General features: G+C 38.0%; 3 protein-coding genes across 3 annotated transcripts; 2 read left to right on the forward strand and 1 right to left on the reverse strand.

Moving 5' to 3' along the window:
* The first annotated feature begins 17864 nt into the window (after positions 1 to 17864).
* Positions 17865 to 21320, forward strand: LOC113317953 (receptor-like protein kinase THESEUS 1). The gene has a single exon (XM_026566063.1). It carries the CDS (start codon positions 18441 to 18443, stop codon positions 20961 to 20963), a length of 2523 nt encoding a protein of 840 aa, XP_026421848.1. The 5' UTR covers positions 17865 to 18440; the 3' UTR covers positions 20964 to 21320.
* A 457-nt stretch (positions 21321 to 21777) lies between these two features.
* Positions 21778 to 22339, forward strand: LOC113315688 (phytohormone-binding protein-like). The gene is made up of 2 exons (XM_026563948.1): positions 21778 to 21924; positions 22022 to 22339. The coding sequence occupies exons 1-2, from the start codon at positions 21778 to 21780 to the stop codon at positions 22337 to 22339; spliced, it is 465 nt and encodes a 154-aa protein (XP_026419733.1).
* Positions 22340 to 22727: 388 nt separating this feature from the next.
* Positions 22728 to 26053, reverse strand: LOC113315226 (protein ULTRAPETALA 1-like). Its single transcript, XM_026563532.1, has 3 exons — positions 25488 to 26053; positions 24032 to 24359; positions 22728 to 23124 (listed from the first exon to the last, which is right to left on the reverse strand). The coding sequence occupies exons 1-3, from the start codon at positions 25705 to 25707 to the stop codon at positions 22950 to 22952; spliced, it is 723 nt and encodes a 240-aa protein (XP_026419317.1). The 5' UTR covers positions 25708 to 26053; the 3' UTR covers positions 22728 to 22949.
* Positions 26054 to 72089: the final 46036 nt, after the last annotated feature.

Raw genomic sequence — 72089 nt, forward strand, 5'->3', positions numbered from 1 at the left:
TGTCGCTTCTTGGAGTACCTCTTCTAGCCTTGCTCCTGCATGGCCAGTTTTCAAACCTTGTATTTCTTTCCGCATTTTCTCCATTTGCTCCATGTCCATGTCCACATTGTGACCATATCTGGAAAATGCCTCATCATAATAAGAATGAGAGGGCTTGTAAGTACGATACACCTCATTTGGATCGCGCCGTGTTCCCCTGGCTACCCCCGGTGGGTTAGCGTTTGGTGGGTTAAGATCCCCCCTTCGTGTCCTTGAGATATCTCCCTGCTCACGCCTCTTCAAAGGAGGGTGAGCTTGAGAACCTTGGATCTGCACATCCAGCATATCTATCAGGTTCTGGTTTTCCTGAGCCATCACGTGTATTGCATCCTCGGGCTCCTTGTTACGTAGTAGCAAAGCTGCTACCTGCGCTGCCATTTTTTTTTCATTGTGGATTCCACCATCCTGAGGAGTGCTATCATCCGGATCCTCGGAGTCATCCACTCTGAAAAGACGGGGGTACCCAAATACACCACAATCTTTAAAATATCCACCTATAAGTCCTCTTACCGAAAGTGATTGTCCATGGAAAAAGTCAAGACAATACAACAAATCGGTATTCACACTTTGTGTGATCGTCTATGGATACGAGATCGAGACAATACAACAATCAAAGTATGATTACTTGGTAATAGGTTCGGACTTAACCAAACTCTATAGGATCACTATTAAGTAATACGGAATTAACATTTGTGTATTTTACTTCTAATTATAATAAAACAATTATAATTGCGGAAATAGAAAAGTAAAATACACAGCAATATTTTGTTAACGAGGAAACCACAAATGCAGAAAAACCCCGGGACCTAGTCCAGAATCGAATACTCTCAGAATTAAGCCGATATACTACTTTGGGTAGAGGGAAGCCCCCTTTCACTTCAAACTCAAACCTCGTTCATGTAAAGGAGATAAAAAAAAATTCACTATACGGAAAACAGTTTGATGTATGAAGTTAACAAAAAAATACAGCAAACAATTATAGTTTTGCTTCGCTACGACAAATGGTTGATGTAGGGTAGTTTTTCTTCCCATACGACAAACGGTTTGCCATATTGCAACATTTTCTTCCCACACGGCAATGCAGCTCCCCTCTAACTCAAATTTTTTCTTCATATGACAAATTGTTCACTATATAATCTTTTCAAATGTCGGTTCCTATAGTGTTTTTTTTAGTCCTTCATATAGAGTCTCACTCATTTTGAAAGGTATAAACTACTAAAATAGTCTATCTCATAATCCTTACTCTGAAGCCTATCCCATTTAACCAATAAATCACTCGAGTTTCTATGAGTAATTTTGATAGCAATTTTGATAGTTTATTTCATAATCCTTGCTCTGAATCTTATCCCATTTAATCAATAATTACTCGAGTTTTTATGAGTAATTTTGATAGTGCTTACATCTGGATTTGAAGCTGCAGATGGTGGATTTTCGACAAGGGCTAAAATCATAAACTCATAATTATACGAAGCTCTGATCCAGCAATCAGACGTGAGTATTGAGACACATGTCTCTTATCGAATTCTTAACGGAGAGTACTTTCTCTCAGAGTACATGTAGATATGTAGTCTCACGGCTGGATAACGGCATATCTCATGAATACTGAATACTTTCAGTGATTATTTCTATGTAGTATCACGATATGGACGGCTCCTAGACAGCTTATTCTGCTAGTATAGAGCGATAACGTCTTCAGGAACAAACAACGAGTTTACCCTGATTATATAAAGGATATGACTTACCGGCAAGCTCATATCGGGATAATTAATGCTCCTAGACAGCTTGCTCTGCTAGTATAGAGCCACAAAGTTAATTATTCCTAAAGTTCTTGGATTCATACGTGACATTCACTAATGAATTCCCAAAATAATCTATCATTTCTCCTATTCCATGGTCGAATCCACGGCCTGATCCCATGGAATGGCAATGACAATTGCTCATATTCCATGGTCGAATCCACGGCCTGATCCCATGGAATGGCAATGACAATTGCTCATATTCCATGGTTGAATCCACGGCCTGATCCCATGGAATGGCAATCACAATTGCTCCTATTTCATGGTCGAATCCACGGCATGATCCCATGAAATGGCAATAAACAATTGTTCTGATTTTATGATCAAATCCACGGCTTGATCTCATAGAATAGCAATGAAACAACTATATTATCTCATTACTCCGATTTCATGATCGAATCCACAACTGGTCTCATAAATGGTAATAGATAAATCTTAATTACTCCGTGGTCGAATCTACGATCCCATGGAATGGTAATGATCGCTTTATTATTCGTAGTCGAATCCTCAGCTGATCCTATGAATTAATAGTAAACGTCTATTTATTTTATTACTCAGTTTCATGAATTATTCTCCACAGAATTTCATAAATTAATAATAAATAATCAACAACCGGGCGTATTAGCTACCTCTAAGTAAGCCCCGAGTTATATGGTGAAAGTGTATTCAACGACAATGCACTAACAGTCACCGCACGAACGAGTATTTCAAAATACGACGAAACGATTAACCTATTGCAAAATAGGAAGAAAAATAATAAATAATCAAAATATTGACCAAGACGCCAAGGGATTGGACTCACTGACTGGTCGACCGTGCCATGACCAATCCCACGCCAGTTTTATATTTTATCATATTTTTATTATTTTCCTTCATCTGATGAAAATCGTTTCATTTGAACAAATCTCCTTCGTCTCGAGGAAACTCCTCGACTTCATGGTGTTTTCATAAACCCATGAAAATAATATAAAATTAAGGAAAAATAGTGTGGGGCGTGACCATTGGCCAACCGACCATGCCTTGGTCCCAGCCGGCCCCACACCTTATGGTTCCTCATTATTTTATTATTATTATTATTATTATTTCTCTGATTTCATGAAAAAACTCCTTGATTTCATGGTATTTTGCAAAACTTAGGAAATAAATAATATAAAATTATGAAAAACTCGTGGGACCGGGCCCTAGCCAGTCGGCCATGCCCTAGCCGGTCCCACACGCCCCTTTATCTTATTATTATTTATTTTATTTTCCTTAAATTTATCAAATTCCTTGATTTCATGATATTTCTCTCAAATTAGGAAAAATTCCCTCAAATCATGAAAAATACATTAAAAAAATATAAAATTATGAAAACTTGTGGGACCGGGCCCTAGCCGGCCGGCCATGCCTCCCACGGCCCCACACACCCTTATTTTTATTATTTTAATATTTTTGCTTCCTTGAACTCATGAAAACTCCTTCAATTCAGGAAAACTTCCTAAATTCATCAAAACTCTTTAAATCCATGATATTTTCATAAAATCATGAAAAATATTATAAAATTAAGGGAAAGGCACCACGGGACCGTGGTCACGACTGGACGACCATACCTTGGTTTCACGGTCCAACGCCTCTTCATTCCTTTATTTTATAATTCTTTTCCATCATCTCATGGTGTTTTCCTCAGTTTCAGCAAAACCCTAATTTTGGCATATTTTCTCGAATGGACGCTCAACTGCACGTCAGAAAATATCAAAATTCTCAGAACTAAGACACAAACATCTTGGGGACACGAGCATGTTATCTTGATCGACCAAGATTGGTTCTTTGGCTTACAGAAGCCGGTCCCATCAATTTTTACAGTTTTGACCTAATTTGCACAATTGCACGTATTAGGTCCAAAACTCTTCCAAACACTTTGGATTTTCATGAAGTGATCATCATTCGATCCCGTGACCACCCAGGGCCGATTTCATGACCCCTTGGTCGGTCCCTCACCTCTTCATAATTAATTAGGTTTATTCACCTAAGGCTCAGACGAGCATTTTTGAATAAATGATTAAACCAGCATTTGATCATCTCTTCACCAATCCTTCAAGAGGTCTTGGTATTTGCTCACGTGAGCATATGGGCACTACATGTTGATCCACGGTCCCATGTAGCCGGTCCCTCCTTTATTCCATGGTTGATTCTTCAATTAACCATCGGTTGATCATCAATTGATCAAATTAGGGTTTCTGAGTCCAAGGATCATAATTCCAAATTCGAACGCTAATAATTCTACGATGACCTCATGGTCAGTATTTTATTAATTATGCTCGGTTCAGCTGCCAGTATCTTAATTAATATTTATTTTGGTCACGCTACCAATAAATCATCAAATGAGCAACATTCTCTCATACGAGAAATACTTTCTCAAATCAGGGAATATTGGTCCAGCTATCAATGTTCAATAATTCATCGAACGAGCAATACTTGCTCACCTCGTCATGAAAACTATACCTCTGTCTCAACAGACACGTTTAAGGTCATGTGCCTCAGAACATTTCATGTTCAACTCATCAAATACATGGACTCATCGTCCCATGAAGTCAACAACTGACTAACTAAATTCACGTTTGCCCTGCAGACTCCACGATCACACGAGACATCAATCGTGTCACTTGGGGGGATATCAACTAGGGTTTTGGTCTGGCGGTCTACGGCACGTGTGTTCATACACACGTTGGAATGTGAGCAAGTCGTGCAATCAATTGAAGGAGTTCACAAAGTAGTGGATAAAAAATCGACCAAGTCATCGCATGATGAGCAACTGGTCTCAAACACGATTTCCATTTCCCTACTCTTTCATCCCATCAACTGTCACACTTCACGGAATCATGGTGTCTAAAATTCCAGCAATATAAATAAGTCTTTGAATCATGATTGAATCATCAGCATCAACAGTATCATCAATCTCACGTCTCAACGAAAACACGAGATCATCAACTCATCAATTGAGCAACTACTCTCAATTGAGCAATTTCAATCATTCGTAGCTTATCATATTCAGAATTCATACACCCACAATCTTTGATTACCATTGATTCCACACATTTCCCAGCTTCCCTCCTACAGATCAACCCATCCCCTCTTGTGACCGAATTTACTCTGGAACGGTCATTGTCTTGATTTAGGCCGGAGTACTACAGATTGATCTCTCGAATCTAAAGCACCCCATTTGCAGCGGTGCATCTGTGTGAGGTTTAACATTTCGCTCGGTTCGAGGAGTCTCCTCTGTATGGTCGTCTCCTCAATTCCTTAAAAACCAACAAATCGTTTTTCCCCATCTACAGAAGCAAGATCTTATCAAATTGAGGAGAAAAGTCATTACAATGATACATACTCATTTTGAAAGATGTATTTAATTTTATTTATTTTTGTAAGTTAAGTGCATTCAAAAGACTAACTTCGGGAGTTAGTAACCCTTACATCATGATGAGTAGAGCCATCGAATGTAGGGATGGTAGTTTCCATCCTAGCATTTGATTTATCTACTTTTAGAGCATAATTAATACAAGAGGGAGGTATACTCCTCAAATTCATGTTATGTCTAAAAGTTTTGGCTTCTTTGTCCAAGATATCTGCCACCTTATTTGCAGTTTTAGGGACATAATAAAAACCTATTTTTTTTGACAAAGTTTAAATTCACTCTTGACTTCATCCATTATGGCTTGATTCTGCCATTCAATTTCAGACTCTTTTCCATTCAAATAGTCAAAGAGATTTTTGCAGTCGCCTTATACCAAAAAGTTGGACAATCCTTTTTCAACTGCCCATTTTGCTCCCTGCAACAGTCCTAGTGCTTCCGCTTCTTCAAGGGTAGAAGTTGTGAATGGTCCTGCTCTGCCTTGCTCAAAGTCTCCTGTACCATTCCTAAGAATTACAGAAAAACCTGCAGACATATTCATTGAAATCCAGGCTGCATCTATATTGATTTTCAATTGTGCTTTCTTAGGAGGAGTCAAAGTGGGAGAAGCCAATTTGTCATTGTGTACATGTTTAAGTGAATTATTATCTTTAAACTAGAAAACTAAAAATCTTTGTATTTCTAAACCTATTTGGGCACTGGATTGCTGGGTCTTTTTAAAAACTCTGTTGCATCTTTCCTTCCATATAAACCAAGATTTTGTCAATATTAATTCTATAGATATAGTTGGGTTTATTTTCCCCATTCAATTCTTGCAAATATCTAGAAAGGTTGTAGTACTGTCGAAACAAGGCTCAATGGATCTTGGCTCTGTAGCACAGACAGACTTAGCAAAGGGGCAAAAAATCAGGAGATGTTTTATGGATTCAACTTCATTACAACCAAAAGAACAGTTTGGACTGACATCCTCCATCAATTTAGATAGCTTCAAGTTTGTGGAAAGTGCATTGTGTAAACATTTTCAAGCAAAGATTTTTATTCTTTCAAACACTTTTAAGTTCCATAACTTTTTCCAAAAAGAGTCTGGTTGTCCTAAGTTGTAGTGATTCACAGTTTTCTCATTATGTTTATTATACATGGACGTAACAGTAAAGATACCAGTCTTAGTAAGGAGCCATCTTAAAGTGTCAGGTTTTCCTCTAGCTATTCTAATGTTATTGATCTTCTCAGCAATGTGATTAGGGAACATTTCAAAAATTAATTGTGAATTCCACTTCTTAGTGATTGGATCTATAAGATCTTTCACAAGTGTTAAATGGGAGTTAGTAGTTGTCTTCCATCTACTGATGTTGTTTTCTAAGTTAGGGATCCATTTATCTTCCCAAATATTAATATTATTACTATCTCCTATTTCCCAAATACTATTTTGTTCCACTAGTTGGATACCTTTACTTATGCATTTCCAAATCCAGGAACTAGTTGTTGGTATTTTTGCCTTGAAAGGGGAAGCATTTCTAAAATATCTAGGTTTTAGTTGTGACACCCAAAGGGCTTTTGGCTCAGTTAAAAGTCTCCAGGCTAGTTTAGTAATCATAGCTAAGTTAAATTTATGAGCATTTCTTAGTCCTAACCCTCCTTTATGTTTGGATTTACAAAGACAAGAATAGGATTTAGGGTAGTATCCCTTATAATCCGTTTCTTTTCCCCACCAAAAATCTCTTTGTGATGCATCTATTTTATTTGTAATTTTCTTAGGCAAAATGAAACAGCTCATTTGATAGTTGGCCATACTTGCTAAAGTTGCCTTATTTAATACTAGTTTGCTGGTCTGAGCAAGAATTTTGCCCATCCAGATCTGTATTTTGTGTTCCATCTTTTCAACCAAACCTTCAAAGAGTTTTATCTTTGCCTTATTAATGAAAAAAGGAGTTCAGTTCCTAAGTAGGAGTCTAAAGGGTTTTTTATTTTTATTTTTAATAGTTTGCTTATCATTCTTTGATGTTTTTGTTGGACTTTTTTACTAAAGAATATCCCTGATTTGTCAAAATTAATAAGCTGTCCTGATGCTTTACCAAAAGATTCAATAGAGCAAGAATGTTGTGGCATTCTCTTAAATCTGCTCTAATGAATAAAAGTCAATCATCAGCAAAAAAGAAAAAAAGATGTGAAATAGGGCTATTCTTAGGAGTGATTTTGATGCCACTTAATAACTTCTCTTCCTCCCCTGATATGAGCATTCTTGAGAATATCTCCATATAGATAATAAATAAATAAGGAGATAGGGAATATCCTTGCCTAAGACCCCTAGAAGGTTTGAAGAATTCTCCTGAACTTCCATTGAGTAAGACATCAATGGATGAGGTAGAAATACATTGGTGTATGAGATTACAAAAGTTATTGTCAAAACCAAGAGCTTTCATTGAAGAAATCAAAAAATCTCAATCAACTCTGTCAAAAACCTTGGAAATGTCAATGGGCTAGGAAGGAATGATTTTACTTCATTTGGGAGAGACAATTCAAAGATTCAAGGACTAAAGAATCATGTTTTGCAATTGTTTCAAAACAATTTTTGCTCCCGCAGTGCAGGAGCATCCCTTGAATTAGCAGCTGAAAAGCCGTTAGATTGGCTAGATGTGACATCAGCGGAACTATGGTTAAATCAGGGTTATCTCTTCCCTATTCTTAACACATTACATCGACCTGTGAGGGTTTTCTTCCCTACTTGTTAGATAAACTTAGTGATATGTGAGTTTTCTTTTTCAATTTTTCTTTAAGAAACAATGACTTGAATCAAATTTTCTTTATCAGCAATCTTTTGTGAGTTGATATATGACTTGATTCAAATTTTCTATATAAAGCCAAGCGATAGAAGCCATCCTATGAAAAGCTTCTCGATGATAATTCATTAGGACAAGGGCGACGTTCATAAAGCAGAGAAGAAAATGTGAATACTTTAAGTAGGATTAAAGCTTATTACTGCATAAGTGCCTGCTTGTTCCAAAAAGTAATGACTTGGTAGTATAATTTGATCAAACACAACTGTGTATAATATGTGATCCAAAACCAGAAAATTCATGGATTCTAATGAGTCTGTTCGCTGATAGAAAGTCAAAAACAACAGACAATAAGAAGCATGTCTCCAAGAATCCAGGTACTACGACAGAGATTTGCAGTTTGGAGTTAGTAATCATCTATTACAGATGAATGCTTGAGCGGTAGTCAGTACTAAAATACACCAACCATAAGAAAAGCCCCGTATCTATGTCCACAGAGTTGCAATTTTTGTAGTCAGATCGTTCATTGAAATTAAAATTCACACAAGTTCTACTATATACATATTTGTGCCTATTAATTTGTTTTCATGACACCGATCAAACTAATTAGGAAAACTACTTACAATTTTCTGGTTTGAGAACATGATCAATCAAGAAACGTTGATCAATATCATCATAAGATATATCGTTTTAGCTAGATATCAGTTAGAGCCGATTATCAAAATGGGGAAGATAACCAGAGTTTTTAACCCCAGTTTACTGATGTCATATCTAGCCAATCCAATGGATGTTTAGCTGCTAGTTCAAGGATGCTTCCGCAGTGCAGAAGCAAAACTTTATCACAAAAATACGATGAATATTAAGTAAAGCAAAAAAGAAGAAATGCTTTTTCTAGATTTCATAGAAAAATAAGTAAAGTTGAAATGTGCACACCCGTTTATTTGGGGTGCACAGATTCGGCCTCAAAATTGAGATCCTTTATCTTGAACGCTCTGTTAGTTTAGCTATGGTGATTGTCTGATTGATTACACGCATTCTATAATGTCTGTGTGTACATATTTCATCATCAAACACGTGTATATAGGAAGATACGTGGAGAGCATGCGGAAAAAGTCATCAAAACATGATGACACACACCCATAGCCAAGAAGCCCATCCCGTCGACGTCGGATCCTTGCCCGAACAAATCTAAGAGCAGAAGTTAAGATGTACCGAAAACACGATGTACTGCGGAGCACCAAATAACTCCCGAAGAGTTACTTTATCTCATCCCCAAAAGAAGCCAAGATCAACGGTGGAGAGAAGGTGAACTGACATGGACGTAACAGGGGCAGAAGACACTTGTCTGACACGAGCAGCGCCTCAACTACCCGCATTAAACACTCTGAGCAGTGTACGTGTCGATCAACGCGTGGAACGAACGAGGATGACTCTGCGTGATCAAGCAATGAACGAAGACCTCCGCGTGATGGACACAAAGCACAAGAAGATAAGGTTCCAACGGCCCTCAGAAATGGGTTACACACTCTAACCCTATAAATACCCCCTCTCCACCAAGAGTGAGGGGATCGGAAAAAATCATGGAGAGAAGGAGAGAGAAAGATTGTGAGTGTAAGTTTTTCCTTTACAATATACAGACCTATGTAAACTCCAAAGTCACTCGACTATCTCTGTAACCATCAAGTACATAGTGAAACAACAACCCCGTGGATGTAGGCCTTAGTGCTGAACCACGTAAATCCCAGTCTTATTTACATTTCAGCACTTTATATTCGCCTAACGCTCCATGAGTTTTATTTTTATACTTCGTTTTCTTTATCTTCCCCTGCGTAAACGCCCCTCGCGATGTTATTGGATGAGGCTATGATAAACCCGAAGGTTTTGAGCCAAGGAATCAATACAATTGTATTATCCGTGTGAGTCTGTACCTAGAGTGCGAACATTGTTTGTGAACATATTGATGCCTGCGTGATTTATGTGTTCACAATTTGGCGCTAGAAACAGGGAATTCGTCCCGGTAAAAGATTTATCTTATCCTGTGATTTCATATTAAATTAGCATATGATTGCTCTACTTTATTAGCTCTAACAGTATTTATCTTTTGTTAACTTTAATGTATTCAAAAACGCACCCGTTATCTTCGATAGCTCTGGCAGTATCTGTCGAAGCAATTTAAATTGGTTAAAAGATTTATTGCTTAGATCCATGGATTTACATTTTTTAGATCTCGTACGGACCTGTCTTTCCAATGGGTTTTCGAAAATTTTCAAAAAGATCTACGTGCATTTTCAAGGGGATCCTTTCACATTTCCGCGTACCTTCAATGAACCCGCTTTTTCCCTCGGGCAGTTTTCCGCGTACCTTCAAGGAGAAATTTTCAAAAATTCTCTGTGGCCCTCGGGCAGTTTTTCCCTGTCTTGGAGTAAGGAATTTCGCCAACTAACCTGATCCGCATGGACACTTCTGTTTCTCGCTGTTTGAAATTCCCTTGTGCAGAAAGAAAGCGACAAAAGGACCCACGATGGAAAAGCTGCAGGAAGCTGGAAAATCCAAAGCCTCGTCAAAGGAAGCACCAAGGACAACCCCGGTCATCATCCGGAGCAAGCAGAAAGGAGACAAAACCAAAATGACCAGTCAGAAGCAGGACACTGCGGAAATCACTTCGCCTATGAACGCTAACTCCGTTGCGGCCGCGGCCCTCAGAGCAGCAGCAACAAAGTATAGTACGGCAGCGGCAGCCCCAAAGGCTGCGGAAGCCAGCAAAACTTTTGCTGCGAATCAATTTCACCAACCAAAAGAAAGGGTGGATGAATCCAGAACACACCAACCCGTGCACCCTCCAACCTTCGGAATGCCATCAACAAACGAGCAGAATCAAACTGTGCCGGCGGCTCTAACACCGCAGATGGGCACTCCGCCCGATTTGGAAATGCCAACAATCGAAGCTGAACCTCCCCCACCTTTAGTGCAAACCATAGAAGAAGGCGACACTATGGCCGTAGTAGCACGAGCTGGGACTCCCAATCAGGGGTCAAACCAATCACATCGATTGATGGCCGAGCTCGAAGAATTGAAGAAGAGCCAGAAGGTTTACGCAGATGCTGTAGCTCTGCTGGCCAGAGAAAACCAGGATTTAAAAGACCGGATTTCCCTAAGCACAAAGACAAGCCAACAACTCGATGAAGCAAATTCAAAGTCACCAGAACCAAACTGATACCGAAGAGTCATCGTAGCAGCTAATGGAAACGCGGCTAAGGGAAGTAGCGCATCCGACCCGGATTATAACGACGGAGAGTCAGGCTATCACGAGCAGAATAGCGTAGGGCACCACCGCGCGATGGAAGATCTTCGTGATGAAATGATGGCAGAGATCAGGCAATTAAAAAGTAGACATCCGACCCTTCGGTATCGCACCCAAACACTTAAAAAACTCTTCTTTTTTTTTAGTGTCCTTCCTCACAATGCTTAAAATAAACAACAAACTGATATTGCAGGTATATCAAAAAAAATGATCCATTTCATAAAGGTTGGTTACAGAAAGCGGCAAGGTCAATACAAGGAATACACATCAAAAATATTCTTTTTACAAAATACTAGAAAAATCTAACGGAAGGATAATGGTGCTGCGGTCTCTACTTATATGATGCCGCCCCATCAGAAGGGTTGTTCCGAAGAGTTGAAGGGACGCTCCCGCCAGATGAGGGTCCGGAGGAGCCAGGCAAGGAGGCAGGTACTGGACGACGCGGATAGCTCTTCACGAGGCCATGCTCGGTCTTAAGGCCAAGCTCAATCTTCTCCAGCATCTTGTTTGTCTCCTCAGCCAATTGACACCGAGCCTTATGCATAATAACTGTCATCCGCTGGTGGGCTTGGGATAACAACGAAGATAGACGATTCACTTCTTTAGAAGCAGCACCAACGGCCTCCTCGCGGGATGCCGCCAAACTCTTAAAATGATTAGTCTGTTCTTCCTGCTGCGCTAAGGAAGATTGAGCCTTTTCAAATTTTTCATTTGCAACGCGGAGTTGTCCCTCGAGCTCTGAAAAAGACAACACAAGGGAGTTAGCACAGAAAAGACACAATCACACTCGATGAAATAGGGTTATACCTTCGACACAAGCCGAAGCCTCTTCATACTCATTAACAACCGCATCTCGCGCTTCATCAAGATGGTCATATTCCTCGGATAATTTCTTATAATCTAGTTGAAGGTTGGTGAGAGTAAATTGACTGGCATCTAATTCTACCTGCTTCATCGAATCTGTGACGAAGGTGGTTGACTTCGTTGTTTATCTCTGATACCCCTTTGCTAAGTCTGTACATACATACTTCGAGATTTTCTCAGACTCAGCCTGGCGGGCTATTTCAGCGCGAGACGCAGCAAGGGCTTTGCTTAGAGCCCCAACTTCGGCTCTGGCATCGTCCCTTTCTCTGGTAAGACACAGCATGCTCTCCTTAACTCCCGGAAAAGGAAGGGAGCGAGCCTTTCGTAATTCCTCTTCCAGAAGATGTATCCTAGACTCCAACAATGAAGCGCTCACGGGATTCCCGCAGATTCTCACGTGTCCACAGCAGCGTACCATTGAACAAAGTACGGTCATGATTATACAGATTCTGCATATCAACCATTTGAACATGCCTTGCGCGCCATCCCTCAGCCGAGCGTCCCACTTTTTGGCTTCGCTCTTAATTTTCTCGACCAGCTCTTTGATACGAGATTTTTGCCGTGCCCTTTCGTTTCGAAGCCATATCAGCTCGGGGACGCCACCCACTGGAGATAGGGTGGGGAGACTCAGACAGAACAACTAAGTAGTATGGAGGAATTACGACAAACTGCGGGGGTAAAAGAGGAAAAAGAACCAAACCTGTGAAAGCTGAAACTTGGCCGCGAGTTTGCTCTAACTCAGCGCGAACGGCAGCAAGCTCTGAACGAAGACCAGCCTCCGCTTCACCCAGCCTTTTTTTCTTCAAGGCTTTTCTTCAGTTCTTCTATTTCCACCTCAGCCGCAGATAATTCCTTTTCTCTGTGACGAAGCTTAGCCTCCAGCTTCAAAGATTTCGCTCTAAAGAATTGATACAGCACATGGTTACAATGCTCACTCCTCATCATCTACACATCAAACGGCAAACATTATTACACCGAGGGATTCAATTGTCACGAAGAGATATGTACGAAGACTTACCTCCAAGACACGCTGCTGGGGATAACCATATTGGTACCCATCGGCTATGGCCATCATGTCCGCAACAGAAGTGGGAGGCTCCGATACGAGGGTAGCTTCGGGAACACTCAAGCTTTTCCCCCATCTCAGATACGCGCGCCTCGAAAGTTCCATCATCCGACGGGTATAAGCATCGGAATCCTTCTCACCAGCAACCACCGGGGCAGGATGGGGGACAAACAGCAGACCCTTTTTCTTGAGCCAATCCATTATGGCATCCTCACCCTCAAACGTCAGCGAATGAGGGAAATCCTCGGAGGCGAGTCAACCACAGACTTCCCCTTTGCTGATATTGCCCCATCGGCACAAGTTTCGGCATCAACATGCGCATTGCGATCATCCGCGCCCTCATTCTGAACAGCAGCTTTCCTTACCAGAACCCCCGAGCACATCCCAATCATCATTGGGGGAAAGCAAAGAAAAATCTTCAGGAAAATCGAGAGCATCGTCAAAGAGTTCCCCTGCGGAATAAATCCTGTCAAAGGAGAACTCTTGAGAAGTGGTGGGGAGAGTTTCCGCAGCCTCACCAGCAGGAGCAGACATATCAGCGATAACACTGCCGTCAACCACCGCGGTATTATTTCTCACTACAACACCATCACAACCCGCACCAATCTCTTCCTCGACATTAGGTGGGGAAGTATCAGTGCGTTCTTCCCCATCAGACATTTCCTCATCCTCGGCAAACTCTTCGTTCACCGGACTGGTAACTTCTTCATGAACCTCAGCCTCACCCGTCACAATGGTAGAAGACTGCTTCGGCCCAATCTTTTTCTTCTTCGACACCTGCAAACCAACACACGTTCCACAAAAAGTTATTTTTACACAGTTTGATTTTCAAAAAAGGAGGGGCGCGGCCAGAATCTGCAAAACCATACCTTGGCAGTAGTGGCACTCTTCGGTGGAAGTATAGCACCAGAACCTTCCTCCTCGTCTCCTTCAACGACGTCGAGGGCATAAGGAAAGTTCATGCCTTCGAAATTTAAACGCCAGGGACAGAAATCTCCATAACGAGCAGGAGGAGATTCACGTGGCCTGCTACTCTCAGAAGGACGCCAACCGCGCGGACCGGGAATCCAACTACGCCCAAGGACCAACAATTTCAATAACAGTGGCGTGCCACTCATAATCATGGTCACGCTTGATCCTTTCAGCGCGGGAAAAAGTTTCCGCTGACTAGACCCCTCGGTGCCTGGAACATACTTCAGTTTGGCATCGCTCACCTCACTTAACAGACGAATTTCGCCCCGAGGAGCAGCGAGGTTCCGAAGGCTAACACTCCACGGTTTACGGTTCCTACTATTGACATAATCACCAAAGGAGTTGTTGAAGTTTTCAGGAGTATACCATTCCCTCTCAGCGGGATTTGGAACGTAACACGTCATCGTCGTCTCCCCCTTACTCCGCAGATAACATTCCCTCAGTGCACGGAGATAATTCCCCGATAATTGCGACACGGAACGACTGTGAGTATTGGTGGAAGAACCTTCACGACCAGCCAGCACATCGTAATAAAAGGAATCACCAGACTTGTACAACGGCAGCATAAGACCCGCCTCGAAGGCTCCAACCGTAGTCAACAGGTGAAACTCATCAAACTGATACTTCGAGATGAGCTCGTAAGTAATATCATCCTCAGGGGCATAGAAACGAACCTCGAAGGCTTGAAGCTCATGCTTTTCCTTGAAAACTTCAAGGTCAATGTGCTTGAACGTGACTTTCTTCTTGCTGACCGAAACGCTGCGTATCACCGGGGAGCTCCATCCTCTTCCGCGGGATCGGACGAACCAACAAAAGCCTCGGAAGCTCTTCTTTTCAAAGAAGGATTCTTAAACGATTCAGCCCGGGACACCACCTTTGGAGTTCTTCCCTTTGAAAGAAAGTACTGGAGGCGGCGGCAGAGGGTGCTGCACAGGCACTACAGAACGAAGAGGAGGAACATCGAAGGCGCCACCACGAGGAGGTGTCTGCGTACACCTAGAGTCATCACGAGGACGAGAAACCGCACGATCGGCAGCGTATCGAGACCCGGAAGGATTTTTCGAGGGATCCCCTTTCCTAGGAGGAGAGGCCTTCGTCCCAGAAGAAGAAACTTTAATACCACGGGGATCCATTTGAGACGATCTAGCGAGATCTCCCCCAGGCGGATATGTATCAGACTCTCTGCGCGGAGGGGATCTCGGTAGACTGGAAGCCGGAGTTTGATAAGGAAGCCGCGGACGGTCAGACATGGCTGCGAAGAGGTACAACAAAACAAGTTAGAAGCAAACACGAGGGCATCACCAAAGATCAAAAAAAAAAAAAAATTACCAGTCCATCTCAACATAGCACAGAAACCCTAAAACTAGCATACATGCTTGAATCCCCTAAAACCCTAAACTTAAAAGTCCAATCAATACAAGTAAAACAATGGCCTCCTTGACTTGAGACGAAGAACAGGGGCAAACTAGCATACATGCATCAAAATATGTTCTTCATCACAAACAAGGGACGACAGCAGCAGAAGTGGGAGGCTCCGATACGATCAACAACAGAAAATTTACAATCAACACTACTTAAAACAACAGAAACAAAGAAAAGAAATCTTACCACCACAAACGAAATCCCGAAAGAAGACAGCAAATCAGAAACAAAGAAGAAACGAGCGTGATAAATGCTAAGACAGAGAATTTAATGGTTGAAGAACAAAGAATGAAGACTGACAAAGAGAATGAAATTAATTTTCAAGGAGAATGAAATTAATTTTTCTCCCCTCCTTAATATACTCGAAAGAAAGAGAAGTTAATGGAGGAATGGGAAACGTGCCCATTAAATGAGCAGTTAATACACGAATAAGAAACATGTCCAAGTATCTAGGAGAAGTTATTAGGAGAGAGGAAGAATATGTAACGACTGTTTTCTTCAATGCTCCCACTAAACACTCAATCCCGAAGAAAAGGGGAAAATTGTGTGTACATATTTCATCATCAAACACGTGTATATAGGAAGATACGTGGAGAGCATGCGGACAAAGTCATTAAAACATGATGACACACACCCATAGCCAAGAAGCCCATCCCGTCGACGTCGGATCCTTGCCCGAACAAATCTAAGGGCAGAAGTTAAGATGTACCGAAAACACGATGTACTGTGGAGCACCAAATAACTCCCGACGAGTTACTTTATCTCATCCCCAAAAGAAGCCAAGATCAACGGTGGAGAGAAGGTGAACTGACATGGACGTAACAGGGGCAGAAGACACTTGTCTGACACGAGCAGCGCCTCAACTACCCGCATTAAACACTCTGAGCAGTGTACGTGTCGATCAGCCCGTGGAACGAACGAGGATGACTCTGCGTGATCAAGCAATGAACGAAGACCTCCGCGTGATGGACACAAAGCACAAGAAGATAAGGTTCCAACAGCCCTCAGAAATGGGTCCCACACTCTAACCCTATAAATACCCCCTCTCCACCAAGAGTGAGGGGATCGGAAAAAATCAGGGAGAGAAGGAGAGAGAAAGATTGTGAGTGTAAGTTTGTCCTTTACAATATACAGACCTATGTAAACTCCAAAGTCACTCGACTATCTTTGTAACCATCAAGTACATAGTGAAACAACAACCCCGTGGATGTAGGCCTTAGTGCTGAACCACGTAAATCGCAGTCTTATTTACATTTCAGCACTTTATATTCGCCTAACGCTCCATGAGTTTTATTTTTATACTTCGTTTTCTTTATCTTCCCCTGCGTAAACGCCCCTCGCGATGTTATTGGATGAGGCTATGATAAACCCGAAGGTTTTAAGCCAAAAAATCAATACAATTGTATTATCCGTGTGAGTCTGTACCTAGAGTGCGAACATTGTTTGTGAACATATTGATGCCTGCGTGATTTATGTGTTCACAGTCTGAACTCTCAAATCCTTCAACTACCTTAAGAGACAATAACTCAATGTAACATAATTACAAGCGGGGCTATATTAGTTGTGTACATTTGCTGTATATTACCAGAAAAGATCACAAAAACATCACGACCACTTGCATGTGCACCGTTTCTAAAATATGTGCCTTCTTAAATCTGACCAAACTCGATGATTAATTATCTACCTCATTTGTTGAGTGCTATTTTAAGTGATAGTCCACATGTTGTGAATTTGATCGATAATGCATCCCGTTCACAAATACTGATACTGCTGATGTAAGGATATATTTGTCGCCTAAATGGGGCAGATTCAGAAGACCGTGCCGTAGATAGAAAGTGGTTAAGAATATTAATTACATCTTAATTTAAAATTTAATTAGTATTTTCCTTTATCTTTTCCACGTAAATCCCCAAACAAATGTTTATTTTTTCTCCATTGGATTCCATTAACCAAAACCAAAAAGTAATCAAACTTTCTGAGGATTCGATCGCTAATTTAGTCCAAGAAAATCCAGTTTAAGAAGTGACACTGATGATGTTATCCCCAAAAAACAGGACGTCCAAAACAAACAGTTAAGAAACGGTATCTACCCACCGTTTGACCCCCACCGTCATTTAATGTCGTTACAAGAAAAACGCGTCGTCGTTGTTGTGGGCCTAGGCGAACAGCATTTGGACCCACCACTGGCTTCATTATATCAATCCAATCTTCTAATATTCTACTAAAAAAACAAGTGAAAAGAGCTCAGTTACAGAGCTTTCATGGCGTTTTCTGTTATCTTAGCTGTTTGAAGATTACAAAAGCACTTTTTATAAGTATTCTGGAGTTTCTTTGGGTTTGCACTTTCTTTTCTTTTTCTTCATGGTGGGGTCTTGTCACTTTGGAAGACAGCCTAATCTAAACAGGCTGGAGATAGCTATTTGAGTTGCCAGAAAAGAAGCTACAACTGACGTTTCTCACACCCAGCATTTGAATCTGGACTGGGGTTTTCTTTATTTTCCAGCTTAAATCATCATTACAGAGGTCAGTTCGTTCACCCCTCCAAAATAGTTATCTTTACCTCATTTTGTTATCATATACAAAAGGAAAGTGTAAGTTTTTTTTCTACATTTAGTTAGTTTGCTTCTCTTTGAACTTTAGTAGTGAAGTGAACTCATTTTATATCTGTTCCATTATGTATACTTCAGATAATAAAAATGGTACGTAGAAATTAAGATTATTGATTTTAACTGGGTTTGGATTCTAGAAGACTTTGATTGTACTAGTTATTGGAGATCTGGGTTTTTTTTTCTGGAAATTTGGGTTCTGGATTTTGAGGATGATGGAGGTGAAACCAGTATGGGTGTCAGTGGTGTTTGTTGTGTTTTTGCTTCATTGCTCAAAAGCTGAATTTGATCCTGTTGATAACTACTTGATTGCATGTGGGTCTTCACAAAATATATCTGTTCAAGGTAGGATTTTTGTTCCCGACTCGAAACAGTCATCATTTGTGTTAAAAACTCAAGGTAATTCAATTACTTCTACTTCTAAATCTAGTGTTCCATCTCCAATATACCAATCTGTTCGGCTTTTCTACGGTCCGTCTTCGTACAGCTTTAAAATCCAGCAGAAGGGACGGCATTGGATCCGTCTCTATTTCAATCCTCGTGCCGATTCTAGCCATGATCTTCAATCCTCAGCAATTACAGTAGTCACGGATGATTATGTGCTTTTGAACAGCTTTAGCTTCAAGAACTACAATGGTTCTGTTCTATTTAAGGAGTATTCAGTCAATGTAACATCTGATTCTTTGACAATTACCTTTATTCCGTCTAATAACTCGGTTGCTTTCGTGAGCGGAATCGAAGTCGTTTCCGTCCCAGACAAGTTGATTCCTGATCAAGCATTGGCTGTAGCCCCTTCACGCCCATTTAATGGTCTCTCAAGTCTTGCTTTTGAAACCGTATATAGGTTAAACATGGGAGGTCCTCTTGTCACCCCTCAGAATGACACCCTCGGTAGAACTTGGGAGAATGATGAAAAGTACCTCCATGTGAATAGCTCTGCTGTGAACTTTTCGGTTAGTCCTGCAACCATTAAATATCCTGCGACTCTCACACCAGAAACTGCACCAAATTGGGTTTATGCAACTGCTGAAACCATGGGTGATGCGAATGTTTCTAATTTGGACTTCAATATGACATGGGTTTTCCCTGTGGATCCAAGCTTTACATATTTTGTGCGGTTACATTTCTGCGATATTGTGAGTCAGTCTATGAATAGCCTTGTGTTCAATCTTTTTGTCAACACTGATATTGCTTTTGGGAGTTTGGATTTGTCATCAATAACTGGTGGAATCGATATACCGTACTACAAGGATTTCGTCTCTAACTCCTCGGATGATGCAGATACTTTAACAGTTAGTGTTGGTCCAGATACTGTGGCCGAAGTCTCTAATGCAATTATAAATGGCCTGGAGATGATGAAGATAAGCAATGATGCTGGTAGTTTGCATGGGTTTTATCCGGTTGGGCACCTTCTTCCTAAATCTTCACAAAAGAAGAAGATGTGGATCATAGTTGGGTCAGTTGTGGGAATTTTTGGTGCTTTGGCAATGATTGTTTTATGTTATTGTTGCATAGTATCTCGCAGATCAAAAACTCCTCACCAGGGTCATCCATGGTTAACACTGCCCCTGTATGGCAATTCACAAACCATGACTAAAGGCTCCACGGTATCTCATAAGAGTGGAACTGCTAGCTGCATTTCTTTGGCCTCGTCAAATCTCGGTCGTTTCTTCATGTTTCAGGAAATTATTGAAGCAACAAATAAGTTCGATGAAAATTTGCTTCTGGGGGTTGGAGGATTCGGCAGGGTTTACAAGGGTACACTAGAAGATGGTTCGTACGTTGCAGTAAAAAGAGGTAACCCACGATCTGAGCAAGGTATAGCTGAGTTTCGAACTGAGATCGAGATGTTATCTAAACTCCGCCATAGACATCTTGTCTCTCTTATTGGCTACTGTGATGAGCGGTCGGAAATGATCCTTGTGTATGAGTACATGGCAAATGGGCCACTCAGAAGCCATCTTTATGGGACTGATCTTCCATCTCTTTCATGGAAGCAGAGGCTTGAGGTTTGTATCGGAGCTGCAAGAGGACTTCATTATCTTCACACTGGAGCAACTCAGAGCATCATTCATCGAGATGTGAAAACTACCAACATTCTCCTGGACGAGAATTTAGTAGCAAAAGTTGCAGATTTTGGTCTATCAAAGACTGGTCCAGCTCTGGATCAAACCCATGTCAGCACAGCAGTTAAGGGTAGTTTTGGTTACCTTGACCCTGAGTACTTCAGGAGACAACAGTTGACAGAGAAATCAGATGTTTACTCATTTGGAGTTGTTTTGATGGAAGTTCTGTGTACGAGACCGGCATTGAATCCCGTTCTTCCAAGGGAGCAGGTTAATATTGCTGAATGGGCAATGCTTTGGCAGAAGAAAGGAATGTTGGATCAGATTATGGATCCCAAATTGACAGGGAAAGTAAATCCGGCATCTCTCAAGAAATTTGGAGAAACAGCCGAGAATTGTTTGGCGGAATACGGTGTGGATCGGCCGACAATGGGAGACGTTTTATGGAATCTTGAATACGCTCTACAGCTTGAGGAAACCTCATCTGCACTCTCAGAACCAGACGATAACAGCACAAACCATATCTTAGGAATTCAATTACAACCCATTGCACCATTCGACAACAGTGTAAGCATGATTGATGGGGTGACTTCAGGAACAGATGATGATGCTGAAGATGTCGCCACCAGTGCAGTGTTTTCACAGTTGGTCAACCCACGTGGGAGATAGGAAAGAAACAAACTCTCACAGGTAACCCAAAAGTTGATAAAAATTCAAACAAATATATTCAGCAGGCATTTGCTGAAGAATGACTCTTGAGAAAAATATTTCTCATTCGGCCATTTTAATCTCGAATTGTTTTCTACCGATAATTATGTTTCGGTTTGTAATATAAGTCCATTGATTGAGGTGGAGAAATGAAACTCAACAGCTGTGGATTGTTTTAGTCATGATGTGAGCTAAGACAGGTTAAATGTTTGTCGTGTGATCTTTCTCCATTTCCTAGATATGTAATGTTTTAGTTATATGTTGTTTTGTTCACAAAATGATACAAGAAAAAATGAAGTAAACAGCTTACTGCTCATATATTCAATTTTTTAAGAAAAAACTTGGATAAATTTAACTTTTGATCACTTTCTAGGCTTGCTGCGTCTGAGATTCTAATTCCTCTGGTTCCAGCTCAATGAAGAACACTGTACAGGGTGCTGTGGCGCCATTACCATCTTGACAAATTATTCATCTTTTTATTATTATTTGGACATACGTGTCTGGAATGATATTGCAGCTGAAATGCTACACCAAGAAAAGTGGTCCTAAAACAAAAATTCTTATACCAGATGCCAAATATCACTCGAGTCTACGCTTTGTAGTGTCGGAAAACACCAAGAAAAGGTATCTTGATGCAGTTATGAATAAGATCTTATAAGATGCTTTAAGCCTTTAATGAATTCTTTTAAGATTCTTTATTGTACTTTTTATAAAATGATGATCCTATACATGGTGAATGAACAAAACTTTTCTACTCTAAAAAGTGGAGAGAATCATGAGAAAAGAAACTACGGCTCAAACTTGGGTTGAAGTTGATATAGGAATTCTGTGGGAAGCTTTGGCCAAGGATTTATGGCTTATCTTGCCTAAAGTAATCCCAAATTTAGTGAAGTACAGTTGCTGGAAGGGAACGGTGGACTTGGTACCCTCATGCTCATCCATTTTGGCTCAGGTTAAGTTTTCTTGCTTTCAATTTCATAGACTAACGTAAAAACAACCGAAAATACTTGTTAAACCAGGGACTAATTCTTGTCTATTGTAAAACAGAGGTGACAAATGCTGCATTCCAAAAGGAAAAGATTGTGGAACTTGATGAGAATGAGTACAGATTTGGTCTAGAAGTGATACAAGGTGGTCACCTGAACCATGGTTTCACTTATTACGCGACTACTTTTAAATTATCAACTGAAATTGGGGTCAAAAAGCAGACTCTAGTCGACATTACGATCACATACGACACTGAGAGAGAGGAGATAGACATGCCATTGCAAACAGCAAAATCAGCATCAACTTTCATGAAGGCTCTCGAAACCTATCTACTTACAGTTTCCATCTAATGTTGAAATTTTCTACTTAGACTGAATTATTTTGCTGATTTTCTTCAACACCTTCTACAACAACAATCAGTTTCAAGACGGAGTTTCCGAATGCAGATTAAATGGTTGGATCTCTCATGATTCTAATACTGATGCTAAATGCAGGATACATTCTAATTTTTCTTATCCAGAACAGTTTGAACTCAGTTGAGCAACATCTATTGTAACTTTCTAATTAGCTTGGATGTGGAAAGTCATGTAACAGATCCGATTTGGGGTTATCATTGATATAAGTCGGGGTTTTCCTGAAAATAACGCAAAATAAACAGCCCCATCATGGATCTGCTACTATAACTTCCAAAGACTTACATTTTTGAGTAATTTACAAGAAATTTTTCAGAGAAACACGTCAGAAGAAAATAAATATAATTTACTCCATTTAAAGATTAAAATCAGCTATAATGAGGACAGCAAAAACTGTAACTCTGACTGAATACATCAGTTGATGTTAGGATATGACAGTACTTAAAGCTCTGTGCAAAAGAAAAGGCCAACGCCAAAGCAACCATACCCACCCAAAAGACAGACAAGGAAATAGTACCTTGTCCAGGAAATAGTTTACTCTGAAGATTTAAGGTTTAGCATTCCTTGTGTAATCAGTGCAAGTCTGGCAGTTGCAGTCTGAAAACCGGCACAAATCACACCCAAAGCAAACACAGGTAGTGCAGCCACTGCATGTTTGAGAACGAGAACAGCCTCTGTACACTCTACGACTTGCTCGCTCTTCGTCATCCTCACAAGATAAGCTGAAGAATAGAAACAGAAAGAATCGCCACTTTATTCAGAATTGAGTTTAAATGGTATGGAGTTATAATGTTATTGATTGTCTATATGATGGGCTATATGTTGTCAAAAGCATTTGTCAATTTTACAAAAAGGAGAAAGAAACCTTTTACTTGGCTAAAAAATAATAAATATAGGACTGCAAATATATCAGGAGGAGGAGCTATGATTAGCTTCGCAGATCTGAATGATAACCATCCCATTAATATCAAATTAGAAAGGTTTACTTTATAAATGACATAACCGGATATAAAAATGATTTCAACTCCCAATTCTCGAAATATATGGAAATTAAATCTCAAAACATTTGACATAGCACCAGTAGATCCACTCAGTAAAACCTATTGGGTAATTTGTCTAAAACAAATAAAAGCAAGTTGAAGAGAACCCAGTAACCAATTCCTTCACCAAGTATAATTAATTAATTTGGAAACGGTAATATGTTTCATCTAAGCATCCATCAAACTCTTCAGATGACCAAGCAGGCATTTCTAGTCTTGTGTAAAGGAGTATTATGTTTCAAGGCTTGCACTCAAAGGAAGAATTACACCAAAAACAACTTGCATTTAGGTAAATATTGAGCAGAACCTAGATGGTAAATTGTGAGAACAAATGAAGGGAAGTAAATTGAAGCATGTCCGGGCAAGCAAGATAATAAGTGTATGGCAATTTTATGCAGAGAAGTAATAGATGTTGCGCCTATTACATAAAAGTTAATCCTATCCATGTTTGAATCTACCACTGACAAAGCAAACTTCCACATTGACAAGGACATAAATCCTTAACGTTTCTTAAACGAAAACCTCCACATTACAAAGTTTCAGGATGATATAACTCATTATGATTTGACAAGGTCATGAAAGAACTTACTTGTCGAATGGAAGGTCTGAACATTTCCAGTTAGCGTCAACCGATGCATCATGGTGAACTCGACACTCTTCCTTGGAAGTTAGATGGAACCTACGCGACTTGTTACACTCAGTACAGCTAACAAACTCATCCCGATGGCAAGGCCGCCCCTTTTTGGATCTTAGGGAGGACTTATTAGTCTCTTTTAGTGCCTGTTCATAGTATTTAAGCAGCACAGTCTTGAACAGAGGAACTTTTGATCCCTTCTTAATGACCCAAACATTACTCTTCCATTTCCTGGCAGTCTCTCGTCCAGAATGCTTTTCAAAAGCCGCAGGCGTCAATTTATCTAGTAGCACAGTAAACATCCATCCATTATAAATATGCCAAAAAAAAAATACATCCATCAAAGGGGACAAACTAATTAAACAATGAGTGGAATTCTCAAATCATATACAAATGGAACAAGAGCAGAAGAAGGAGAAAGTAATGATAAATGCTGATGCAGCATACATGGCAATTAAAGTGTTCATAAACTCAAATTTTCATGAAATTCAAATGAGGTTGCCAAATGTGATCAAGTTTCTATGTAAGATTTTGAGAAAAATTAGATACCTATGGGCATCATAAAATACCTATAATCATGTCCTTAACATCAGTTACAAAGTATTATCCAAACACTCTATCCAAAGCCCTTTAATCATCGAGAAAGTCATGTAAAGAACAGAGAAATCACAAGTCCAGCACAAATAAGTGACAATCATACAGACCATAGACAAATTTCTGCCAGTCGCATTGAGCTTATATTCCATGTGTATAATGGTTATAAAAACACCTTGACCACCAACTTATATGAATACCTCTTAAACTTGAGTAACATCTCCAAGTGATGACTTGAAAAAACAAAAACCTTCACTAGAAATGAACTCAAGTTTTCTGAGTTCTTGCCATGTTATACGCCTCGCCAGGTTTGGCAACTAGGATATAAACTATTCCACATCATTCTAGAAAATGGCTAGAGTAACCAACATGATTTTTCTTGTCTTCACTGCCCTAAATATCCAACCACTAGTCCCTCCCTCCAAAGCAAGAAAAGAAAAGAAGGTATCTTTGTGTCTGCATGGTTTAAAGAAACACACAACTTTACACACATAATGCAACACTAAGCACTAAAACTTGATTGTTTGTTACATAAAATCAAGCTCACCACTTGGACAAATCCACATACATTACATGGATAAACAAATAAGAAAACACTAATCTTCTCTAAAGACAAACCCAGTGAATGTGAAGATCAAATTCTGACCTATGTCTGACTTTGGTACCACACTAGCTAAGTACTAATAATGCACATCAAATAGGTCATGCATTTTTAGAAGAAAAACATAGAAAACCCATAACCCAAAACAAGAATATTTGTACAGAGAAAAAATGAAAAAAAGTAATAATAATAGTATAAAGATCTATAAAAACTGACCCTCCTGACAACCAGAGGTGCATTCACAACTGATTTCGAGATCACCATTAATAAAAACCCTAAGTCTTCCAACAGCATCACCATATCTATGACTAGTACAACCACATGTTACTTCTATATAATCTAATCCTCTCTTCGACCCACTTATCTCATTCAACTCTTCAACACTAAACATTGATGAAGCAGCAGAAACACACTCTTTCTCTACACTATCACCCATCTTCTTTAGTTTTCTCTCTTATGGATTTTATCAAAATGAGATTTATATATAAGAAGAAAAAAGACGGACAAAAAAATCTAACTCCTTTAATAACTCAACACAAACAAAATCTAAGAAATGGTTTTAATAGATGAATAAAAATGGTTTTTTTTTCCTCTTCATTTCATAGCTGCAAAACGTCTGTCTTTCTTCATAAATGCGAACCCATCAGAGAAGAAGAAGAAAAAATCTCAAAATACACGCATCTCCTCCGAGGGATCTGGTAAGAGAGAGAGAGGAGGAGGAGGGGAGATTGGAAAACGTGGATGTGAGATAAATATAGATGATGATACAAAAGAGAAAAAGAAAAGGAAGGGGTAAAATCGGTATAATAGGAGCAAAAGGCTAGTTGGAGAGTTGGGATTATTTAGCTGGATATTTTTCATAGAGTCAGACAGAGAGAGATGCTTGCATGACAGAGGGAGTGAGTGACATTGTAGTGAAAGAAGTCTGACGAGGTTTGTTTGTTTTTGATAAGTTAACCGTACTTGTACCCTTTAGTAATTTTGAATCAAATATCACCTTAATTGATTGAGGTATTTGTTGTTTAAAAATCGGTTTTTTGATATATCCTTTTCTACACAGTTCACTCATGTATGTATCAAAGTCATGGCATGGGGGCATGCACTTTAGCCTGTTTCTCACTTTTTGTTTCTGAAAAAAAAAAAATCAATAATAATAATCATTCACCCATTTATCCCACCACCAAATCTGACCTACCACCACACCCTTTACCCAATAGGTGAAGGCCACGTATTTCTTTTATACAATACTATCTTTTCTCTTTATTTCCGGTCCACATATATACATTGGACGTTATTTTTGTAAATAAAAATCAAACAACAAGGAGTTAATATTTTGGGGATATGTTTTTCTTACGAAGTTTTATATACCAACCAAAAATGAACGTATTCCGAGAAGTATAGCACCAACATCTACTACTTCAAAGATGAGGCGTTGAAAATCAACGAATATTTGGGTATTAAAATTAAGCCCGGTCGATTGTATGGTTTATAATTTCGGTATGTACTTAAATTTGGTGGGCGTGTGGAGCTTTGTAAGAGGAACATACCTCCAAAATATTAGCTTTGAATCCGTTGTCGTTCGATTTTTATTCATAAAAAATGACGTCCAACGTGTGAGATAGTGTGAGAATAAAAGTGTGAATGGTTCATTCCTCTATAAAAATAAGGACAGTCCCTTCACATTTTTATTCTCACACTATCTCACATTTTGGACGTTTTTCTTTTTGAATAAAAATCAAATAATATCTTATTTGAAGTTAATATTTTAGGGATATATTTCTCCTAAAAAGCTCTACATACCTACTAAAAATGAGTGCATTCCGAAATAATAAACCTCACAATTTACCGGTATCAATTTCAGCGATTAAAAACTTATTGATTTTCAAACTAGTAGATGATGGTGTTATACGTCTCAGAAATATTCTCATTTTTTGCAGGAATATAGATCTTTGTAAGAGAAACATATTCATAAAATATTAGTTTCAACTCGGTCACCGTTTGGTTTTTATTAACAAAAATTATGTCAATAGCGTGAGATGGTTTGAGAATAAAAGTGTGAGGGCATCCTTCCTCTATAAAAATTAAGTATTCTTGTGTTGTCTTGTTCTGTTTCCGTACGAGTAACTTGTAATTAGTATATTTATTTGTATTTTGTTTCTGATTTTTTCTTATTTTGACGTTCTTTTTCTTGTAGATAATCATGTAATTGGCGATTTGAATTGCATGGAATGTGATATGATTGTTTATCAAAACAAAGAGGAAAACAAAGCAAACAAAAAATGCCAAAATATTTTGAGCTTTCACACGTGCATACGAAAATGCTTTGCACCCCCAAATTTTCTCCATGAAGTGTCGCTCTCCTATGGTCCAAAGCATTCAGTCCATGATCCATTGTGAGTCCTAAAAGATTCATGGTTTTCCAGATGTGGGGTTTTGATGCAGGACACGCCATTAGGGTGTGTGTGTGTGGGGGGGGTGTTTGAATGATCGGGATATATAACAGGGTCGACATAGATAATACACTTTAATCTCTAACCGTTATCAACTGGTGGTGGTAGTAAATGGTCAGACACTATGGTATGAAAACTAGTTTATGAGTTAAGTCCATTTTTCTATTTGGTTCTTTGTGAGAGTAAACACTATAAAACGGGGTGTAGTCTAACAAATTTATTTCTTTCGAAATAAATTACAAGCGTTGATGGTGGATTTTTGACGAAGGTTAGATTCGTAAAATCACATTGGAACATCAGAAATTCGTGTATTCACGTTCCGCAAGAGAAGTGTGAACTGCGGTTCTGTAACCTCATCAAACGTAATAATATATGACGACAATATTAGGGTTTCTGAAGTAGATATTTTAATATTCCATATATTAATCTAAAAGACTCAACATCTTTTTCTGAATTCGGAATTCATCATGATGACTACTGACTCATATTTGCATCAATTAAATGCTCCTAAAAAGATTGTATGCTAGTATAGAGCGACTAATTAATTGTTATATTCACCGGTTGAATTCCTAGAAAAAATACACTAATTAAACCCTAATATTTACTTACTTCAATTCATGGCTTTTCTCAGCTCAATTCCATGGATTAGTATATGGATATTCACCTTTCGGGCATAAAGGGTACCACGAGTAAGCCCCGAGTAAAAGGCACGAATATATTTAGTAATAATGCTCAAATGAGCATCCAAAGATATGGAAGAACAAGGATATGGAAGTTGAATCAAATAAGGAGAAGAAAGAGAGAGAAATAATAATAAAAAAAGGAAAACCATGGGGGTGGGCCCACACGGCTGTCCATGCTGCCGGTTTTGATCGGTCCCCACTCCTCTTTCCTTTTTAGGGTTTCCTCTTTCAAGGACTTCCTCTTTTGATCAAAAACTCATGATTTCCATATTCTGCCAAATATTGCTACATGGATCATATGGTTTGCAAAGCAAGTGGTCCTGCAACCACTGACCCATAAAAAATATTAGAAAAATATATTTTTTTAATATTTTCATATACTGGTCTTTCAAGCAATTTAAGAGTTTCAGCCGGACAATTCTTCATAAAAGTATGAAATAATGCTCGATGGACCATCAGAAAGTACCGAAATTTTCAGGATTGGTCCGCGGACGACATGACGACATGGGCGCACCTCCATAGCCGGTCAGGGTCAGTCCTTTGACTTCCAAAATCCGGTCTCACCTCCATCACTGATTAATGACCTAATTAATCTTCTGGAGTTCATATTTGGTTCAAACTCTCTCCAAATACTTAGAATTTGATCCATGCACCATCAGATGGTCCCACTACCACCAAGAGTCGTTTTTACACCCTTGGTCGCTTTCTTTTCCTTCCATAATTAGGTTTTACTACCTAATGCTCAGTAAACCACTATTTTAATTATGATTAAATACTGATTAATCATCCATTATTAATTGCTCTGCAACAGAGTTTGGTAAATGCTCAGCTAAGCATCTGGACGCCACATGGTCGGTTCATCACCGCCCATGGCTGGTCCCTCTCTCAGCTCAATGATTGATGAATCATCCATCTGCCAAAATTAGGGTTTGTAACCTAATGCTTTGCAAAGCATAATTCTGAATAGGTTCAAATACCGATATTTTTATAGTGATCCAGCAATTAATATTTTAATTAATTAATATTCGGTTCAATTATCAATATTATTGAATAATGATTATTACATGAAACTAGTTGGAAGCCTAACAAGCTAAGCTCCAACGACATACTACTACATTAATTGAACAGGTTGTTGTGCTAGCCTACCAGCGAGCCTCAAGGTTAACCTAGCCAAAGGAGCCGAACCGGATGGGGGGCTGAGATTGTGTCACAAGGGGGGCAAACTAACTGTACCTTCCATGTTAATTTTTGCAATATTACGCCATTGGGGGATTGAACCTGTGACCTCCTGGAACGCATGAAACTTTGGGGAACGAGGATGACCAGCTGAGCTAGGTGCCCGTTCTTTATCAATATTTAACTAATATCTTATTGATTGAACTACCAATTGCTCAGCAAAGCAATTTTCTCATGTTGATTCAACCATCAATATTCGAGAAGTAATATTTTCATGCTGACTCAGCTATCAGCATTTTATTGGTTTATCAACCAATACTCAATTGGTCCATCAAGCAACATTTCGTTCATCAGTCAACCCTTTTTAGTATTATAATCTTTCTGCTTATCATTCGACTTACTCATGACATGTGTATCGAAGATGAACCTTCGATCATTCAACAATTATATTTTTCATATGACTTCTTTTCAGACATATCATAATGGTTTATGATCGATCTAGCAATCTCATTAAACCTATGTTTATCAATCCAAGTCATTCAACTATCATTGTTGCTTCAGCTAGCACAATGATATGCCACAATCATCAGTGACCTAATTTAACTTTCATAGTCCAAAAAGCGTATTAATGTCTCAAAAGACACTTCAGTCTTCGTCCATCACAACCTTGAATTACAAACTATATTCAATTCATCAGTCAAGACTCATGGTTTGACTAGGTCAACTGTTGACCACATAAAATACGTCTGCAAAGCATACTTTCACATGAGACGTCAATTCAGGTCACGTGGGGGGATATTCACTAGGGTTTTGGTCTGGCGGCCTATAACACGTGCAATGTGCAGTACGTCCACGATGAGAAATATGAGTAAGTCGTGCTGGCAGTTGAAGGAGTAAACAGAATAGTGGATGGTCAATCAACAAAGTCTTCCACGCAAAGTGAAAGTGGTTTACGCAAGTCCTTCCACTTCCCCATTCGTCCACGCTTCTTCAATTGTCATCACTTACATGATATTAATGTGTTGCAATAAATAGGTTCCTCAACATATGATTTGACAATCAAGACTGATAAGACAACTGAACGGAGTAAGACTCAACACACAACCGTAGATTATCAATCATTTACAGATAAAATCAACACATCACATCATCAATTGATTAAATTCCATCTGGATTGGCCATTGTCTTGGTTTAGGATAGAGTCTTACAGATTGGTCGTTCGAACTCAAAGTACTCCCGTGCAATACATTTGTTTAAAGATTCAGACAATTTGCTTCATCGATCACTTGCCTACTCCACCGCTTGTTACCAGAAAACCAGCAAACCGTCTTTACCAGCGAACAATAAGGTATCTGAATACTAGCTTGGGAACCAATTTATTTTATTTTTTTTTGAAAATAATAAGGTATTTTTTTGTGAAGCAAAGAAATTTTGATTCCGACTTTTGTGAAAGATTTCTTATTGTGTTTGCCCAATATGCTTCCCTTTGTAGACATGAACGAGTAGTTGGTGTTAAACACTCTAAACGACAATTGATTTCCTATATTAGAAAATAAACTATAAGAAACCCTAGATGGTAAGGTAAAAAGAAAACAACAACAAAAAAGGTGAAAAATCACCCACTACTTCACATGAAGTAGATATTAAAGGTGGATAAAATCTGTAAAAATTCGCTCCTCTAATAGGTCATTTTTAGGCAAACTAACTCGTTGGTGATTCCTTATAGCCCTTGTACTGAGGAATGAGGAAGAGGTGAAATCTTTAAAGGATATTTAATTCCTCATGTTAGTATTTTGGTTTCAGATTTTGTAATACTAATAAATATTTAGCTCATTTTCTTTTGTGATTAGTTTGGGTTTGTTTTACAAAGAACTTGCAATAATACTTCACATATCGGCTGACATTGAAATTATTACTTGTGGTAAGGATGTAGATATTGTTGGTGAGGTATTAGATAATGGGATTGAGGTAGGTGATGCATATTCTAAATAAGAAAAATATGAATCAAAGAAAAAGGATGTTAATGAAAGTTGTTTTGGCTTAGTATCTGAAACATCAACATATGCGGAAAAACATTTCATGAAAATTAATATCCTTAAAAATAAATGACCTTTTTGTTTGTACGTAATAGATATGATAACATTTGTATCCATAAGGATAACCAAGAAAAACATAAGGAATAGATTGAGAATGAAATTTATGTTTTCGTTGTCAGGCACAATATAAACACCCAAAATACGAAGACAATGATAGTTTGGAGGAGTTTGAAGTAACATTTCATGTGGGAATTTATTTTCCCAATATTAGTGTAGGATTTTTTATTATTATTATTATAAGAGTGTGTTTGGCACCGACGGAATTGAGGGTGGAGTGGAGTTGGGGGAGGTAGTCCAATTTAGTAGTGTTTGGCGTATCCTTTTTAGGAAGGATTTCAATTTCCCATCATTCCAATTTTCTTCATCCGATGGAAATAAAGTTGACAGCTTAGACATCGTATTTCCAACTCCTCCCTTTATTTTCCATCCTCTACTCTTTTCTCCCATTTTTCTTTCCTTTTTTTTTGTCTTGTCTCTGAAAACCTCCGCCATAGAGAAGCTAATCAAATCATAAATCTCATTTTTTTCAAACATCATGAACAATCAATATCGTTCTTTCTCCCGTGTATCCTTATTCATCATCTTTTTACGAATTTATCAACCCCTAAATTTTTTCTGAACCAAGAAATCGTGGTTAGTAAATATACATCTTGGGTTTGTACAAATATGGATCTGATTAACTTTTTTTATGATCTGGAAACATATTTGATGTTGGTTCTGCGAGAAATCGATATTAAACAAAATCACAGAAACCCTAAAAAGAAAAAAAAAAGGATTTTTATTTTGAGTTGTTTGATAATACCTGATTAGGTTTGATGATTTGAAAGTGTTCAAGATCTATTTATGATTAATGTTTCTCTTTGTTTTTCTGTACAAAGATCAATTTGATTTTCTGATTTGATATGATTTCAGTATGGAAGGATATAAATATATTCTATCCATTAAGCTTTGATGCCAAACATCATATATCCGACTGGAGGCAGTTGAATTTTTGGGTGGTTGGATTTCCAGGTAGTTCCAACTACCTAGAAATCTAACTCCACTGGTGCCAAATGAGCCCTAAATGCAGTAGTGAGGATGCATTCACTCCAAAACTGAATAGGTAGCGAAGGTTGGAAACACAAAGTTCTAGTGACGTCCAAAAGATGGCGATGCTTGTGCTCCACGACGTTATTTTTCTATGACGTTGCGATGCAGGAGTGCTGATGAATAATTCTATTTGTATGAAACCATTCTCGTAACTCACATTGTGAAACTTCAGTCCCACTATCGGACCGAAAACATTGTAAGGTTAGAAGAACAAAGGTCGGAGACATGTTTGTATAATTCAAATCGTTTGCGTATATTGATTCATATTGTAGAAATATTTCAAAACTTTTAGAGTTTCGGACTTGGTTTTCATTAGGAATACCCAATTCCAACGTGTACAAACATCCACAATAGTTAGGAAATAACGTGAACCATTTAAAGAGGTGGTGCAAAATGGACCCCAAATATCGCAATGGATTAAAGGTGTAGAACTAAAATAAATACTTCCATTAAATTTTAAACGTTATTGTTTTGCCCTGGGGCATATATCACAACTATGCTTGAAACTAGAAACGATGCATGGTGTTAGAGCATAGCTCGGTTGAACCCACCAAGCGTTGATATGTCAAGTTTGGTTGTCATATTTTAGTGAATCAAAACTCATTTAAAGAGTCGCTTGATTATATGCTAGAGTCAACTTCGTATAGGTTACCTAGAAAGTTACTAGGATATGAGACTTACAAGTATTACGTGAAGACTTGAAGAATGTGAAGAAGTAAAGAGCTACATCGACGACATCATCCTTCCTCTTGAGGTTAGTAATATTTGACTTGAACTGTTTCATTCCTAACATATCTCTCAAGTCGTGCATATTGAAAACATAACTGCGAAGCTGTGTATATTATACTCTAGTTAGACATAGTATTAAGGAATTACAATACGAAGTATAACGTCTATCTTTTGAACTCGTATATAAGATACTGACTTAATCGTAAGAACGCTATTGTGATTATGTATGGGTATGGGTGAAGATTTCGTCCTAGCAAAAAAGTTTTACATTCGTTTAAAGGAAGTAAATTCATAAACTTGTTTTGTGAATCAAAAGGGAAATCGCTAGGATTATTGGTATCGTTATTCATTGCAAATCTTTTGAATTACCTGAAAATGCGGGGGTCTAACAACCTCACCCAATATTTCGATTAGCAATCTGTATTGACTAACTCCAATATACTTTCAAGAGAATCAACTAAACAGTTAGACTCAATCTTAAGAAAGATATATCAAAGAGTTAATATCTCAATTTCTCGATTCAATCCTTACTCAAGCAAACAGTATCAGCGAGTCTAATTGAATACAAGAGAAAGAACTTGGATGGTATCCAAGGATCAATCAATTTCAATCAACAACCAAAGGTTGGATTTCACAATTGATCGATACAACGCACAACCTGTGATATTTCTATTATATAACAAAATATAATGCGGAAAAGAAATAACACAGACACCAAAAATTTTGTTAACGAGGAAACCGCAAATGCAGAAAAACCCCGGGACCTAGTCCAGATTGAACACACACTGTTCCGCTAAAGACACTAGCCTAATACAAACTAACTTCAATCTGGACTGTAGTTGAACCCCGATCAATCTCACACTGATCCAAGGTACAGTTGCGCTCCTTTAAGTCTTTAACCTACAGGGTCTCGAGAAGAAACCTAAGGTTAAAGGAGAATCGACTCTAGATAAAACAACTAGTATCACACAGGAGGTGTGGGGATTAGTTTTTCCAGTTGCTAGAGTTATTCTTTATATAGTTTTCAAATCAGGGTTTGCAACCAATGTTAGCTTAGTAACAAAGCATTCAATATCCATCGTTAGATGAAAACCTGATTAGATTCAAGCTAATATCTTTCAACCGTTAGATCGAATCTTAGCTTGTCATACACAAATGAAATGTATTTTATTTAGGTTTGAGTAACCGTACCTAAACGTATACACTTAGTTGGTTCACAACAGTTAACCAAATGGTTAGCCATATGAGCACTTTCATATCAACCATATTCATCTCCACCACAAATAGTTCTAATGACTTCAAAAGAACTAGTTAAAGAGTTTTTCAATTGCTTAGATCTTTTGGAAGACACAATTGAAACAAAATCGGTTTGATTCACTTGAATCGATTCATGAACATTATAGCCACGGTTTGCAAAGATTGCATTCCTTATAATTTAAATGTTTAAGTTCATGAACTGACCGATTTGATAAAGTAACCAGCTTAAGTGTGCGTATTGGTTTTGGTTTCCAACCTCAGCAGAAATTATCGGGTAGAAAACTTCCGTCAGTATGTGTATGGGTACGCATACTTAAGGTGACTGGTTAAGAGTTTGTCAATTCCCAAACTGAGCAGATATTCATGGACGTGAACTTCCGCCAGTATGCGTACCCGTACACTTGGTTCCCGGTTCATGGATTTATACACTAATGTGCGAACACACTATATATGCTTATATCCAAAGATGGTTACATAATATCAACTCTACATTTCAATCATTGAAACATTCTTAGAGGATGTTATATATTTTTTATTCACAATCTATTTTTTTTATCAAAGCGATTTTCAAGATATTTAAATATCAACATGACTTTCGTCATGAGTAAAGATGAACTTGGCTAAAGCGAAAGCTTACCAACGCATATTTCGAGAAATAGATAGGCGAGTTAAACTCCGCTCGAAATAGAAAATGTGTATAATTGATATCTATATACTTATACGACTTTTGTCTCGAGTGGGAGATAGAGTAGATAGACTTTTGAGTGATAGATAAGTTCAAGTCTCCACATACCTTTTAGTCGATGAAGTTCCACTGGTTCCTTGAGTAGTTGTTCGTCTTCATATGATGATCGCGGTGGAGTCTAGAGCTCAACTACACTTAACTATCCTAGTCCGAGACTTTAGCTATAAGTAGAATATAAATCAAGACATATAGTTTTGACAACTAAATTTGACAAACAATCTTGAGATAACAACACTTGCGAGTTCGACCGAGCAATGCTCTAACAATCTCCCCCTTTGTCAATTTTAGTGACAAAACTATCAATACACATGGATTACAAATAAGTAAAACTTTGTAGCTTCTCGTCCACATGCATGATCTCCTTGGTTCTTCAACATTACTTGAAATCTTCATCACTTCCAAGTACTCCCATGATTCCATAGATGTTCATTTCAGCATCATAGTCGTTGAAGATTCGTAGCCATAACAACGAGAAAACAAAAGCACTCAATCATTGTTATACAATGTCATAGTATTATTACACAACATCAAAGTTCAATTGTATCACAACTTTGACAAAAATACTATGGTGATATGTATCACTCCCCCTTAGTAAATAATTTCATCTCAACATGAAAACCACTCCCCCTTACATAATGATCCGAAAACCATATGTATTTGTAGTGTGAACTACACATTAATTCTCCCCCTTTTTGTCAAAAAAATTGGCAAAGGTACGAAAACCAGTGGGATCCTAATGAAATTTCCATGAATATGCTTCAAGACCAAAGAAAAGCACATATCAACTTGTTTAGATGCAATCATAAAGCCGAAGCTAAATGCATTCATCAAGGAGTTTATAAAGATACAAGATAACCCCTTGTTGATGGTGGTTTTTAGCTTAGGGTTAAAATCGTAAAACCTTGCATCGGATGTGACGTCACTCTGCAAGGAAGCGGTGTTGTGAGTGCTAATCTCTCCACCGACATATTTATTGAGCCGCTCAACATACTTTTATCCATAACACTCTTTAAATTTCGGCACCTCACAATACGAGACTCACTGAGTACTTTCCTGTGCTATGTTACCCAACAGAACCCTTAATCGGTATGGCATGAAGGATTTATGTTCACTCGCAGCGGAGTAGCATGAACCTCCAAGTACCAAAGTTAAGGAAATTGCACGAAATGCTCAGACAGAAAGCACACTGCATTTTGTAGATAAAGATTTTGTGTGGCAGCATACAAAATCCAGCTAATTATTGTGATAACTCGCAAAGAACTCATAAACCCAACTAATTTGCAAATTAGGGTTTCGCGCCTCGCGCAGTATACTGGACCCCGTTGGTCGAAACCATGCTTAAACAAGCTAGGCAACCAAATCCGCCACAGTGCGCTAAAAGTGCGGCCGCGCCCTAGCATGCCGGTCCTCTTCCCGTCGACCAATTAGGTCGCTTCAAACCTGCCACGGCCTCAAAAAGGTCGCCATGATAAGTTGGCTTCCCAAAACACGCCAGCTTCCCAAAAACGCGCTAGCTTCCCAAAAAACGCCATCATGTCGCACGCGCATGCGGTACATGCCAGGCGCGCATGCCATATGCACTTATCAGACGCGCTTGCCAGACGTGCATGCCAGACGCGCTTACCAGACGCGCATGCCAGACGCGCTTGCCAGACGCGCTTCCCAGACGCGCTTCCCAGACGCGCATGCCAGCGCCACTTACAACACCACGGCCACTGGCAGACCATCATGCCACGGCTACTAGCACGTCGCTATGTCACGACCACTGACGTGCCACCATGCCACAACTACTAGCACATCGCTATGCCACGTCCACTGGCATACCACCATGCCACAACTACTAGCACGTCGTTGTGCCACGGCCACTGGCATGCCACCATGCCACAACTACTAGCACGTCGCTATTCCACGGCTACTGGCATGCCACCATGCCACAACTACTAGCCAAAACGAGCCTAGCATCAGATATGCTATTTACCTACGGCAAGCCTCTCAATTTTAACTTGCCAAACGTAGCAAAGTGCTACATGTTTTCCACGAAAACTCTCGAGACATCAAAACATGTCACAAACTGGGGGATACTCATCAGGGTATTGGTCTGGCGGTTTACAACGTGCGGCGTGCAATACGCCCGTCACAAGAAAGTGTCATAAAGCGGGGCGGTTAGTAATGGCAAAAAGTAATGGTGAAAACGTATCCTTCATTACGGAAACATCAATTCCAGGAGTTACTCGTTACTCATTTCTTCCATTACTCAAACGTTCCCGCTTATACGAGACCAGGGTACTTTTTATTGCGACTTGTATAAATAGGTCTCACCTATTTCCACAAGACAACAAGTTTTTGGTCAGGAGAATAATACACATCCAGAAATCACCTGGTAGCTTTCCATTCAGCTCGCTAGTTCAACTTTCGGATACAAGTCGCAAAACACCCACACTTCCAGAATCAACTTTCTGGCCTCAACACTTTCTTCGCTTCCCTCCCTAAGACCAACCCTTCTCCTTCACTTTGTGACCGAAACAAGCCTGGAACGACCATTTCTTGGTTTAGGCCAGGATTGTACAGATTGATCTCTCGAATCAAAAGTACTCCCGTGCAGTACATTGTTTTGGGTTTATATTTGTTTCTCACCCGCACTCACACGAAATTACCGAAATTAGCATAAACGGTTTTAACCCACAAACACCCCTATAAAATTCCACAGTCGCACTCCCCACAAAGATATGGAAATTAAGCCCAAGGTCAAAAAGAACTCTCCCCCATAAAATGTCATTCCCGAAAGAACAACAAGAGCGACCTTACTTTTACGAGAAAAGAATGATTTATTTGGACACCAAAAATCACAAAAGGAAATGATTTTTTATCCAAAAAATCTCAACTAAACTAACCACAAGAAAGCCCATGATTAATTTAATCGGAATACTCAACCAAATTAACCACAAAAGAATTCATGAATAATCTAGTTGGAAATGCTCACATAAGAGTGAAAAAGCGGGGGTCTAACAACACCACCCAATATTTCGCTTAGCAATCTGTATGGACTAACTCCGAAATACTTTGCTAGAGAATCAACTAGACAATCAGACTCAATCTAGATAAAAGTATCTCAAGGAGTTAATATCTCTCTCTTGATTTGATTTTTACTCAAGCTAAAATCAATAGAGAGTCTTTATCAAATACAAGGAATAACTTGGACGGTACCAAAGACCAATGTCCAAGGATCAATCAATATCAATCAACAACCAAAGGTTGGATTTCCAATTGATGTTCACGAACGCACAACCTGTATTATTTCAATTATATAAAATATAATGCGGAAAAGAAATAACACAGACACCAGAAGTTTTGTTAACGAGGAAACCGCAAATGCAGAAAAACCCCGGGACCTAGTCCAGATTGAATACACAATGTATTAAGCCGCTACAGACACTATCCTACTCCAAGATAACTTCGGACTGGACTATAGTTGAACCCCAATCAGTCTCCCACCGATCCAAGGTACAGTTGTACTCCTACGCCTCTGATCCTAGCAGGATACTGCGCACTTGATTCCCTTAGATGATCTCACCCACAACCAAGAGTTGCTGCAACCCAAAATCGCAGACTTGATAATAAAAAAATCTGTCTCACACAGAAAAGTCTATCAAAGGATAAATCTTCCTCCCACAGATAAACCCTAGGTTTTGTTCCGTCTTAAGATATGAAATCAAGGTGAACAGGAACCAATTGATAATCCGGTCTTATATTCCCGAAGAACAGCCTAGATTAATCAATCACCTCTCTACAATCCTTCCTGACTACACAGGCGGTTTGTCGAGGAATCACAAACAGTGAGACGAAGATGTTTGTGACTTATTTATCTTGCCTATCGGAGAACTCTCACGATCTCAAGCCAATCAAAGATTGTACTCGTACGATAGAAGATGCAAGATAAGATCACATAACTACGATAAAAGTAGTATCGGTCTGGCTTCACAATCCCAATGAAATCTTTAAGTCGTTAACCTGGTTTTAGAGAAGAAAACGAAAGGTTAAAGGAGAATCGACTCTAGCGAGCGCACTAGTATCACACAGACGTGTGGGGATTAGTTTTGCACAATGCTAGATGTCTCCTTTATATAGTCTTCAAATCAGGGTTTTTCCTTAGTTACAAAGCAATCCATATTCACCGTTAGATGAAAACCTGATTTAGATTCAAGCTAATATTTCTCAACTGTTAGATTGAAAACTTAGCTTGTCACACACACTTGGGTAGACGTTTACTAGGTTTGTGAAAAGCATGCCCAAACGTGTACGCGTATGTTGGTTCAACATATGATTACAGATTTTTTGATTGTTGTCATAGATAGTGATAAAAGGATTCGTTTCATACTTGTGAAGGAAATGGAATTTTTAGATTTAATAAAAATATATATACAAAAATATTAACAATGGTGAGAGGAACTGGGACTAATTATTCGGCCAATCTTCATAAAATAGGGCTCAATGAATTATTCTCGACAATAATCGCTCAAAATATAAGTTATATGGACTCTTATTTTGCCAAAGTAGATTCTCAAAAAATTGATTGTAAATGTTAAGCATGGAACATAAAATCACCTAAGATAAGCATGACCCATCTAATCAAATAACACCCAATTTAATCAAATCATATTTCAATTAATTTTTAATGCAAAAGTCTTAAAAAGAATTAATTAAATTACCCATGTATGAAGCTCGGCCTCCTCCGTCATCCCAGTGTTGGGGTTTAACTCATCATAGTAAAAATGCTCTCAAAATAATTATTTATGGCTCAAAAATGGTTCACAGTGATGAAATAAAGAGAAAATGATGAAAATCGGGTGTTTGGAACGTTTATAATTGTTGCAAACACCGTTATAAAGAACGATAAAAGAATACTGCTGTTGTCTGCGTAGCTGACTACGACCCACAAGAACTGGTCGTTGTCATTGTTGAAGAACGACGGTTTTTGGCTGTCTGTTCTTCGTGTTCTTCATCTTCATTAATGGCAGCAGCAGCAGCAACAGAGAAAAATGGTGGATTCTTCCTCTGCAGCGCTCTCCTCTCTACTCCCAACTCTCGACCTCCAACTCTCCACACCTTTCCTAATCGACCCAACATGCCTTTTTATACTCGACAAGCATTGAAATATTTCGAGTTAACTCCATATAATTTCTCTTCAAAACTGGCAGATACGAGAATATTTTCTTTCTCTTCTTTGCGTCTTCTAAGCTGTCTTTCCTTTTTTATCCTGATTTGGTAGGGACGAATTTTGTTGAGTAAAGAAGAAAATCTTGTCCCATGCAATACGCATCGAATCAAATATTCGATGAAATATTTCTTCTTTACTGCAGTTCCCTGTTGAGCTCCGTTTCACTCGATCCAGCCCAATTCAGTTGATCCAATTGATTAAACTAACGCTGTTTTGCTCTACCAAATCCATCCCAAATGATTTACATTGTTGAATCTCTTTAAAACTGCCCGAGAGTTCGAATCCAAAATTCATGCAGACGTGAAAGAATTTCCCGCCAAATTCGATTATTTGAAATGTGAAGAAGAAAGGGGGCGCCCCTATCCGACGGTGAGAGTCCGAATAACACGTGTCCTCCGGGGCTTTTACCAACTTTTCGAGCCGAATTTTCCAAAAAATGTTTATTTTCCAAAGGTGCCTACAAACACATAAAACACCAAAATTAGTACAAACTCGAGTGCAAACAATATATAGTATTGAGATCAAATTAAACACAAAAATGTGTCTATCAAATACCCCCAAACTTATTATTTGCTAGTCCTCGAGCAAAACTAATAAAAAATAAATAAAACCGAGTTAATCTCGGGAGGGCTTACCAGAGGTGTGCCCACAAAACCATTACTCCAGACCCTAGCTTATCTATGCAGAACATTGGAAGGCACTAAAGAATCTCCTTGGTTGGCTTACAATCACTGACTACAGGAGGAAGTACCCTGATGCGAAATTCCAATTGTTGTACACGAGTTTACACTCAAGCATACTAAAATTCATATAAAGTGACAGAGCTCTACTCAGATAGTTGCACTATAGACATCATATTCGGAGTCAAACTAATCATATGGATAGAAAAAGGAGATGAAAATAGAAAAATGTAGATGGTTTTGATGTTAACCAAATGATCGATGTTTCACATATCTGTCTGAAGGACACTACCAGAATGAACCTATCCTAATGGACTGAGATACCGGTCTGACTAATATCAACACAACTGGCATATACAAGGGAACCAATGGTCAATAACTTAAATCTAGATCAACAAACTGGAAAATACAAGGGAACCAGCAGTTGACTACACAGAACAATAACCTTTTTTTTAACTTAACGGCATGAATAGATCTTTTTGATCCAAGCGCATGCTTCTTGTCAGCAGATTACACGATAGTTCCCACGGGTCCTGCATTCCACGCTTGCTTAGGCGACGGAAACAGGAAGAACACAAGCATATTGCTATCCAAGTGTTAATAATTATTCCGATTGGTCTAACTGGTCCGGTCTTTTTTTTTTAGTAACTCAGTCACTCTAATTCACCCTAGCAGTGGTAACAACTTGAATCGTGTGCCCCACCTAATCACTTAGAGAAACATAGTTTAAAATGAAAAAATAAAATAAGAATAGAAGTGAAAAGGACTCAACGAGATACGGTGAAACTATCATGTTATTACTAACACCTGAGCTCTGTGATTTTATGACTAAACTCTTTCGATGTTTCCATCTAATCAGATTGGTTCCTCAACTCCTATAACCAATATGTTCCCATCGACTTAGATTGGTTAGTGCAAACCTTAATAGGAATAAACTTCTAGGCTCTGGAGTTTACAAATTGCAACTAAAAAGTTTCTCCCACACCCCCAAACTTAAATCTAACATTGTCCTCAATGTTTTAAAGATGAAACTAAAAGCATGAACAAGGAGAAACTGTTACCATTTGAAGCGAAAGAGTTAAGGAAAGATATTACCGTGTTGCATGAGCATGGGATACCTCCCAAGAAGTGTTAAGTTTAAAGTCTTCAGCCAGACTTAGGAAAGGATTAGTCAACTCGAACCATAAAGTAACAGTCGAAATAACTGTGGGTCTTCAAAACTAAATAGAGATGACCAAAGGAAACTGCAATGAACCAAGAAAGTGAACAAGACTAGCATGCCCTTACTTAGTTTCCTGATTAAGAAATTTATATCTAATTGTGGTTCAGGTTCAGGTTCTACTAAAGGGTCTAAATAGAAAATTTTCATTGGCTGCGTTTCTTCATAGGTGGGATCCGAATCATTAGGTCCTAGAGTCTGGAAAAACTCAAATATGATCTTAGAAGCGCACAATAACCTAAATAACTGAGGATCCTCTAAGTCAATAAGATTTGACTTACATAATTGACCACAATGAGAGTAGTGGTCATTCTTAAGCAAATGTGTCGATTCTATTTTCCTAAAGCATTTAGGTTTAGTCTCACAACTTAATATTCGACACATTTGGAATATAAACGTTCCCACAGTTGGAAGAAAACTATTTGGTGGGAAAACAAAGTCAATCTGGGGATCATATCCTGGGCAAAACACATCAACCAGAGGATGGGTTTCTAACGACTGAACTTCTTCCTGGACATCATTAGGTTCGGAAAACGAGTATGAAGGTAATCTTGTAAAATTGTCGAGGAAGAGATATCAAGTCCTAAGTGAAGGGACCTTCTGAGAGTTAAAGGTAAGGCACTAGGAAGGTGATAATAACCCCCAAACTTAGAGTTTTCAGGGTCTCTAGATAGACTAGTTACAATCTCCCTAATTTCTAGATCATTGGAATCCTGAAAATAGTCAATTGCTCCTTCGAGGTTATACTCAAGCGACGCATCCTTACTCATATTTAATAGCTCTACGAGTTCATTTTATTCGTCTAAGACTATTGTTTCTAAGTCGCTAGACTCTAAAACAGTATTTTCGGAATAAACCCGTTCCTCTAAAGCATTATCGGCTTCGTAATCAAAAGGAAAAACTACATCGTCTAAAACGGTGGTATCCCTAATCAAATCCTCGTCCTTTTGAATAGGTGAATAATCATAAAAATTATTTGGATTTGAACTAGAATCATTATAAAGATCACTTGGATTAATAGATTCCTGATCACTATGCCTACACATTTCAGATTCTTCATTACTACTATCCTCATCATAATAGTACAAAGATGATTGAACCTTATCTAAATAAGTAGTGTCTTTTATTCTAACCTCGTCCTCTAAATTAGGAAAATATTCACTATTGATATCAAGGGTAGAATTAGAAACACTATTTTGGAAATTTAGATCATTTCGAGCAGCATTAGCTAACTGTTCATTTTCTGCCTCTAGACGTGCCTGAATTTCACTGAGCATAACACTTATACGTTCACCACTCTCGTTTATCATCTCAGAATATCGTGTGCACTCTTCTTTTGAACTATTCATTGCAACTAAACGTTTATACGTCCTTTCAATCCGTTGTTGGGTCTCTTCTAGAGATGGAACAGGTTCAGAAATATCATAATCAGGACTAGTTTCCAAAAACGAGTAACCAGTACTACAGTGTTCCTGATTTTCTTGCTTGTAAGACCAATTCTCGTGTGGATAGTAATTGGGCTCACCATGGTATGAACCATAACCTTGAAAAGGTTGGCGTTCCCAACTACTATTCCCACCATGGTCATAAAAATGATAATGTCCATATTCAAATTCAGGTCGATAATCATTGTATTGGCTTCTATCATACCAGTTCGACATTCTTAATTGCAAGGGAATTCTACACAATCACAAACAAGGCTGACTCGACAAAATCAAACCTATAGAATCTAGCAAACAAAAAGCATGATGGCTCCACTTAGATTTTTTTCTAGACCAGCTTCTATTCCTTCGAAAAGGAATTCGTTACAATTTGAGCACACCCCTCTGGAATCAATCCGAGCTAATGTAAGTTGAATCGTTACAATTTGATACCCAAGGCCTCACCGCTATCACAAGGTGGCGTAATCACGCATTCAACTCACATAAACCATCATGAACTTCGAAGTATGCTAAAAGAGTAACCAATATTTTTCGAACGACTTTCATACTAAGCTCGTTACCCTATAGGTATCGTTCTAGTCAAAATTCTAAGCTTAGGTTCGCGTTTGGTTTCGTTTTCCTAAAGAGGGCAAGAAGGGAGCGGTGATGAAATCCGAACCCTTATCTTGTATTGGCCAGGCCTTGCCCTTTACTAGGAATTTAAAAACAGTCCAAATTCGTCCTCAATCAATGAATCACCTTAAGGAATACAGTAACTCGCTTACAGGAGATTCGCGAGTGTTTCGATGGACTTACCTCCCATACCAGAAGACGGGGGATAAACCGTTGAAGTCGACTCGGGCCACGACTCCTATGTCATGTACGAACCCGAGGGGCCGAGACGATATTGTAATCGTCGTCCTTCCCTGCAAAAAGTTTATATTAATTTTTTTTTATATAACCTTTCCGTAGGGTTTAAAATTAAAATAAATTATCCAAAGTCCAGTCCAATGAAAAGAAATACAAAAAATAATAATAATAATTACAAAAAAAATAAAAATGGAAAGTCTCGAAAAAAAAATAAAAAAAATAATTCTCTCTTCTTTTTTTTTTCTCTTTTTTCTTTATTTTTTGCTTTGACTTTTTTTCTTCGTTTTTAGCTTTAACCTTTGATTCCAAGGTCTTAAGTATCCAACTTCAAACCTGTAATACAAAGACACAACCAAAGAGACGTAAAAAGAACAAATGGAATAATAAAAAATAATAAAAATCTAAAAATTCTACCTAAGCACAAATCCGCATCGGCGGCGCCAAAATGATTACAGATTTTTTGATTGTTGTTATAGATAGTGATAAAAGGATTCGTTTCAGACTTGTGAAGGAAATTGAATTTTTAGATTTAATAAAAATATATATACAAAAATATTAACAATGGTGAGAGGAACTGGGACTAATGATTCGGCCAATCTTCATAAAATAGGGCTCAATGAATTATTCTCGACAATAATCGCTCAAAACATAAGTTATATGGACTCTTATTTTGCCAAAGTAGATTCTCAAAAAATTGATTGTAAATGTTAAGCATGGAACATCAAATCACCTAAGATAAGCATGACCCATCTAATCAAATAACACCCAATTTAATCAAATCATATTTCAATTAATTTTTAATGCAAAAGTCTTAAAAAGAATTAATTAAATTACCCATGTATGAAGCTCGGCCTCCTCCGTCATCCCAGTGTTGGGGTTTAACTCATCATAGTAAAAATGCTCTCAAAATAATTATTTATGGCTCAAAAATGGTTCACAGTGATGAAATAAAGAGAAAATGATGAAAATCGGGTGTTTGGAACGTTTATAATTGTTGCAAACACCGTTACAAAGAACGATAAAAGAATACTGCTGTTGTCTGCGTAGCTGACTACGACCCACAGGAACTGGTCGTTGTCACTGTTGAAGAACGACGGTTTTTGGTTGTCTGTTCTTCGTGTTCTTCATCTTCATTAATGGCAGCAGCAGCAACAGAGAAAAATGGTGGATTCTTCCTCTGCAGCGCTCTCCTCTCTACTCCCAACTCTCGACCTCCAACTCTCCACACCTTTCCTAATCGACCCAACAGGCCTTTTTATACTCGACAAGCATTGAAATATTTCGAGTTAACTCCATATAATTTCTCTTCAAAACTGGCAGATACGAGAATATTTTCTTTCTCTTCTTTGCGTCTTCTAAGCTGTCTTTCCTTTTTTATCCTGATTTGATAGGGACGAATTTTGTTGAGTAAAGAAGAAAATCTTGTCCCATGCAATACGCATCGAATCAAATATTCGATGAAATATTTCTTCTTTACTGCAGTTCCCTGTTGAGCTCCGTTTCACTCGATCCAGCCCAATTCAGATGATCCAATTGATTAAACTAACGATGTTTTGCTCTACCAAGTCCATCCCAAATGATTTACATTGTTGAATCTCTTTAAAACTGCCCGAGAGTTCGAATCCAAAATTCATGCAGACGTGAAAGAATTTCCCGCCAAATTCGATTATTTGAAATGTGAAGAAGAAAGGGGGCGCCCCTATCCAACGGTGAGAGTCCGAATAACACGTGTCCTCCGGGGCTTTACCAACTTTTCGAGCCGAATTTTCCAAAAAATGTTTATTTTCCAAAGGTGCCTACAAACATATAAAACACCAAAATTAGTACAAACTCGAGTGCAAACAATATATAGTATTGAGATCAAATTAAACACAAAAATGTGTCTATCAAATACCCCCAAACTTATTATTTGCTAGTCCTCGAGCAAAACTAATAAAAAATAAATAAAACCGAGTTAATCTCGGGAGGGCTTACCAGAGGTGTGCCCACAAAACCATTACTCCAGACCCTAGCTTATCTATGCAGAACCTTGGAAGGCACTAAAGAATCTCGTTGGTTGGCTTACAATCACTGACTACAGGAGGAAGTACCCTGATGCGAAATTCCAATTACTGTACACGAGTTTACACTCAAGCATACTAAAATTCATATAAAGTGACAGAGCTCTACTCCGATAGTTGCACTATGGACATCATATTCGGAGTCAAACTAATCATATGGATAGAAAAAGGAGATGGAAATAGAAAAATGTAGATGGTTTTTATGTTAACCAAATGATTGATGTTTCACATATCTGTCTGAAGGCCACTACCAGAATGAACCTATCCTAATGGACTGAGATACCGGTCTGACTAATATCAACACAACTGGCATATACAAGGGAACCAGTGGTCAATAACTTAAATCTAGATCAACAAACTGGAAAATACAAGGGAACCAGCAGTTGACTACACAGAACAATAACCTTTTTTTTTAACTTAACGACATGAATAGATCTTTTTGATCCAAGCGCATCCTTCTTGTCAGCAGATTACACGATAGTTCCCACGGGTCCTGCATTCCACGCTTGCTTAGGCGACGGAAACAGGGAGAACACACGCATATTGCTATCCAAGTGTTAATAATTATTCCGATTGGTCTAACTGGTCCGGTCTTTTTTTTTTTAGTAACTCATTCACTCTAATTCACCCTAGCAGTGGTAACAACTTGAATCGTGTGCCCCACCTAATCACTTAGAGAAACATAGTTTAAAATGAAAAAATAAAATAAGAATAGAAGTGAAAAGGACTCAACGAGATACGGTGAAACTATCATGTTATTACTAACACCTGAGCTCTGTGCTTTTATGACTAGACTCTTTCGATGTTTCCATCTAATCAGATTGGTTCCTCAACTCCTATAACCAAGATGTTCCCATCGACTTAGATTGGTTAGTGCAAACCTTAATAGGCATAAACTTCTAGGCTCTGGAGTTTACAAATTGCAACTAAAAAGTTTCTCCCATACCCCCAAACTTAAATCTAACATTGTCCTCAATGTTTTAAAGATGAAACTAAAAGCATGAACAAGGAGAAACTGTTACCATTTGAAGCGAAAGAGTTAAGGAAAGATATTACCGTGTTGCATGAGCATGGGATACCTCCCAAGAAGTGTTAAGTTTAAAGTCTTCAGCCAGACTTAGGAAAGGATTAGTCAATTCGAACCATAAAGTAACAGTCGAAATAACTGTGGGTCTTCAAAACTAAATAGAGATGACCAAAGGAAACTGCAATGAACCAAGAAAGTGAACAAGACTAGCATGCCCTTACTTATTTTCCTGATTAAGAAATTTATATCTAATTGTGGTTCAGGTTCAGGTTCTACTAAAGGGTCTAAATAGAAAATTTTCATTGGCTGCGTTTCTTCATAGGTGGGATCCGAATCATTAGGTCCTAGAGTCTGGAAAAACTCAAATATGATCTTAGAAGCGCACAATAACCTAAATAACTGAGGATCCTCTAAGTCAATAAGATTTGACTTACATAATTGACCACAATGAGAGTAGTGGTCATTCTTAAGCAAATGTGTCGATTCTATTTTCCTAAAGCATTTAGGTTTAGTCTCACAACTTAATATTCGACACATTTGGAATATAAACGTTCCCATAGTTGGAAGAAAACTATTTGGTGGGAAAACAAAGTCAATCTGGGGATCATAGCCTGGGTAAACCACATAAAATGTTTATTTTCCAAAGGTGCCTACAAACACATAAAACACCAAAATTAGTACAAACTCGAGTGCCAACAATATATAGTATTGAGATCAAATTAAACACAAAAATGTGTCTATCAACATAGTAACCCAAAAGGTTAACCATATGAGCATTTCATATTAACCTTGTTCTTTCTCACCATAACTAGTTCAATTGACTCAAATGAACTAGTTAAAGAGTTGTTCAATTTCTATGAGATCTTATGTAACTACACAAGACACAATTGAAACAAAGATGATTCGATTCGATTGAATCGGCGCATGAACTTTATAGCCACGGTTCGCATAAAGCATTCCTTAGTGATTTAAGCTTCATGTTCAGAGCACATCTTTAGATCATAACCTCTTAAGATCACAAACAAGTTCGCGGACTTAAGACAACCGGTGGAGTTTTCCAAACTCATCAGGAAATCTCGGCAAAGAGACTTTCGCCAGTTCGCGGACTAGGTTCGCGGACTGAGTTCGCGGACTTGCATACAAACGAGCTTTTGGAAAATCCCAGCAAAAATTCTCGGTACAAGAACTTCCGTCAGTTCGCGGACTGGGTTCGCGGACTTGGCAAAGCCAATTCCTCTGGTTTCTCTCAATCAACAAAGTTCGAAAACTTCGGATTAATGAATACATGGTTATGTAATCTAAACTCTCATTCCAATCATTGAGACATTCTCATAGGACGTTATATAGCCGTTATTCACAGACCGTTTCGCGTCAGAGCAATTCTCAAAGTAATTGAAACTTTTCATGACTTTCGTCACTAGGTGAAGATAAACTTGATCAAATCGAAACGCTTTACCAACACATGATTTCGAGATATAGATAGGCGAGATATACTCGGCTCGAAATATCAAATGTGTATGATCCAGTCTATATAGCATACGACTTTTGTCTCATAAGAAGTAGGAGATAGAAGTGATAGACTTTTGAGTGATCGATAAGTTCAAGTCTCCACATACCTTTTTTTCGATGAAGTTCCACGGTTCCTTGAGTAGATCTTCGTCGTTGTATGATGAATCTCCATGAAGTCCTTGATCTCAACTACACTTTTCTATCCTAGTCCGAGACTTAGCTATGTAGGCTAGAAATCAAGACTCATAGTTTTGATCACTAACATTGACAAACATGCTTGAGATAGCAACACATGCGAGGTCGACCGAGCTATGCTCTAACAATCTCCCCCTTTGTCAATTTTAGTGACAAAACTATTAATACATATGGAATACAAAAAAAATAAACTTTAGTGGCTCCTATTCCATATTCTAATCTTCAACGTTCCCTGAAATCTTCGTCCTTCCAAGTACTCCAATGATCCCAAAGGTTGTAAGTATAGCATCATCGTTGTTGAAGATCCGTAGCTATAACAATGAGAAAAATCGAGATTCTCGATCATTATTATAAAGTGTCATAGTATTATTATGTAACATCAAAGTCCAATTGTATCACGACTTTAACAATAATACTATGGTGACATGTATTACTCCCCCTTAGTCAATACTCCATATCGATCATGGAAACCACTCCCCCTTACACAATGATCCAAAAACCATATGTATTTGTAGTGTGATCTACAATATTTCTCCCCCTTTTTGTCAATCAAATTGGCAAAGGTAAAAGAACGTGATCATAATGAAATTTCCACAAGAGACATTTCATAGACTAAAATAAAAATACATACCAACTTAATTTAGATGCAATCATAAAGCCGAAGCTAAATGCATTCATCAAGGAGTTTTAAGATACAAGATAACCCCTATAAAATTCCACAGCCGCACACCCCGCAAGATATTACCATTAAGCACAAGTTCAAAAGAAATCTCCCCCATTTGATGTCATTCCCGAAAGAACAACAAGAGCGACCTTAATTTCGAAAGAAAAGAAGGATTTTTAAATTGGAAACCAAAAACCATAAAAATGATTTTCTATATCCAAAACTCAACCAAATTAATCACAAGAAAACCCATGATTAATTTAATTGGAATACGCAACTACATCAAACCACAAAAATGATCAATTTAATTGAAGGTGCTCAACATAAGTAAACTTAGGGAGCTACGACTAAGATAATCATACAGAGACGACTAACTTAATCGTTCACATACTCAACATAAGGAAAAACCTTACGGAATATACGACTACATCAACCAATAGAACATGATTTGTATAGCCGTTCATATACTCAACACAAGAACTTATGGAATATATGAAAACTCAACTAGACTAATTACAAGAGAACATATAATTAATCTAATTGGAATACAAACAACCAAACTAATCACAAAAGTAATTAATTTAATTGTCAAAGGATTTGCTCGACAAAAGAAGACTTTCGGAGCAAATAACTAAATAACCAACCAAGATGATTAATTTAGTTCATAATGCTCAACATATAGCATCTTATGGAACAACCGACAAAGCCAATAAGAATAATCGACTTAGTTGTATCGTGCTCAACATAAGACACACAATGGAGCCTTCACGGTAAAACATATCAAAATGGATCAATGAAGATCAATACCGTGGATAACATACAAGGATCTATTCTATTTTCCATCATAACGACATAATATACTTTATCCTTGTCAAACAAAAGATTTTATCCTATTTTCCATCAAATACATGACTGCATAGGCATAACTTTTGTAATTGTCAAAAGTCCATTCGTCCTTTCATTAATACGAATACCAATTCATGAACGACTTTATATTTGACAGCATATGGGACCTTCAAGTTCACGGATGCAAACAATACATATCCCATAATCAAATTGCAATATCACAAAATCATAACGATCAATACTGCAATAACATCATCCTCCAAATATTTTTAGAATTTAAAAAACCAATAAACCTAAAAAATAACATAAGAAGGTGAAAACAAAAATAACTATGTGTACTCACAAAAATAACTAGTTATTCTTCCAACTAATCCAAAAAGAAGACATACTAGGCAACAAAAACAAAAACAAACTCTTAGTCCAAAACCAGATGCTAAAAATCATATGGACGGTTTTAGAGACTCATGAGCCTTGTGATCATCGAGCTTAAGAGTGACAGCAATCTCATCAATCTTTGAGGAAAAATCCTTTTTGAGAGGTTCTTTAGCGCGATTCTTCATGAGAGAAAGGTTACAATTAACCTTTTTCAACTCAGCTTTTACAGCATCAAGACACTTCATAGTTCCAACAAGTTGTTGTGAATCAATGATCACTTTAGTTGGAATCTTCTCTCCAATATCTGAGTAAGAAACAGGAGATTGAAGAAAAAATCCTTCAACTTCAAAAACAGTTCCTTTTTCTTTATCAAACTCAAAGTATATACCATTATCAACAAAGTCTTCAGGCAAATCCCATGAAGAAGAAGCCATTTGACGAGAAACCTAGAGTAGAATATTGAACTCAATAGGAAGGGTATATAAACGTTTTTGAGAAAATTAGGGTTTAAAAAGTGGGTATAAGAAACTCAGTCTAAAACCGTACATGTACCCTTACGAGGGCCCAACACAAAACGTGAAGCAATACAAACAGTGAAGATAAACTACTCATGTCGAAGTATGTGACTGATTATCCATCTAAGAACGATAAGAAAATAGTTAGATGATCACAGATACTTTGTGCAGAGTATACCTATTCAATTCTCACACAATTAGGATTTTTGGTGGGTGAGAAATCAACCTTGTGATTAATTTGCACAAGTATGAGCATTCAACTCATTAAATGAACATTGCTTTTGTTTGGCCTTCCTTCTTCGATTATCACTCAGTTTAGAAAAATAAGACATAGCTTATTCTCCATATTCTTCTGAAGGCTTTCTCTGAGGACTAAATCTAGGACCTCTTGTAATTGGTTCAAGGGGATCAGAAAAGATGGGAAGCCATTTTCTAGATTTAGATTTACCAAAAACATTCTTATAAACACTGGGAATACATTCATCAGTAATATGAGAGTTAGAATGTACCTGTGTCCTGTGATGACTTCTACGAAGAATTCCATGTTTATAAGGTTCTTGGTTTTATGTGGATATATGATTCACTGCGGTAGTCGTCTTACTATTTGTTCTATTGATAGTGGATAAAAACAAATTACGAAGCTTATAAATTTGTTTCTTTCTGGCAAAACAATGGAGAGCATAGTGATTTCCTTTTCCACAGAAGGTACAGGTTCGTGGAGGAGAAGTAACAACAGGCACTTGTTTGAACTTCAAAGCCACCGGAGAAGATTGTAAGTTATCAAAACTTTTCTTGACACAATCTTCATCTGGAGAAAATTTCATTCTGTACAGTAAATCATGAGAATTGGTTTGTGCAAAAGAACTTTTCATTGAGACAGAGTTTTCCTTTTCCGGGGACTTGCACTGTCTATGGGCTAGAACAAGTGAGGCTTCAAGTTTCTCTTTCTCAACACGAAGTCTGTCTAGATCGGATGAATGCGTCTTGATCAAACATTTCTCTTTAATTGAGCCTTCTTTAACCAGCTTTTCAAGATCACAAATCTTTTCACGCTGTATATTGTTCTCTTGAAAAAGTTTCTCAATTTCCTTAGAGAATGACCCTATAATATTGTAGAGTACTTGTTCACGATCAATAGACCTATCGAATTCATCAATGAGTTGTACATGATCCTTGAGATCAACAAACTCTGTAGAATTTTTTGTAATTCCGGTGAGCTCCAATTAAGCTTTAGCCATTATGTCCAACGTCTCATTAGAGGAAGAGTGGCTGATACAAGCTGAGACGGTCTTCCTACCTGGTGGGTTTTATAAACAACCTACAAATTGACCTGCAAGTGCACAGGGTCAGTTGTAGCTAGTGATGGGAAGAAAGGGTTTGTCCACAGGGACTTGGAGGGAGCTATTGTTGTTTTCTAAGTAAAATCTAACCTAAACAGGGAATTGGGGAAAACTAGGATATTGAATCCACCTAAATCCTCAGCTATATCATGTCCAGTGCAAGTCTTGTTTTTGGCCTTAGTAAACAAGGTGAAGGTTCAGGCCTGCCTTGTGTTCTGGGCTTTCATCTAGGATAAGCTATTCACCTAGTTCACTAATGCATCCCTAGCATTGATGGTCTTCTTACAGCACCATCAATCACAGATGGACTTGATCACTAATTGACTAACTATCATATATCTAAAGAAAATTGCTCACCTAGTTAATCCTGTTCACCCCTAGCATTGGTGGTCTTCTTACAGCACCACCAATCACAGGTTACTATCATCACTGAGTAATCAATTCTCCATGGTTCTAATTCAAGCTCATCAAGAACAAAACTAAATCATTTACTTCACTGTGGCATAGAGGCTTCATCTGCTTCCTAGTGATGAACTAAAACATGGTAAACAGAAAGAGTAATTGAAATTGAAATAGAAACTGAAACTGAAATTAAAATTAAACCTACTCAGACCCAAATTGGGGGTTAACTTGGCTATCCCAAGAACGAGTTCTAACACACACCCATATCATCTATTTATACAAACAATCAAAAACCCCAAAACAGTGAAATTAGGGTTTGGTGAAAATTAAAATTAGGTTTTACCTAATCACTGATAGCAATTATAACTCTTCACCCATGCTTCCTATTCGTATTCTCCTGCTCCCCACACCAACTGTGATTTCTGCTTCGACCCATGCTCGTCCTTCCTCTTCTGCTCTGCTGGTCTGTGCTGTTGCTCTAGCTCGACCTATCTTATTGTTTTCTCATCTAGGGTTTCAGAGAGTTGAGAAAACTATAAAATAGATAGCTAGAGGAATAGGGGGAGTGATGGGTGTTGGGGTTTGGTTGATTTGAGAGGAGATGGTGGTGGTTGAGGTGGTGGTTGAGCGGGGCAGTGGAGTTGGTGGCGCTGGACATCGAGTTGCAGAAGAGAAGAAGGGGGAAGAAGAAAGAGAAGGTCGATGGAAAATGGATTGGGGTGCGTTTGTTTTGGGTATAGGGTATTTGGTACTCGGGTGTTGAGCGGGTTTAGCAATTATTGATGAACAGCGAGGATGAGACGTTGGATGCGAAGATGATGGATCGATCTAACTGCGAGACAGAAGGAAGCGAGGAGCGACCGTTGGATGCGTAAGTACAACGAAACTGACGGCTCAAGATGGAGTTAGGTGCTGTAGTGTTTGACAGGAGCTTCAGACTTCGATGCACGACGATGAAGCGACCGTAGGATGCATCTGTGGATCCAATCTGATGGCTACGAGCTTAGGCAGGCTTTGGGCTTGGTCTTGGACTTAGGTTAGAGTTTGGGCTTAGACAATTCTGAGCCCACTTCTTCTTTAAGAACAAATTCTTCCTTCCAAGCCCACTTCTAGCCTTCTGGTATTGCGCACAACATTCTTCGCGGCTTCCTTGTGTGATTCCTCTTGGATTCCACCACTTTTCTGCTCTTTTTGCTCCGTAATTCATCCAAACTTTATTTAGTACCTAAAAATACAAAATTAATTAATAAAAATTTATTCTTGAAAACAATGAAAATACAGAATATGGGATAAAATGTAGAATTAATGCACAAAAGATGAGTTAAATGCCAAGAAAAATATATAGAAATATGCACTTTTTAGCACTCATCAAATACCCCCAAACCTGAATTTTACTTGTCCTCAAGTAAAACAAAACTAAGGAAATCCTACCTATACCACTGTCGCTGGTCTCTCGAATGCATTTAGCGTATGCACTAAGCCTTTTAAACCACTAAGTGTCCCTAGTGGACGAGTGAAGTCTCGTGAAGGTTTGCTTAGAACGTACCTACAAAGTTCTAGGACAAAATATAAGCTCAGATTCCATCAAATGTGACATGTGCAAGTCAGTTTAAGCTCACAGCAAAATGGAGATGTCAATCTAGCTATCAAAGGCACAATCCTAGCACTGATAACAAATAAAGACATGTGATAAGAGTGTAAAGTGTATCTACACATGTGTAAAGAAAGATCGGATGTTATGACTACTAATCACCAAGAGATAGTTTCTCAGGCTAAGAACCGAGGTCGAAATCTAGCTAGCTGTCCGGACTTTACGAGAATTGTGAATGAGTTGGAGGTATTTCACAATTACTCGCGTTGTACATCAATGGCATACACCCTTCCTTGCTTATAACACAAAAACACAAAAGATGACTCTTTACATGACTCTTATTTACATTGACTACTCTCTTTTATTTTTGGAACAAGAGAGGATGGAATTGATAAATACTTGATTCTTTTTTTTTTTTTTTTTTTTTTTTTTTTTTTTCTGAATAAATATATCATTTTTTTCTTTTTTTTTTTTTTTTGTGAATAGAATTTACAACATGGTAACTCTTTTGATACATAGAGAGAAAGGAATAAAAATTACATGACACTTAGCAAGAGGTAGCCCTTTTTGATGCACCCAGTTAAATTCGATGGTTGTCTTTCTTAATGTAACCTCCACCTTCTATCCCAACCAACCAAAGAACAAGCTAGTCAAGTTTCGTTCAGTATTCTAAAGTGATTGGCAACTAAAACTTCCGATAGAACGCCTCAAGGATGAGGCTATACATGTATTGGTAGATCGTGCGCGTGCAAGTTTCTTATCACTATGTGAATTGTGCTAGAATCAGGGTGCCTAAATATCTAGACTAAGACTCCTAATAAAAATACATATTTGCACAAGAGTCAACATTTCAAGGTAAATGAGCTCCATTTTTATGATTTTTTTAATTTTTAATTTTTTTTGGAATTTTTAAATTTTTTCAAAAAGAGTTCTGCTTTTTTTTTTTTTTTTTTTTTCAATTATGGCATATTATCAAAGTATCTACTTTTCACCCCCAAACCTAAACTAAACATTGTCCTCAATGTTTCAAAATATGAACAATATTATAATACAACATATGAAGAGGATCATGCTGAGTAGAGAAAAAGGAAAGAGAATACCCGATTTCGGCGAAAGCAAGATTAGAACTCCGTTATTCAAGGCAAGAATCCAACATATGTCAGCCGAGATCATATTGGATTAGCAAAATATATACAAAAGGAACAAAAGGTTTTTTTTTTTTTTTTTTTTTTTAAAATTATCTACTGGATTATGTACAAAAAATTCACCATACACCAATATCTAAAGAGTTGAGGATCAACCCAAAAGACGAAGTGTAGAGGTTTCAACAGCTTCACACAATATAACAGGAAGAAACGCAAGTGAAACTGTGAAACAAAATGAGCTACCCCCAAACCTGGATTTTTCAACGGACAAAATTTTGGAAACAAAATCTCGCAGTTTTGGGGGTTCATCATGCACAAGGTCTAGTTCGAAATGAACTGTGCTAGGGACGGGCAAACATGCTAATTCCAACTGTGGCTCCTCAAAGATATTATACTTAGATGCAAAATAGTCCAAAAGGACTTGGGAAGCACACAGTTCCAAACCTAGATTAGGGACTCTCAGAAAATTCGGTTTGACAATATGGGTACAAACCAAATCTAGGTTGGGTGGAAGGCCATCAGATTGTGACTTATGTAGGACGATAGGCACATCATTACTAATCACATCAACATCTCCTAAGTCTTCTACACGTGTCACAACATGCTCACAATCATCAAACAAATTGGCAAGATCACAATCAGAGTCATCAACATCATCAACAGATTTATTCTCATGCATCAGCAAATCAGGAGAAATATCACAATGTGACCTAGGTAGAGAATCAGACACATCAAATATATTTTCATGCATATTAACATTAGTGTCTACATAAGATTCAACTATTCCTATGTCATGCTCATCTTCACAGAATAATTGTACGAATCCCATGTCAATATCAAAATCATATGAATTACAATGAGTATTAGAAAGAACAACATTCATGAAGGTCGAGGGCGAGAAGCAATATGTTTTTGAACCAACAGGTTCCACAATATTTTCATGTTCTTCTAACATATCATCATAATCATCATCATGGTAGCATGCATATTGGTCCTCATTAACAGTGGTGGTGTCATTAGTCGATTCATGTTCCTCTAAATTAGGTTCATATTCAACATCATTTACAAGAATGGGACTAGACACTTCATTAGGGACAACATACATTTCCTCATGAATTTCCTCTTTTGTAGGTGAAGCAAAATCTGATCTAAACATGCCTGAATTCGTGATGTAGATCTATAAAAGTTTTGCTCACTGAGTCTGAAAGCTTCTGTGGTGGAGTCTAAATTCATGGGAGTACAAAATTCATGTTCAAATTGTGGTGAATGGTACATGTGTGCATGGTCATTAGGGTTTACAAAATATTGATCGCAACCCTCAAAGGATTGATTATGGTCCCAATGACTACCATTCTCACAATTTATGGGCATTTCATACCTTGGATTTTCTCTAGATTGCCTAAAATTATGCAAAATATGACAATTATCGACAGGGTGGTCTAAACTACCACATGCGGGACATGCATAGATTTCAGGTTGCCTAAGAAAATTAGATGTGACAGATTCCTCATGTGATTGCATTTCTAAAGCTGCGATTCGAGCTTCTAATTGATCGATCAGTGATGATTGTGTGAGTGAGGCACTAGCAAAATGTTCATTTTCACGTTGTGATGAATGATGCATGTGTGAATAGTTACTAGGGTTCATGGATTGAGGCTCGGGACTTTGAAAATGTCCATAATAATTCCTATAACTATTGACATCATGGTCTATGGGAGGTTCATAACGTGGAGTATGTCCATACGCAAGTTCTCTAAGGGATTTGTTGTATTCCCTAACTGTAGACCAAGATCTAGACATGATTTGGCTCAAAAGCTAAGTAACTATGTTACAAAGCCCAAAATTTGGTTTTTAATGGGTTTGGATTTTTGGGAAAAATTTGGTTTTTTTAATTGGGAGCAAAAATTTTGGTTTTAGTATTGGGAGCAAGCCCACATTGGTGGGAGAAATTGCTTTGCCAAGGGAAGATGAACAAGCCCACAATGTGTATGCAAACTGAAGCCCAATGTAGCTTTTGAGATAGCCCAATTGTTGCTTGTTTGGTCTGCGGCCCAGTTGGGCTTTTAAAAGTTCAGTTTTTCTAATTTAAAACTACAGGCCCAAATCAATGTAACACCACAAGCCCACAAGCAATTAAACAAACAAGCCCACAAGAAATTAATTACAAACCCAACAGAAAAATGGAAAAAATTATTACAAGCCCACAAATTAAAAATGGAAGCCCACAGGTTGGGTTCTCTTAATGGGTTTAGGCTTACTTGCTTAAGCACAGCCCAGCTGCTCAGTTTGGTTGCAAAAGCCCAGTTGGGCTTTGGATCATCCTAAGCTTTGGCTTTTCTGAAGCCCAGTTGGGCTTTGGTTCAACTTCTTCACCTTCTGCAGCTTACAGCCCAGTTGGGCTTTATCTTACACCAGCTGCAGCAGCTTCAGTGGCAGCAGGAGCACCAGTTCAGGTTCAAACAACAACAGGCCAGCAGCAGGCTTTGGGTTTCAGGCTGCAGCTTTGGTTCAGCAAGTTTCAGCCTTTGGGCTTGGTCTTGGACTTAGGTTAGAGTTTGGGCTTAGACAATTCTGAGCCCACTTCTTCTTTAAGAACAAATTATTCCTTCCAAGCCCACTTCTATCCTTCTGGTCTTGCGCACAACATTCTTCGCGGCTTCCTTGTGTGATTCCTCTTGGATTCCACCACTTTTCTGCTCTTTTTGCTCCGTAATTCATCCAAGCTTTATTTAGTACCTAAAAATACAAAATTAATTAATAAAAATATTTATTCTTGAAAACAATGAAAATACAGAATATGGGATAAAATGTAGAATTAATGCACAAAAGATGAGTTAAATGCAAAGAAAAATATATAGAAATATGCACTTTTTAGCACTCATCACTACCTCGGGATTCAGAAGAATCAACTAAATAATGATCCTTTGAGGTATTTCCGAGACACTTGACAAAGTTGACAGCTTTAAGAGGCATTTTGGTATGCGTATGAGATTCTGTCCACAAACTCAGATTGCCACAAACACAAACTTATAAGGTCTTTAACGTGTTTGCCTGCTCTGATACCAATTGGAAAAGCAGGGGTCTAACAACGCCACCCAATATTTCGCTTAGCAATCTATATGGACTAACTCTAAAATACTTTGCTAGAGAATCAACTAGGCAGTCAGACTCAATCTAGATAAAAGTATCTCAAGGAGTTAATATCTCTCTCTTGATTTGATTTTTACTTAAGATAAAATCAATAGCGAGTCTTTATAAAATACAAAGAATAACTTGGACGGTACCAAAGACCAATGTCCAAGGATCAATCAATATCAATCAACAACCAAAGGTTAGATTTTAAATTGATGATCACGAACGCACAACCTGTATTATTTCAATTATATAAAATATAAGGCGAAAAAGAAATAACACATACACCAGAAGTTTTGTTAACGAGGAAACCGCAAATGCAGAAAAACCCTGGGACCTAGTCCAGATTGAATACACATTGTATTAGGCCGCTACAGACACTACCCTACTCCAAGCTAACTTCAGACTGGATTATAGTTGAACCCCAATCAATCTCCCACCGATCCAAGGTACAGTTGTACTCCAACGCCTCTGATCCTAGCAGGATACTATGCATTTGATTACCTTAGCTGATTTCACCCACAACCAAGAGTTGCTGCAACCCAAAATCGCAAACTTGATAATAAACAAATCTGTCTCACACAAAAAAGTCTATCAAAGGATAAATATGTCTCCCACAGATAAACCCTAGGTTTTGTTCCGTCTTAAGATATGAAATCAAGGTGAACAGGAACCAATTGATAATCCGGTCTTATATTCCCGAAGAACAGCCTAGATTAATCAATCACCTCTCTACAATCCTTCCTGACTACACAGGCAGTTTGTCGAGGAATCACAAACATTGAGACGAAGATGTTTGTGACTTCTTTATCTTGCATATCGGAGAACTCTCACGATCTCAAGCCAATCAAATATTGTACTCGTACGATAGAAGATGCAAGATCAGATCACACAACTACGATAAAAGTAGTATCGGTCTGGCTTCACAATCCCAATGAAGTCTTTAAGTCGTTAACCTGGTTTTAGAGAAGGAAACGAAAGGTTAAAGGAGAATCGACTCTAGCGAGCGCACTAGTATCACACAGACGTGTGGGGATTAGTTTTGCATAATGCTAGATGTCTCCTTTATATAGTCTTCAAATCAGGGTTATTCCTTAGTTACAAAGCAATCCATATTCACCGTTAGATGAAAACCTGATTTAGATTCAAGCTAATATTTATCAACCGTTAGATCGAAAACTTATCTTGTCACACACACTTGGGTAGACGTTTACTGGGTTTGTGAAAACCATGCCCAAACGTGTAAGTGTATGTTGGTTCAACATAGTAACCCAAAAGGTTAACCGTATGAGAATTTCATATTAACCTTGTTCTTCTTCACCATAACTAGTTCAATTGACTCAAATGAACTAGTTAACGAGTTGTTCAACTGCTATGATATCTTATGTAACTACACAAGACACAATTGAAACAAAGATGATTCGATTGAATCGGCTCATGAACTTTATATCCACGGTTTGCAAAAAGCATTCCTTAGTAATTTAAGTTTCATGTTCAGAGCACATCTTTAGATCATAACCTCTTAAGCTCACAAACAAGTTCGTGGACTTAAGACAACCGGTGGAGTTTTCCAAACTCAGCAGAAAATCTCGGCAAAGAGACTTTCGCCAGTTCGCGAACTGAGTTCGCGGACTTGCACGCAAACGAGTTTTTGGAAAATCCCAGCAGAAATTCTCGGTACAAGAACTTCCGTCAGTTCGCGTACTGGGTTCACGGACTTGGCAAAGCCAATTCCTCTGGTTTCTCTCAATCAACAAAGTTCGAAAACTTCGGATTAAGGAATACATGGTTATGTAATCTAAACTCTCATTCCAATCATTGAGACATTCTTAGAGGATGTTATATAGCCATTATTCACAGACCGTTTCGCGCCAGAGCAATTCTCAAAGTAATTGAAACTTTTCATGACTTTCTTCACTAGGTGAAGATAAACTTGATCAAAGTGAAACGCTTTACCAACACATGATTTCGAGATATAGATAGGCGAGATATACTCGGCTCGAAATATCAAATGTGTATGATCCAGTCTATATAGCATACGACTTTTGTCTCATAAGAAGTAGGAGATAGAAGAGATAAACTTTTGAGTGATAGATAAGTTCAAGTGTCCACATACCTTTTTGTTGATGAAGTTCAACAGTTCCTTGATTAGACCTTCGTCGTTGTATGATGAATCGCCATGAAGTCCTTGAGCTCAACTACACTTTTCTATCTTAGTCGAGACTTAGCTATGTAGGCTAGAAATCAAGACTCATGATCACTAACATTGACAAACATGCTTGAGATAGCAACGCATGTGAGGTCGACCGAGCTATGCTCTAACAAAGAGAACTTATGGAGCCACACAGTATTTACATAAAAAATGGATCAGGGAAGATCAATACTGCGGAATAGACAAAGATTCATTCTATTTTCATCATTATTTTCATAACGACATAATCTTTGTAAACAAAAATTTATCCTATCTTCCATCAATTATTTGGATAATGACACAATAGGTTCAATTTTTGTTCGTCAAAATTTCATCGATGTTTTATCAATATATGCATATCGACATATTAAAGAGATAACTTTTGACAAAGTATGGGACAATCATAGTTCCCGGACGCAAACACACATATCCCAAAACAAATTGCAATATATAAAACCATAAAGATTAATACTGCAATATCATCTTCCAAATCAACTTTAGAATTTAAATAAATAAATCTAAAAACATTGCAAGATGAAAATCGTTGGACATAGCTATGTGTACTCACAATAATTGTTATTCCAAACCCTAGTTATTCTTCCTAAGAAACAAAAATAAAATTCTCATAAGAAGTTTCCTAGACGACCTTTGAGAAATTCTTTGTCGTCCCCGAACTCCTTGTCGTCAACAGCCATTGGAACATATGGTTCATGGAGAAAGGATTCAATAACAATAAACCTTCTTGGAGGATGATGTCTAACCAGGGACTTCTGAATTTCCAGTGATCTTAACAAAAAATCCTTTATTTGTTGAATCTCCTTCCTTGTTTCCTTCAACTCCTCGAGAACATCAGAAAACTTCTGAGAGTTTGAAGGAACAACTCTTGGCTTCCTCACATTCTTTATTTTTCTTTTCAAAGTTGGAGGTAACGTAGATCTTTCTTTTTCCTAAGTGATTAATGGCTTAACAATTATATTGACATCTTTTCCATCAGAAGACATGATGCTTGGAGTATCCATATACAAACGGTTTTGTGAGAGGAATTCACAATCTAAAATCAACAAGCAGTCTTAAGATATAAAGAATATCAGAGAAGGAAAAAAGAATATAAGGTTTCGAAGCCTTTAAACAGGTTCGTACACGCACAACTCACCAACCCTATGAAGAGTAGAATTGTCGAGAATAACCCTCTTTTATTGACATACTAGGTAAGTCTTTTACAATATCAATTAGACATGGAGGAATTCCAAAAACACAATGCTAAGAAATAAAACACAAATTTTTCTTAAAACCTGAGGTGTACACGATCTTGTCTCTTTTGACCAGGCTCATGGGACAAGATGTACTAATCAACACAATCAAGTTGTGCTGCGGTGAACAACAATCTGTCCACCATAACCTCTTTGGATGGAGTCCATAGAACCCTGTCTTTCTGAATATTTATACCATACTTTCTTCTCTAGTGGTATAGACTTATCTTTGGAAACTAACTTATTTGAAGAAGATAAAATCTTACATACCTCAGCGGTTTTCTGAGCAAGTTTAAGCTTGTTTGCTAGACAATTTGCTATTCGTTGAAGCTTGTTGACATATCTCATCTTGTGTTTGTACTTGAAAAACTTTGAAAGTTCATGACCCTTGAGTGAACAGTAAGAGCATGTCAACGCATAAGATGATTCAGGCGCCTGTGATGTGCAAGATGCTAGGCACATAGTTGATCCTGAAAAATTAAACAGAGAGTTTCCAACAGAAAGGTCAATTTTTTCTTCCAGATTGGTTGAGTTTTCTTCTGAAAGAATATCAAGATTGATGTATGTATTGCTACAATTATCAAAATTAATATTTTCACAAAGAAGTGCAACCGTTGATTTTTCGTCTTCATTAGAATCATAGTTATCAGACATTTCATCAAGAGTTGCAGCAAGACCTTTGTTCCCCATGTATTTCTTCCGATTTGGACACTCATTTGCAAAATGACCAAAACCTTTACATTTAAAACACTGAGGCATATCCTCGTCATCAGTCTCATCATTATCCCTATTTTAGGAGGAACATGATTATGGGGTTTATCTGATGACCTGGATTTAACTTTGGAGAACCGTTTACTTCTCTTCAAAAGAAGGTCTCTAAACTGTCTTGTGATCAACGAGACTAACTTGTCAAGATCTTCATCTGATGAATCAGTCTCATAGAGATCATCTTCAGAGATGCAAACACTTGTACTTTTATCAGTATTTTAGTTTTTTTATGTGCTTTGAAAGCAACATACTTTCCGATTTTGGATGTATGCTCATGATCAAAGATCTTTAGCTTTCCAACCAATGTATTTATGGAGAGATCATCAAGGTTATTTCCCTCAATGATGGCATGCTTCTTAGAATCGTATCGAGATGGCAGCGATCTGAGAATTTTCATCACAATGTTCCTTTCAGGAATAGTCTTACCCAATGCAAAAGATGAGTTAACAATTTCAGACACTTTGTGATTAAACTCATCAAATGAATCTTCATCTGCCATACGAAGGTTTTCCCAATCGGAATTTAGGTTTTGAAGCCTAGCTTCCTTTTCACTAGTATTTCCTTCGAATACGGTTTCTAAGATATCCCAAGCATCTTCAGACCGAGTGCACATAGTCACATGGTGCTGAAGATCTGGGGTAATAGCATGTATGATGGATTTCAAACCGTCGGATTTTCGCTTTGCAACAAGTATCTCAACAGCGTCATATGCACCAATATGTTTAGGAACGGTCGCATTCCCTACTTCCACAACAGGAGCATCATAGCCATTAAAAACATATACCCATGATTGAAAATCACGCGCTTGAAGAAAGGCACGCATAGAAATTTTCCACCACAAGTAATTTGAGTCATCGAAGACTGGTGGTACGTTTATAGAGATAGCACTTTTGTCCATATCAGATCTCTACAAACACCGACTTATAAGGTCTTTGAACGTGTTTGCCTGCTCTGATACCAATTGAAAATGCGGGGGTCTAATAACCTCACCCAATATTTCAATTAACAATCTGTATGGATTAACTCCTATATACTTTCAAGATAATCAACTAGACAGTTAGACTCAATCTTAAGAAAGATATATCAAAGAGTTAATATCTCAATTTCTCGATTCAATCCTTACTCAAGCAAACAGAAATCTGCGAGTCTAATTGAATACAAGAGAAATAACTTGGATGGTACCAAATACCAATATCTAAGGATCAATCAATTTCAATCAACAACCAAAGGTTGGATTTCACAATAGATCGATACAACGCACAACCTATGATATTTCTATTATATAACAAAATATAATGCGGAAAAGAAATAACACATACACCAGAAGTTTTGTTAACGAGGAAACTGCAAATGTAGAAAAAACCCGGGACCTAGTTCAGATTGAACAAACATTGTATTAAGCCTCTACACACACTAGCCTACTACAAACTAACTTCGGTCTGGACTGTAGTTGAAGCCCAATCAATCTCACACTGATCCAAGGTACAGTTGCTCTCATTACGTCTCTGATCCCAGCAGGATACTACGCACTTGATTCCCTTAGCTGATCTCACTCACAACTAAGAGTTGCTACGAACCAAAGTCGAAGACTTTAATAAACAAATCGGTATCACACATAAAAGTCTACGATAATAGATAAATCTGTCTCCCACAGAAATACCTACGAGTTTTGTTCCGTCTTTTGATAAATCAAGGTGAATAGGAACCAATCGATAACCCGGATTTATATTCCCGAAGAACATCCTAGAATTATCGATCACCTCACAATAATCTTAATCGAATAGCGAAACAAGATATTGCGGAATCACAAACGATGAGACGAAGATGTTTGTGAATTCTTTTCTATCTTGCCTATCGGAGATATCAATCTCAAGCCAATCTTACGATTGTACTCGTATGATAGATACAACAAGATCAGATCACACAACTACAAGAAAAGTAGTCCGGTCTGGCTTCACAATCCCAATGAAGTCTTTAAGTCGTTAACCTACAGGGTCTCGAGAAGAAACCTAAGGTTAAAGGAGAATCAACTCTAGCTAACACAACTAGTATCACACAGGAGGTGTGGGGATTAGTTTTCCCAGTTGCTAGAGTTCTCCTTTACATAGTTTTTAAATCAGGGTTTGGAATCAATGTTAGCTTAGTAACACAGCATTCAATATCCACCGTTAGATGAAAAACTGATTAGATTCAAGCTAATATCTTTCAACTGTTAGATTGAATCTTAGCTTGTCATACACAAATGAAATGTATTTCATTTAGGTTTGAGTAACCGTACCTAAACGTGTACACTTAGTTGGTTCACAACAGTTAACCAAATGGTTAGTCATATGAGCACTTTCATATCAACCATATTCATCTCACCACAACTAGTTCTAATGACTTCAAAAGAACTAGTTAAAGAGTTGTTCAATTGATTAGATCTTTTGGAAGACACAATTGAAACAAAATCGGTTTGATACACTTGAATCGATTCATGAACATTATATCCACGGTTTTCAAAGATTGCATTCCTTATAATTTGAATGTTTAAGTTCATGAACTGACCGATTTGATAAAGTAACCAGCTTAAGTATGCATACCTAAGCAACCGGATTTGAGTTGGTTTTGGTTTCCAACCTCAGCAGAAATTCTCGGGTAGAAAACTTCCGTCAGTATGCGTATGGGTAGGCATACTTAAGGTGACTAGTTAAGAGTTTGTCAATTCCCAAACTTAAGCTGTCTCTTTCACCAATTTCGTACACACACATATGCATACACTTGGTTTCCGGTTCATGGATTTATACACTAATGTGTGAACACACTATATATGCTTATATTCAAAGATGGTTACATAATATCAAATCTACACTCCAATCATTGAAACATTCTTAGAGGATGTTATATAGTTGTTATCATAAACTATTTTTCATCAAAGCAATTTTCAAGATATTGAAATGTCATCATGACTTTCGTCACGAGTAAAGATGAACTTGGCTAAAGCGAAAGCTTACCAACACATATTTCGAGAAATAGATAGGCGATTTAAACTCGGCTCGAAATAGCAAATGTGTATAATTGAAATCTATATACTTATACGACTTTTGTCTCAAGAGTAGATAGACTTTTGAGTGATAGATAAGTTCAAGTCTCCACATACCTTTTAGTCGGAAGTTCCATTAGTTCCTTGAGTTGTTCTTCGTCTTCATATGATGATCGTGGTGGAGTATAGAGCTCAACTACACTTAACTATCCTAGTCCGAGACTTTAGCTATAAGTATACTAGAAATCAAGACGTATAGTTTTGACAACTAAATTTGACAAACAAGCTTGAGATATCAACGCTTGCGAGTTCGACCGAGCAATGCTCTAACATTACCAATATGTGTGTTTAGTATAATTGTTCATAACTTGTTTATGTATCTTGGTAAAACTATTCACAAGGCCTGACTTTTGTATTGGTATGACTTTTATTAGTGAAACCGATCTTAAGTAATCACCTGAGATGGTAAGATCGATATCTTGAAATTGGTGTGACTAAATACTAGCCATTGGGTAACCGATCCTAGTAAGAGGTGTGACCGATCACAAGAGAGAGTATAATTGATCCTTGTAAGAGGTTTAACAAGTTTTAGTAAGTTGGTGTAACCGATCCTATAACTTGGTAAACCGATCACAAGTTTTACCATAAGAAGTGGTAAACGATCCTAGTACTTAGTTAGCCATTTTATGGTAACTAGTGTAACCGATCCTAGTACCCACTTGGAGGTAGAACCAAAACTTTATGTTGAGGTAGAACCGTGAAACTCATTAATGGTGATTTGATAGGATAATTAATCACATAGTTCTTGGAAGTCATATGAACCAATTCTAAACTTGTTTGGAAGTGTGTCAAATCGGTTCCAAGATTGTAAATATGAAAAATAATTTACAAAGTAAAGATGTCGACATACTTTGAACATGTGCAGTAACTCTTATCTTTTATTGTTCAAAGATATTCCTTTAGGTTTTTAGTTTTATATGCTTTTAATTTCCAGCAATTAAAATGCATATCTTTAGAAAATAAAAATTAGTAATGTGCATTTACTAGTTGGAGATTTTTTTACGGAGATTTCAGTCAATATTTGGACAGTGCATTTCTAGGGATTATGGAAACCGAATTTGGAAATATATTGCATATCTTGAGAATATTTTCGGTTTTGGAAATTCCTGGGTGTCCAAACTTCCTTGTCTATAAATACTGAAGTTTGCATTTCAAGCAAACTAATCCTCATAGCCAGCAAAACTACCTAGTTGTGTTGTTACCGGTGGAGCTTTAGGAAAAAGTTTCTTGAGATAGTGTGGAATATTGATTTTCTTGGCTAAAACAACAACCAAAGTTGGTAATGTTGTAGTAACTTAAGTTCTTTCTTTAGGGAGTAGTGTGCTTGTACCAAAAGGGTTTTTTTTAAATTGAAAAACAACAGAGTTGATGAATCAAACAATGAGAAACAGAGACAAGCGACAACATGCATAAAAATTGAAATAAACTTTTTGTTACTATAGTACTCTGAATATTGAATTCATCCTCAGTTAAATAACAAATTATATATTCATGTGTTTAGCAAACCTTATGATATATATGAAAGTGAAGAGTATCCCCTGGCGGTGAAACCCTATTTTATGCTCCTTGTGTTTTCTTCTTAAAGCCTGATGAAAGATATGTAGATATTGTTGTATAGTTCAAACATTGACCCTCAAGAATCCATCTCATATTAGTAAAGCTTGTAAAAAACTTTTAAAATCATGTCTACGGGCTACGTTTTGGAACCATGAAGTTAGGTTTCAAAGCTTTTATTCACGAATCTTCTGAATGCCTTGTGTCACGTAGCAAGTTATGTAACAGATTGGTTTTTTGATTTCAAAACCATTTTTCTAGTTTCTCATGAAGATTTATTATCACATAACACGTAATGTAAGACCCCGGTTTCAAAACCCGAAAGATTAGTTTAGCAATCCTTTTTGTAAGTGCACAACAACTACGTATTTTCAGTTGCTGAGGGATTATAACAACTAAATCTGAGATGGTAATTGAACTATGATTGTTAGTGGATGGTATTGATCTTCAATTTATCGCATAGTAAATGTCTTTTGAATCCTCTAGGATGATTCAACCTATTGGGACAAAGTATAATACAAAGGTAACACTGCACTATGTACACGAAAATTAACAAATAAGTGCATAAATCCGGCATTAAAATAAGGTCATTTATGCACTTATCATGTTATTGTGTCACTCATTCTATGATTGTTCCTAGCCCAGGCTTGATTAACTTTAGGATTTTTAAACTCCCGAAGCCACTGAGCCTCAAAACTGTAGTTGATTGTATCAAATGAATGTCAACTTATAATCAATTGTGGCATGCACTCCAAGGTTTTGTTGGACACATTCAGCTGAAAAAGCGGTGTCGCAATCCCAGCACCATAAAACAGAGCCATCCTGGATGTTTCCTGACCCTCACTTTGGCACATGTGATGCGTCAGTGCCTCTAATACTATTTTGTAGTGATATGACCACGTACACGTACATTAGCCAATAATGTGCCAAATTGTTAAATGAGTGGGTCATGTGATGTATAATTTTTCACAAATATTACTGTTATCCATCTAATCTCTCTCGGTAAGTCACTCATTTAGGATTGCTTCCTGACCGAGCTTGTTTAACTTCGGGATTTTTTTAGAACTGTCGTAGCAATTATTCTTAACAATGTTTGGGGGAATATATTTTTTGACCCTAATGATTAGGCTTGGGATGACTACATAAATGAGCCTGGCTGCCTGGCAGTCCAACGTGGACCGTTTGACAAGGCACATTACACTGAAAAATAAATACAACAATCGCCATGTAAATTCTGGTTTATCTCTTGTCTGGGTTCATTTTGAATATTTTATATTAGTAGATCAAAGAATATTGATAAATATTGCTTGAACACTGAAGTGTTGAACGAATTTGCATATCAACTATACTGATGTGTTCGTTGGGACGAAGAACAAACTTTCACAAATATCGTTGTTCCTACAAGATTCTGTACGTTCTTGATTGGGAAACGCAATTTGGGGTTATTCTAACAATTGACGTCTCAGTGGAGTCTGTAATTTCTGTAATTCCTTTTATATTCTCTCACTCAGTCTGCTTCAGCCGTCTCCATCCACCAATGGATGATTCTCCACCTCCTATCTCCACCAACCCACCATCTCCACAATGTTCACCCACTGCAAACGAAACACTACAGCTGATTCAACACTCAATCAGGTTTGAAAAGCTACCTGAAAAGTTACTCCAAAAGAAGAACCCACCAACAAACGCTTCGTTTTCAGAAACTTCTTCGTCTATTAAACAAAAAGAAGAGGAAAAGAGTATCCCTTTATACTCAGAACCACCACAATCCTTCTATTCTGCTAAATCATCTTCGAATACTGATTCTCCTTTTCGGGAAAAAAAAAGACAACCACACCTTCAACACCATCTCAAAAGCAGAACATTAATCAGTATAACTTAAAAGGAAGGAATCATTTAGTGACATCAAAACCTTCTCATCATCTGTCGATTTTGACACCATCAGAAACCTACAAAAAGGATCTCGAAACACCTCTTTTTCAGCTCACTGAAAGAATGCAAGACCTCATGCATGCACATAATGAAAACTGCTTAGCAGTTTTGGTTCTAGGGGGAAACGCATATTTTTACAACCTCAAACAAGCTCTCGTGAAAAAATGGTATCCCATGCAGATACATCACATGGAAACTAGCTCTACTCATCAAGTGTTCCAGGTATCAATGAAACACAAAGTGGACAAAGAACGAATCTTTGAAAACCAGCCATGGATTGCAGACCAACAAGTGGTACTTGTTGAAGAGTGGACTCTATTCCAGAAATATCCAACAAATTGTTTTAAGTTTGCGCCCTTCTGGATTCAATTATTGAATCTACCTCGCTACCTTGATGACGAGAAATCACTATATGAACTGATTGAAAAATCAGAAACTGGAACTGTACTCCATGTAGATTTCTCTCGAACTCATCGTATGGTGTTTGTTATGGTGGATTTATCCAAACTATTCATACCTGGTGTCATGTTGAAAATAGTAAACGGCCTTTGGGTTCAGTTTGCATATGAAAATATACCTATACTTAGTTTTTTATGTGGATTTCCAGGGCATACATTCAAGGAATGTACAAATTTCATCGACTTGGAGCAAACAATGAGAACCAGTAAGTTTCACAACTACCCTTATGGCAAACTCAACTCAAGAGTCAAAGCCACAATCTCTAAATCTCAAAAAATGGAGGAACTGCAAACCATGCATTTGGCAAACTTTTATGTTGGAGAATCATCCTCAAACCCTACTGTGCATGCCAACTTTCAGTACAACAATCAGAACACATACCAAGAACAACAGGCACAACAACAAGACAAGAGACCCCCAATGATGATCATCATATGAACTATCAAACTGCAACAGATCAAACACCTGCGGAAAATTTCTCCAATAACGGTTCAGAGAAGATTAGGGCTAACGAACTCAAAGGAAAATCGGTACCAACTCAGTTGTCTGAAGAAATGACTCGCCAAGGCTTAGCTTGGAACTCGGTCGAACAAAATCAAACATCTACTAATGCTACTGACAAGGACAAGCCTGCGCATCCTTCTCAGCCGTCCTTACAGAACCATAAAGAAAGTTCCCATGCATGTATTGCAACACCTGCAAACTTAGATACTGCAAAAGCAAAGAATGTTGGGATAAAGGTAACACATGTTGGCCCACACACATCCACCTCAGCTAACACAACTAATCCCCAGGTCATCTTCGTAACACATGTGGCAGAACACATCAATATCAAGTTGCCAGATCAGCAAAAAGCACCCAAAGGAAAAGAAAAGGTCCCAAGCACTGAGGCCTCTCCACAGAACATGCCCATCAATCCAAACCCGAGTCCTAAATTAAAACCCGGCATGGCCAGAATGCTCTCTTTTTCCACTCCTGAGTACACGTAAGTTCTAACTTCTTTTTCGCAGTGCAGAGATGCAAAGGTAAAGCTACTTGTACATAATATCTATGATAATCCAGAGGTCATTGTCACCCACAATACAGAACCAGAGGAGAGACACTACCCTCTTAGGCCAGTGCACACCTACAAGAGGAGGACTTTTAGGCAA

Source organism: Papaver somniferum, chromosome 10, assembly GCF_003573695.1.
Source record: "Papaver somniferum cultivar HN1 chromosome 10, ASM357369v1, whole genome shotgun sequence".
NCBI lineage: Eukaryota > Viridiplantae > Streptophyta > Magnoliopsida > Ranunculales > Papaveraceae > Papaver > Papaver somniferum.

Excerpts from the sequence above, each read along its gene's own strand:
- LOC113317953 (XM_026566063.1), top strand. The coding sequence starts at position 18,441 with ATGATGGAGGTGAAACCAGTATGGGTGTCAGTGGTGTTTGTTGTGTTT.
- LOC113315688 (XM_026563948.1), top strand. The coding sequence starts at position 21,778 with ATGAGAAAAGAAACTACGGCTCAAACTTGGGTTGAAGTTGATATAGGA. Across the intron at positions 21,925-22,021 it reads GGAAGGGAACGGTGGACTTG|GGACTAATTCTTGTCTATTG; the intron begins GTACCCTCATGC and ends TTGTTAAACCAG.
- LOC113315226 (XM_026563532.1), bottom strand. The coding sequence starts at position 25,707 with ATGGGTGATAGTGTAGAGAAAGAGTGTGTTTCTGCTGCTTCATCAATG. Across the intron at positions 24,360-25,487 it reads CACCTCTGGTTGTCAGGAGG|ATAAATTGACGCCTGCGGCT; the intron begins GTCAGTTTTTAT and ends CTGTGCTACTAG. Across the intron at positions 23,125-24,031 it reads TCAGACCTTCCATTCGACAA|CTTATCTTGTGAGGATGACG; the intron begins GTAAGTTCTTTC and ends TCTATTCTTCAG.